This window comes from Ylistrum balloti, unplaced genomic scaffold, assembly GCF_031769215.1.
Source record: "Ylistrum balloti isolate Yb309-2 unplaced genomic scaffold, AGI_CSIRO_Ybal_v1 Utg369992, whole genome shotgun sequence".
Classification (NCBI taxonomy): domain Eukaryota; kingdom Metazoa; phylum Mollusca; class Bivalvia; order Pectinida; family Pectinidae; genus Ylistrum; species Ylistrum balloti.
Genome location: NW_026782074.1, coordinates 440,053 through 512,141, shown reverse-complemented (window position 1 = coordinate 512,141; position 72,089 = coordinate 440,053). Strand labels below are relative to the sequence as shown.

General features: G+C 34.0%; 3 protein-coding genes across 3 annotated transcripts; 1 reads left to right on the top strand and 2 right to left on the bottom strand.

The window, feature by feature from the left end:
- Positions 1 to 22,271: 22,271 nt before the first annotated feature.
- Positions 22,272 to 31,497, top strand: LOC132547998 (organic cation transporter protein-like). The gene is made up of 10 exons (XM_060211811.1): positions 22,272 to 22,417; positions 23,757 to 23,964; positions 25,840 to 25,943; positions 26,238 to 26,392; positions 27,525 to 27,693; positions 28,154 to 28,369; positions 29,054 to 29,280; positions 30,561 to 30,742; positions 31,086 to 31,237; positions 31,422 to 31,497. Exons 1-10 carry the CDS (start codon positions 22,272 to 22,274, stop codon positions 31,495 to 31,497), a joined length of 1,635 nt encoding a protein of 544 aa, XP_060067794.1.
- Positions 31,498 to 35,409: 3,912 nt separating this feature from the next.
- On the bottom strand, positions 35,410 to 53,535 carry LOC132547997 (serine protease inhibitor dipetalogastin-like). Its single transcript, XM_060211810.1, has 10 exons — positions 53,472 to 53,535; positions 53,012 to 53,112; positions 40,542 to 40,617; positions 39,636 to 39,714; positions 38,839 to 38,964; positions 38,337 to 38,462; positions 37,827 to 37,955; positions 36,494 to 36,616; positions 36,017 to 36,139; positions 35,410 to 35,554 (listed from the first exon to the last, which is right to left on the bottom strand). The coding sequence occupies exons 1-10, from the start codon at positions 53,533 to 53,535 to the stop codon at positions 35,410 to 35,412; spliced, it is 1,092 nt and encodes a 363-aa protein (XP_060067793.1).
- A 7,101-nt stretch (positions 53,536 to 60,636) lies between these two features.
- Positions 60,637 to 65,323, bottom strand: LOC132547995 (double-headed protease inhibitor, submandibular gland-like; the record flags this gene model as incomplete). The annotated part of the gene is made up of 4 exons (XM_060211809.1): positions 60,637 to 60,691; positions 63,127 to 63,252; positions 64,836 to 64,911; positions 65,230 to 65,323. Coding segments are annotated over 4 exons (351 nt in total), but the record flags the coding sequence as incomplete, so codon positions are not given.
- Positions 65,324 to 72,089: the final 6,766 nt, after the last annotated feature.

Sequence of the window (72,089 nt, the reverse complement as noted above, 5' to 3'; positions counted from 1 at the left end):
CAAGTCATTACATGTGGACTTACGTACCTTTAATATTTTTCTACAAAAATTTAAATGTACATTTTCGACATCCGGGGCTTTATGAAACCCCCATATTTCAGACGCATAAAACATTATACTGTTAATATGAGAATGAAAGATAGAACAATAAGTCTCGATATTCAAAGAATGATTTCTTAATGATGAAAAAAGTTAAAATAAAGCTTTCATACCTGACTCCGCAACGTGTTTCTGTGTTTTGAAAAACTTCCCATTATAATTAAACAACATCCCTAAGTATTTGAAACTATCAACTATTTCTACAGTATGATCACCATATTTCCAGGATTCATTATCTTTATATTTCCCCCGTTTCTAAAAAAACGACAATTTTAGTTTTATCAACATTGACTTCCAGATTCCAAATTCTACAATATTCCTGAAGAGAGTCTAACTTACTTTGTAAACCGTCTGGTGTACTAGCAAACAGGACCATATCATCAGCATACATGAGTAAGAAAAGATTAAGCATTTGTAACTCAATACTAGGACAATTACCATTGATGAAATTCATTTCATAAGGAAAAAAGTACAAGCGATAAAATTTCCCCTTGTAAGAGACAGGATTTGTTAGGGAAGATGTCACTCAATTGACAATTAAATTTTACACATGATTTAACATTTTCATAGAAAGAAAAGATAATATTTAAACAATTTCCACGAACTCTACATCGTATTAATTTGCTCCACAGCTTACCTCTGCCAGTAAAATTAAAAGCTTTACGAAAATCGACAAAGCAGCAATACAGCCCGTCCTTATTTTTAAGTTTCTTATTTATAATAATAGAACAGATGAAAATATGAATAGGTACCTTTTGATACAAATTTAGGATAAGGAACCGTAGAACAAAACAATGGATTAAATTGCATTACATCCCAGATTCGTCCTTCAAAGTAATTTCAGCAATGCCTAAGAATTGAAATCTGTGTGTCGATTGAAGGAAGTCAAAATTCATTGAAAGACAATGGACAAAGAAGATAGTTGAGGTGATTATTCCGATGGTCTAGTAAAAGGACGATTTACAAGAACAGCAGAAGTTCGTCTTAGAACCAATTTCAACATAATTGGTTTTATTTGTTGCACATTCTAGGACAAAGTATTATAAGATCCAAAAGTTTAGAGGGCTGTACGACAAGGTTTTTACTATTTTTGTTAGAGGTTTATTTCTAGTTCAATTTAACATAGTCGATTTCATTACTCAGTGAAGACTTGATTATCAAACAAAAACCTAGTCGCGACATATGTATTAGTGGTACAAAGTCGGTTCATTATACCTCCACATAACAGAATAAAGTTTGTACAAAAGACACAAATGTAGATAACATCGTCTAATATGAATTTGTAGTTAGATACAGTAGAGCCAAACAATGAATTAAACTGTATCGTGCAGCTGTTTTGTCTTTCAAGGTCCTTCAAAGACTCGTCAGTGATGGTAAGGCCTAAATTTTGAAATTTTGGTGGCAACTGAAGACAATATAAGGTAATCGAGAGAAAAGTCAGAACCGATGTGGGTAGAAGTGTGAAACAACAACCAATGATCCTAGTGAACACATCGGTGATCTGCGTACATCAATAGTCTGCTTAAATATTCACACTTTTCAGATATCAACAGCGACAAATAACAGCGAACGGTATACAGTTATATCAAAACAATAAATGTACGATGTCCTTGTCATTCGTTCGTTCTGTATATGAATGTGAATTGTCATGGAATGGTATCACATTTTTAATATAAATATCATTTGGAGGCATTGTTACACCGAAGATACGGGGGTTCCCCTGCTGCTCCTATAAGAAGTACACTCATCCATCCAGACAAACGTGTTTACAAATCAGTAATTATTTAAGACGGATATAAGGGATATCAATGGATAAAACCAGCAATTAAGCTTCCGTTAAATGCACCTTTTGCGATCCGGAAAATATTATTCACTCATGAACACGAAATGAGTCATTATTACCGACAGTATGAGATTATCCTCTACATGGTAATAAAAAATATATATAGATAGATACACATTCTCCTGTGGGAAGTCTTTCGAAATTGAGCCTGGTGACTCATGTAGGTATTTTACAGATTATGAACTATAAAAGAAGCACATATTTCATTTCCAGGAGATAGATTGTGATGTATGTTGATATAGACAATACCATCAGCAAGTCTGCTACGCATGCTAACATCAGTATATGACGCTTGATCCACCAGTTTCTTTAAACCTACTCTATAAATAGATTTGATCTAGTTGCGGAAATTATGGTTGTGTATAAGTATAGTGTATGTGCTCTCTTATACATGTTGATTCTTTTTAGTCCACTGGTTGAATGCAGGCGATGCGGTAAGTAAATTCTGTTAGTTTATTGCATGTTTTGTGCCACATTTACATATGATCAACACGTGGTATTGAGTGACGGTAATGAAATTTCTTTGTGGTTTTCTTCGGTCATTTACAATATGATCTTTTACTAGAAAATTGACTTATTTGTAATAATCTGTATTGGTTGGAGCTTGATAGAGTACCAAGAGATGTAGAGATAGAAAAGAGTGTATGAATCTAAAATATCTTTCAAATCTTGTCAAAATATCACAAACATTACTGAATATATATTACTGATTAAATTGGAGGGCTAATTGCTCGTAAAAAAAAAACCTTTGTATATTTCCAAAGAGTTATTAAGTTCTTCATCCTTTTAAAACATAATAATGCCACAAAATATCACTTTATGTGTGATTAATGTTGCTTTACCAATTTTGTAAGCGCCTTAGTATAGAAGTACATTATGTATACGGCTTCTAATATTGACGGTAACATTGAATTAGTCAGATACAGGTCTACATCTTGATATATAGATCTAAGTATCTCATGTAATGCTTATATATGTTTTCAACAAAAGTATTTGTAAAAGGCATTAGCTTGAATCTATTTCTATTTTGTAGATCGGTATCGGCTATCGTGTGAAAATGGCAAGTATATATCATCATAAGAAACTGGGAAAAACTTGTATACAAGTATATTTGTTGTTGTGCTTTGTGTGATTATGTTACTCAGAAGAAAAGAATTAAATACAGTGTGGTTAGAATAATAATAATATAATAAAATATAAAAGGTAAATTAGTAAATATTATTTTCATTCACATGACATTATATGACGTCAGCAGAATATTATAAAACGACGTTGCATGCTTTCAGAGTGAAATTTGACATCAAACGAAAGAGTTCAGATACATGTATAGCTCGAAGCCGTTTTCAAGAATTTTAGTCCGAAAACAGTTTTCCTGCAAAATTGAAGAATAAAATATATTTCTTTTATTTTGTGTTTCCTATTCATTTAGTAACTTCGTCAAACAGTATCATACCAGCGGTATGATTAAGTGAAAACTTTTTATCATGCACAGTACTTAAATTCTATTCTTAAGAATGTCTTACTTCATATCTTTATTCATTGTGATACTCAGCATGAAATCTTTCAAGATGCCTGGCTGTAATTGACACCTGTTTTGATTTATGTTATAGTGGATGAACTGTTTGAAAGAATCCAATGTAACCAATGTAAGTATGAAGTATTTCTTACAAGTGTTTGGACCTTAAATACAATATTACTTATGACAACGGAATATTTTATATTTACCTATGGATAGTAAAACTGTAACAAAGTCTGTGTTGTATTTATCAACTAATGAACTGCCAGCGTCGTAAGAATATTGTTAGTAATATAATCATATTAAGGTTTCCTTCACTTAAAATGAGACAAATTTGAATATCATAGATATAAAAACTGAAGTGCTTTCAGTTGACATGGAAGGGGATGTGACGTTTTGATGAAAACATTCTCGCTTTGCTCTAAAAAATGAAACGCCAACTTTCCTTTTTTATATCAATTGATGCTAGACAGTAAACTTTTACTGATTCTATTGTATTGTAGAGTGTTACATTAAAGCAAAAATAAAGAATTAGGCAGACCGATTTGTTTATAATATTTTGTTATTCACATGTAGTAAAAAATATGGATGTTCGTATATCTTTCGGTTTAATTGACTTGCCTGTTCTGTATGACATATTTCTATAGAACTGAGTCATGTGATCCACCATGTTATCAAATCTTCTGATCATCTCACCGAGTTGTTTCTATTGCGATTGCGTATCTTTTCAGTTGAATTCAATCACACGCATTGTTACCAATACTAGGATCATGTTATGATCTGTTGTCACGTCCTCTCCCACAACCATTGTTAGATTTTAAAATGCGACAAAGGGCCACAAACCTAAGATATTTGAAGACAGACTTTTCAATAAATGATAACTAAGTTAATAGCATTAATAAGGTAATATGTTATATGTAAAAAAGTTGTAAAATCCCTTGATTTGCATTTCAGATGATCTTGGAGATGTTAGGGAGACGTTATCTGCACTGTCATCAAAATCGCAGCTGGGCAATATTGTAACTAAAATAAAGTGTAAGGTAAGGTAACCTTTTTGCTTCCAACTTACAGAGCGATTTCGTTTCCTTTTTATCACATGTAGCATTACCAGCAAGTCACAGCAGCACTTGAATTTCAAAATTTCAAAACTTAAGGTAAACATAGAACCTTATATTAAGTAGAGTTCCTTATATTATAATTAAGACAGGCAACTTCTATTTTATTGAATCGTTTCCTGATAGTATCTACTGTTAAAACTAGTTGTTGAAATGCATGTGCTTCAGCATGGTACAAGAGGATGTTTGAGTAATAACTCTATCGTAATGTCATGATAAGGGACAACATTCGAGTAAAATGGTGTTTTTAATACACTGTATCATTTTTGTATTGGTGTTTGCCACTGATATTACGGCAGCTGTCAGATGACACTTTGGTAAAGCCAAAGCGGTTTACACAGGCTACTAGTGATCAATTGTCCCCTGATATAACCTGAGAGGGCGTGAGATACTTGCTCGTCTTCAGTTTCTTATCTCTATAACTCCCTGCATGCACTTGGCGCATTCATGAAAAGTTTGCACAAAAAAGGGTTTTCTTTCATATCTATTTAAGAACTAAAACACATTCCTATCGAAGCTTTCAAGTCATTTCTTACATCAGTTTGAAAAACAAGATAACATATGATGTATATATTTGACAATCTAATGAAGGATTATTTTAAAATAAACCATTTCGTAAAACTGCTTGCGTGACACGGTGTGACGTCAATTCCAGTTAATGCACGTCAAATCATTCAAAATTCATTCATGAGATGGCCCGTCACATTCCAAACGTATTGTAATGTATATACATGTTACAGTTTAAGATGATGATAAGTTGTCTACCAAGATACATTATTGTATTTTTCTAATGATTTCCATCAACGTTTATGTAGCAACCAATATATGCGGAAGAAATGCTCACCTTTTAAATGGCAATGCCATACGGCAAAGCAACAATCGTCGGAAAATTTATCACTTTGAGTTCTTATTGTTCACAAAAAAAAAAAAAAAAAACTGTGATCATAGCCATTTGATTGACAATTGCCATTTTGTAACAGTTGTCATTAGGAAATTGTTTAAAATTTGACTGACATGAACATCTTGCAGTTACATGTATCAGTAGTACAATTAGTATAATCAAGCATAACCGTTGAACACGTTTATTAAATCTATGCGACAAACGACATACGTTATTTCATGTCTCATTTCAGGTATATAAGATTAAACAAAAACAATGTAGCCTACGAACAGACATCAGAGAAATATTACTCACCAAAAGCATCACATGACTGATGCAACATCAAGAGAATACGTCATGAATGACCTAGCAACAGCAGAACAATTGAATGACGTAACAACAGCAGAACAATTGAATGACGTAACAACAGCAGAACAATTGAATAACGTAGCAACAGCAGAACACACGAGTGGCGTAGCAGCAGCAGAACACATGAATGACGTAACAACAGCAGAACAATTGAGTGACGTAGCAACAGCAGAACAATTGAATGACGAAGCAACAGCAGAACACATGAATGACATAGCAACAGCAGAACACATGAATGACATAGCAACAGCAGAACACATGAGTGGCGTAGCAGCAGCAGAACACATGGATGACGTAGCAACAGCAGAACATATGAATGACGCAGAAGAGCATGTTATGAATGTCACGGCAACAACAGAGTTTCTTCTCCTTTGCGAGTTTACTTGTAAAAGTATTAACACACTTGTAATTGAATCTTTGATTATATCAATGACAAACTGTTTTCGCCAGAATCAAATGTAATGAGAAACGTATAGGTACGGATCATACATTAGCCCTGAAAACAATAATACTCGAGTACAATTTTGTCCGATTTTTCTATATCTTATTTTTTATTTATTTGTTTGTAGACTTTGTGATTTTTTATTTATTTAATTATCTTATTTATTTTTTTCTTATTGTTCAAAGCATTGTGACATAGATATTTATTGCAGATGCTTTATTGCATCTTAGATATATTAGCTCCACGCAGCAATAAGCTATTGATTGTTTAAGCCAATGTTTGAACGGACAGGGATGAAAAACCGTTCTTATTGTCTGTATATTTATATGTAAGTGCCTAGTTCATAACTGGACTTTCTCTTGATCTAAGACAACTTGTTGATGTCACAGAATGATCAAATTAATTACCCGTGTGTCTTTCGTACAATCTAACATAATATGCATCCATTTAAAAAGTCTAGAAGAAAGATATTTGGAATTAAAATGTTAACGGAATGATGGCAAATACAAGTGGACACGTGCAATGCAGCATTTAGCCAAATCTACCTTTTGTTCAAATGTAAAATTCATCAGAAGACGTTTTGGATGAAAAAGAACCGTTTGACGGTGTCAAATCGAATTGACTATATCATCATGTACGAGTAAACGAAATCGCCCTGAATGTTGACATTTTTCAACGCCATATTAACGGTAGATATAAAACACAATGTATAAGTATAGAACTTCTTAGAGGATTTTACCGTTATCATCAATCCCTTGAACGAAAGAAAAGGACGCGGAAGTTCACAGTGGACATAGACAATCAATTCATGAATTTTCTCGTTATTTTATTAAACTGTGTAAAGCTATATCTGGTTTGTTTGTTTTATTAACATGGATGTAGCGTAAGCCTTCGTATTCAATTGTACGATAAATGGTTGTAGCTGGAAGGGAGATAATCCGAACTGCCTTCTCTTGTTATTGCGCAGTGGCCTGTTTAAGGTGTCTTACATGAAACCGGGACACCATTTAGTTGTCGGCGATTTACTATTTTCTTGTATCATTAAAACTACCTACATTGAAAAACAAATCATATGACTCGAATTTCCCACACTTTTTATTTTACTACAATTATTGCGATCATTTAATTTCATTTCCATTTGCCAGAGTTTTTTCATAAAATATTGGATAAAGATGGAATAGTTCTGTAGTCTTCGCTGAGAGTAAACGGTTTCTATGAATCACGCAGAAAACTATTTTTACAAAGGGAAACGACACGTCGATTAGTACCGTCTTCCAAGTAGTCAATTACAAATAGTATACTAATACACGCGGAAGTAGGCTTCGGCTCCCATTTCTGTGATACCGTAACCTCGATTCAAGTTCACGGATACATTTCCTATATTTTGTAGATCACCCGCCTGCTTTGTACTTTAACTGGACACTAATATGATTTAAAACGAAGTTACCAATTAGATATAAACAATGAAGCAGTATCTTAAATTAATATATTTGAAACTTAACAGAGAAATATAATATCGCTAACCAGGAGGTAAAAAAATATGATGGAATAAAAACAATACCGATATCTAAAACAGGGGTATAAAGTATAATAAATACAAACACAAACGGAAGTGACAAGACAAACGGGGTTGACAACGGGGGTGACAAGACAAACGGGGGTGACAACTGGGGTGACAACACAAACGGGGGTGACAACAAAAATGGATGTGACAACAAAAACGGGGATTACAACACAAATGGGGGTGACAACACAAACGGGGGTGACAACATAAACGGGGATGACGACACAAACGGGGCGACAACAAAAACGGGTGTGACAACGGGGTGACAACACAAACAGGGGTGACAACAAAAACGGATTTACAACACAAACGGGGATGACGACAAAAACGGGGATGACAACACAAACGAGGGTGACAACAAAATCGGCGGTGACAACAAAAACGGAGGTGACAACACAACGGGGGTGACAACACAAACGGGGTTGACAACACAAAGGGGGGCGGCAACACAAACGGGGGGGGGGGGACAACAAAAATTGGGGTGACAACAAAAACGGGGATGACGACTTAAACGGGGGTTAGAGCACAAACGGGAATGAAAACACAAACAGGACTGACAACACAAACGGATGTTTCTATCATGACTGATAACAAGCAGGCCTGACAACACAAACGAATGTTTCTATCCTGACTGATACCTAGCAGGCCTGACTACACAAACGGATGTTTCTATCATGACTGATGACAAGCAGGTCTGACAACACAAACAGCTGTTTCTATCATGACTGATAACAAGCAGGCCTGACAACACAAACGGATGTTTCTATCATGACTGATAACGAGCAGGCCTGACTACACAAACGGATGTTACTATCATGACTGATGACAAGCAGGCCTGACACCACAAACGGATGTTTCTATCATGACTGATGACAAGCAGGCCTGACAACACAAACGAATGTTTCTATCATGACTGATACCTAGCAGGCCTGACTACACAAACGGATGTTTCTATCATGACTGATGACAAGCAGGTCTGACAACACAAACAGCTGTTTCTATCATTACTGATGACAAGCAGGCCTGACTACACAAACGGATGTTACTATCATGACTGATGACAAGCAGGCCTGACACCACAAACAGCTGTTTATAGCATGACTGATGACAAGCAGGTCTGACAACACAAACAGCTGTTTCTATCGTGACTGATGACAAGCAGGCCTGACAACACATACAGCTGTTTCTATCATGACTGATGCCAAGCAGGCCTGACAACACAAACAGCTGTTTCTATCATGACTGATGACAAGCAGGCCTGACAACACAAACAGCTGTTTCTATCATGACTGATGACAAGCAGGTCTGACAACACAAACAGCTGTTTCTATCATGCCTGATAGCTATAGACTATTACCTAACATTATATCAGGCTATAATTACATTATGTGTTACCATAGATTGTAATTTTGTTAACTGTAATAACCATTGAAACGACGTTCATTTGGTTTTTTGTAACCGATAAGTATGACGATTAGTTATCATAGAATAACTATTTTGTCAGAAGTGAACTTTTGAAAAAATACTGCACACTGCGAATATTTTTGAACAAATTAACAAACACCCACTTTATACTGCATTATATAGATTTGGACAACTTACAGATAAATTTACAATGAAAGATTTCGAAAGAGAAAACTCGAACATGACCAAAATTAATTAGAATATGAGTACAAATTATATAACAAGCGATCTTTAAACATTAAAACAGCTCAGATAATATTGCGCGAATGAATAGAGGGCGTCAACATTAAATTGATAGCAGGAATCATATTTTAGGTTGTATAAAACATATATTTATTCGACGTTCATTGATACCGTTTTTATTTTAAGAATCAAACATCTGATATCGTATGCTATAAATTTATATATGAAATATATGCTGAAAAACTGATTATCACATTAAAGATGTTACAAATATCATAGCTATTTCCTACCCACTACAAATATCATTGTTTTGTCCTATCTATTACACATTTATTGGTATTATCGTCTTTTCCTCCAAAGATGAAGAGCTTTACATACAAATTACAAAATAAATCAACTTGAAAAGCATACAATTAAGGTGGAAATTAATGTAGATTTTACAAATTATAATTTGCCTCCCTCCTACACATTTAATGCTATTTCCTCCATATTATAAATCTATCGCTATATCCTGCCTATTACAAAAACCATTGCCATTTACCCTTTATCTTCGTTCAGATATCCATTATTTAGGATGATACACGTTAAAAAGCAAATATTCAAATCAGAAAATATTCAAATAAGCGATTTCAAAGTTAAAGAAAATTTCTTGATAAAAAAAATTTGGTCAAATTAATGTCAAAAGAAAGAAGAGATTTTTTTTTCAAAAGATTTTTCTTCCACGACAATGACGTCATGTTGTTGAGGTGCCCGTTACTATGGGAATAAGGTAAACGGTATTATGTTAGATATACTTTTAGTGACTGATAAATCATGTGGGTGTTTTACAAACTATATAAGTTTTGCCTGTGACTACATATTTACTGTTGGTGCATATTGCTATATACACCGTTCTGCCAGTACTATTACTAAAACAATCGTATTCCGGTATATTGCAGTCTATACACCCGGTGATATATACTAACGTTATACATAGATTTGACCTACCTGTGTAAATCATGGTTGTGTATAAGTATAGCTTATGTGTTGTCTTATTCATGTTGTGTATGTTAACTCCGCTGATGGAATGCAGTCAGCGCGGTAAGTGATCGACATATGTTGTTTCTCTTTCAATAATATTCTCGATATGCTTCACAATGGCCTATACATAAATCTTGAGTGACGAAAATACGATTGCATTGTATTACACTCGAATCATTTACAAAATGTGATGTTGTTCGACAGTTTATATCTTTAATCCGCAATCGGTAGAATGCAGGATGTTCCTGATCGCCCGGTAGGGTACCACGATCTGCGAGTTCATGATCAAGTTGATTTTTGAGAGTTTGGCAGACATTGAATTAAGAAAGTTCTGTTGGTTAAATTTGGATATATGTAAGACCGTTGTGTAGATAAAAAAATACAGAACATACTGTGTATATGTCCTTATTTCATACAATATACCTATTTAAATATCACGGAAAATTTTGTATACTATATAATTATTTTGTATTCTGTCATATCACAATTACTTGTATAAATACAAATTTGCATTGTGTTTTAAGATTAGAAAAATTAACATGAAATTATAGAAGTTTACACTTTATTATGTATATCTCCTGTAAAATGTAGTATGGCATTTGTTAATATTATATTTTTTACATGTTTTTTTTCTATAGATCGATGTGGGCTTAATAACTTGTCGTGTGAAGAAGGTAACTATATCTGAAAAAAAAAGTGTAAACAACAGCAAAAAAAATAATTGAAATTCCTATCTAATTATCAACTCCCACACTACTGCTGCAAGTACAATCTGGCATTGGAAAGACAGATAATAGTAAATAATTGTGTATTACATATCAAGTATAAAACTTCTATACCGGGAAATTCGTATATTTTTATATGCTTATCTCTCTATTCTATCATGATTCATTAATTTACGACATAGATCGTATCATGGTATATGACCTAAGAGTTAAACACTCTATGGCTATTTTATGACGTCACTATGAATACAATAGATATAGAGTCAAGATGGCCTAAACAGGTGATCGAAGGACACTATATTATTTTTTTTATGTGCATAGTGAAATTGGTCAAAAGACTGAAAATATACCTGTATCTTATTTCATAAATGTTGTCTCGATGAGTACAAGTGTATACTTGCTAATATGTGCTTTATTTTTTACCTATAGCAATGCAACAGTATAAAGGACACAGCTGTGATGATGGTAAGTATAAAAAGTATTTCTTTTCACTTTATGTTATTTGAAATCAAGGCAACGTGAAATTTTATTTTATAACATTTCTCGCTATCATTAAGTCATAATTAATGTTCTCCTCTGTGGTTCTCAAAAAACTAGCTGAAGAACAAAATGCAAATATTTTAATCCGTTCAGACTATTATCAAGACCAATTTCATCGGTTTCATCTGTAAACATCTATTTGAAATGTAATTTTAGGGAAAGGCCTTAGTTGTGATAATTCTATTCCAATTTATCATATCGAAAAAAAAAATGTTGAAGTCAAAATAAGAAATGAGTAATCGTTAATCAGAGTTTGTTTACTCCATGATTTAGTACAGCTAAGTCCGTGTTGTATTTTTCTATAGACAATATGTTTTGTTTTCACAGAAGATCCTGATGACGTTCAGGATGCCATAGACTCACCAACACTATCGTCAAAGCTTGAGGTCGTTCTTACTGGACTCAAGTGCAAGGTAACGTAAATACGTGCTTCTCAATTACACAGCGATGCAAATTTACTTCCTGTTACATACAGCTTTTTGTCGATAAATGACACAATCAAGAGCGTAAGCTGTAATTATAATTTCACTTTCCAAAACACTTCATTAATCTTCTTAACAGTTGGTATAGGACAGATTAAGCAAGGGTCACATTCAATCGGCTGTATTTTAAAGATTTTTTTCATGATTTTAATCACAGCCATATCCTTTTTATGGAATCTTTTCCCTTCGACTTCAGTTAATGGAAATATATTAAAAAAAACAAACAAACAAAAAATACCAACATGACAATATAATCATACTCCGAACTCGAACTCAATACAATTAGGACAAAATATACACAAAGAAAATTTTACCCAGAGAATCTTGAAAAAATACAAGGAGGATAAAACCAAGTGTTCTGAAGCATCTTCTGCTTCATCGACGGCAGCCCCATGTTGATCTTGGTCAATTTAAGTAAGTAATGTCACGCTCTCAAATGAGAACAAGGTATACAACAACGGAACCAACATGCAGACTAACGAACATCACACACGTCCAGTTTCATATCGCACAAATAAATCAAATATTTTTTCAATGATATCACTTTTACGACCGTAAAACCTTCCCATAATTTCCTAAAGCCTGCATCATTTGAAACCAGATGTTACGAATTTGTCCGTCAGTTGATGACTTCTTACTCAAAAAGCGTGATAATGGAAATAAGCCTTTGAATATCGAATCAACAACGACTTGTAAACACTATGGATTGGGGATGCATGATTGTTGCTATCCAGAAATGAAAAATTCACATAGGGAAATTGAAATCATCACGTTTATCAAACAGCTTGGTTGAAAGAATTTCGTTGTAAGAAAATATCGAGATAAGCGGCATTGTTGGTTGTTTCTTCCATTATTCCTAAAGGCTCTGGCGATTAAGATCAATAAAAACAAGTTAATGATGAAATTGAAAAGTCGTGTTACTTATATAAGACACATAAAGAGTTAGATAACATAGTCAGACAATGAGTTAAGCTGCATCATACAGCTGTTTCATCCGTACAGAACTCGGCGGTGATATCAAGGGCTTTAATTTTGAAGTCTGGGAGCAACTCAGGGAAAAACAATGTGTTTAGAAGGAAAACCATTATGTAGATGATGAGGCGCATGAGCGCCATTATTGAATATATTTCGTTATTTTCAAATATTTGATCAATTGTGAACAACGTCAAGATATGGTTTTACAAACTTTCCAGAAGTTCATTTCTTCGACACGTCCTAATATTGCAACACCTCAGAAGGATAGACAGATAGACGGAAGGTGAATCAATGAGTGAACATTGAAAATCCTGCGTAATTTTCTACAATTTTTCAACCCATCAGACAGAGATATCCACACTTCCGGTCAGCACATTAAAGCGTGAACCAAAAGTCACAAACATATATGCCATAAGTAGATAATACAAATGTTAGGTTAAATAGATTTACCAACCCAGTAGTGATGGTAGTGATTCGTATCTAGTTCATGTCCCCTTCTTCTGTACACTCTCCGAGATTGCAGGTAGTAGAAGAGATTCGCCGTAACCTGCACCCTACATTTGTATCAGTTTAAATAGTGGAACGATTTCGAATATTTACATGTACATTAATTCTTTGAAAAATAAGCAGACATATAAAAAAATCCGAAATTTATTCAATTATGGCGTCAGTAAACCTCCTCATCTAGATGTTAACTTTTACTTTTCACTTTTTTTCTCAGCCACTTCTACGCTACAAAATTTAGGCTTATAACATCACTGACGAATCCTACAAGTGTGAAACAACTGTATGATGCATTTTCTTTTATTAGTTTTCACAACGTATTTAACTCTTTTATTTGTGTTAAAAAAGTAAGTTTCACGCTTTTTAAAAAAATCAAGCGAACAGAAAAAGGTTTTCCATTAATTTGCAGATATCTTTTCCAGAAGTTTGTGTCATAACTTAGTGTTCGCAGCGCCGGTAATATTCAATAACTAGGAGATGCATTTACTTTTTGGGGTTATACAATTGTTTATTACGTGATTAATACAATGTGCCAGGGTCAGCTGCGGTCATTGACGTCATTTATAATCGTCAACCAGGCCCCATATGCAAATGAGAAATAATCTAATTCTGTATTCGTGTGGATGAATGGCAGACAAAAAATTCCCTCGCTTGAGATTAAGACCGAGATTTCACTACCCACGGAGACACATCCGTCCTTATCCAAAGTTAAGCAGAGACCCTTTCATCTATCCGACAATAGAGTCATATGTTGTTTCTGTAAGTTATGTAATAAACATGTATTTTCATTTCATCTACAGGTTTTCAGGAGTAAAATAAAAATCTGTAACTTAGGTGACACAATTCGAGGTATGGTGACGACAAACTGCAGCAATAGCAGACAAGGAAGTTAAATGGCGACCAGGATAGAGTTTTCCCTGTTTTTTTAATGTAATCAGTGAGATAAGATATTCAAACATAAAATATGACACAAAATGATATCATGGACAACAACAAATATAAAGTTTCGATGAAAACTCCTGTTGCTGGAATTACAGATAAACATGTACATTCAAAGATGATGACGGACGCTATGAATCAGGACCATATCCAATCATGTACATCATTTCCATACAATGTAAAGAAAATTTGTCCATGTCCGGAGTAAAACAAAGTGAAGCGTTAATCTTCCTGAGTGTTTGTTGAACATAATTTTTTTCACTACAGTATTTTATCGATCTCAGTTAACACGTAAATGAACCTATTATCTACTTTCGTCTATCCATTTTTTGAAAATTTGTTTATTGATTTAGATATTATGTGATACATAATGATGTTTGAGAGTTTCTTACTAAATGTGTCATTGTTTCGGGGTTCTTTTGTCCCAATTATGTTATATCATGATGTTTGGCAAATCTATAACAGCATTAAAATGTATTGTTGTAAGATTGTTCACTTGCTTTATTTTAGTAATGTTAAATGAAATAAAATGTTTTAATGTTTGAACGGTATTTTCGTGGTCGATGAAAATACTGCGAATTTAGACACCCGACTACTACCTGTTAGGCCTGTATACATGACAACCCGCGAACTAACCAAGGCAGGAGCAGATTCGAAAATATTTGCTCTGCGAAATAAACAACTATATACAGTACCCCTATCTATAACAATTTATTTTTTATTTCATAACTAATAAAAAGCATTTTAACATTTAAATATATGTTTAAATTGGTGTACTATCTGTTAATTATAATGTCTAAAAAAATTGCGTAACCGTTTGATTAAAAATGTTGTAAAATGGGAGCGACCCAACACTAATTCATTGTCGTTCGGAGAGTGTAAGTGATGGCTTTGCGCATTTGCGACCCTGAATAATTTAGTATATCATAACAATGCGGCGGATTAAAACGAGGTTCCGAAAGGTCAGGTTATGAACTTTGTTGTATCCGATCAAAATAGCGATGGCGGTAGACACAACAGTAAATGTCAACCAGAGATAGTTTTAAGCTGACAATCTTTATTATTTTTTCTCAAAATGTGCTTCTCATTTTGTGAATAGTCTAATTTTAAGTGTTATAACACTCGTCTGAATTCAAATGCACAGAAAAAATAATGAAATCTAACCATTAAGTCCATTTAAACGAAAAATTTCTCTAAATATATTTTGTACTGTACATATATGTAATACGGTGGGTAGTGAAAAAGAATAGGCAACTCTGTTTTTTAAAATACCCTGCATATTTCTGATCGGTCGGTTTATTCAAACGAACACCAACTGATGATAAGAGTGGTATAGCGTTTTTTTATAACGTCATCAGGGTTCTTGTATCTTGTATATATATCTGTGTTCAAACATGCTTTTGTCAATAGTGTTAAAACCGTTTATATTATAAGGTCTGATGACTTTAGTTACATTACTGTATAATTGATAAAGCCATTAGATTTTGAATATTTACACAAGGTTGGATTCTTTCAATACTCTAGTTATATTACAATTGTTTACAAAAACTGTAACGTTTGAGTTATTCAGGTCTCGTGCACACTGTAATTTTCTCCGTTTGACAGCTGGGTGATTTTTACGCTCTGATTTGTTATTTCTACACAAAACATTTCTACTACATTGTGTCAACTATTTGAATGCCTTGCATATTAAATATTAAGTATTCTTGACAAAAAGAAAATGATCTGGGTTATAAAATACTATACAATGCGTACAACTGTATAAATGGGAAATGGTCGGATTGTTTGATGTTCTGGTTTATGAGGTTACTACAGAGAATAATATCTGTTGTGCAGTATTCGCATGACTATGTCTTGTTTTTATAAGAGATTGACAGATATGGTAAGCCGACTAACCCGCCAAGAAAATTAACAATATCTGTACGTCTCTTTTTTTCTTACAACACATATTTATCTGGATATGAACATCACCTAGAGCTCGGGACCTATTCCATTACATAGTCTAAAAGTAGAGCTCATCCTTGTACGGAGCTTGCAGTCTGCGGTGTTATCATTATATTACGACAAGGAACATTGATTGGTAAGTCGCATTAACTCCATCTTGGATTGATTGTACTTTGGTATGTCCATGATAGCCAACCACTGTAAAGTTTAATTATTACTTAAGAATTGAAGATTTGTATTGTTTGAGTTAGAGATAAAGAACGCTCAGTTAAGATTCCATTCAATATGACTATGACTCTAATACTTTCACTCCTGCACAATTTGTATGTATATTGTATCTTGATACACACACATACCATGAAATGTATTCAGACTTACCTGTATGAATACCATATATGCATGTATAGAAACATGCATGTGTGTCACCATACTTTCGGCCAACATGTGCATGTGATGTAAGTTACTTAATACCAAAATAATTAATCAATACTGTTAAATAAGGAATCTATATTCACTTGTTTACATTTACATTGAGTATTAAGAATTATTAGGATAAATTAAGACAGTTTTGTGCTCAATTAGCGCCTTACTTTACGATTATGAGATTATGTATGTTTAAAGTTGCTTTATTTACAAATTTTTGAAATTGGACTTTTACACACTGAATAACTAACAACGTAGGTTCATTGTGCAGGAGTTCACAAAGATGTAATTTTGTCTTTATTATCATGGGAAAGTTTTATGTAATTTGAGTTTGATGATGTTGACGTTATTTTTTAATGCCTTCTCACCCCTTAACTCCCAAATCAGCATTTCTACGTGTTGCGATGTCGGTAGTGAGAAAAACCGCCATAACGTCTTTATTTGTGGAGGTGTTGATCTGCTGATTATGAAAATGAAATGGGCACAAAAAAAGTATCAACAAGGTGCTTGTACAAATAACTTCTAGAAGATGCATCAAAGGCACTGCGTAATTCTTGAATATATATATATATATATATGTATTTGTGTTAGCACGGTAACTCAGCTCAGAGACTGCAGCTTGTTATTTGTTGTACATATCTTATAAACAAAAAACAACAGGGAAAAGAAATGTTGTCAAATGGTCATTTATTAAATGACAGGAACATTTCAAATACAACCATAATATCAATCACTGTTGTTATATGATATATAGATCTGAATGACATTAACTTCAGTCTATATGTACAACAAAAAGATGGGGTACAAATTATCGGCACCGATGAGGGGCGCAAGATACATATGTATGGAGGGATACAGGATATGTAGAAAAATGCACCTCATCACCCCATCTTTTTTTTTTTTTTTTTTTAAATATATTGGCTATTCCAAACATAGTGAAAACCCTACCTAGTTCTTAGTTCATAGTTATTAGCCCGTGACTCTGGGAAATATCCTGTTTGTAACATAGTATTAAATAACCTTAATAAAACAGATGAAAACATCTCTTTGTGCTCAATAAACTATTCACTAAGTATGAAATCAATACCAGCATATTAACCATTGTATAAACCCTTGATTACTTCTAACAATTTATCTATGTTAAAATCTACATCTAATTTCGGTAACAGTCAGTCAGTGTTTGTCTTCCAAAATAGAACTGTCAATGACCTCACCTGCTAAACCTTTAAAATAATTGAAGAAATCCGTTAACGATATATCCCCTGTCTTACATGTCTTACGATTAAAACGATCACGATAAAATTCTTTACGATTATTACATTTAAATAAATTTAGCATGTTCCCTTCCATTCTTAAATTCCATTGTATATTTTCCGACTGGAGACAATACAACATTAACTATATCGGCGCATGATCCGAATGCTCATTGAAGCATTTACTTCAAAACATTTGATAGACGACATAGACGTTTTATCAGTTAACGCGTAGTCAATGACACCGGATACAAAATATTAGTTTACCATCCGGGTCGCCTGTCAGCCGGCCAATGAGGATCGGAACACCACTCAACTTACATAACTGAAGTAGGTTACGACCAAACGTACACACTTGTGAGCCCTCGGAGTTACATGTGACGTCACATGGTTTCCGGAGATAACTAGTAAACTCATCAAGTTGTCGATAGACAATGTCATGTAACGCGTCTAAAGGTATAAAGTCCCGTTTAAGACCATTCCGGCTGTTGAGGTCGCCAATTGCAAACTCCTTACCTAAGGTACCATAATGACCGATATGTTTTCTAACAACGCTGTCATCGTCGAAAGCAAGATAAAACACAGAGCCATCCGGCGGTAAGTATGTTCGTGCTATATAAACCAGTTTCTGACCAGGGAAAAGTCTACCACCATCTCTCATCTACAAAATACTGTCGAATTCTACAGAATCTAGAGAAATATAATCACGTAGCCACGCTTAAACAGACGCAGTACACCACCTCCTTTACATTTTGATCTCACAATTGGTTTAAAATACTCAAAGCCTTTTACATTTACGTCAAAGTCGGAAAATCCTTTTGACGTTTCCGTGAGATGACACACTTACAATATAATGCATGCCCTATTCAGACTACACAGCGAACACTCGAATTAGTATACACTTGCATTCTTCCTGTGACGTGACGTCAAAAAAACGTGCAGCACTTGCCATATCGCACTATACATGTAAATGTCCCAACCCCATTTATACATTTTGTACATTTTTTCGTGACTTTTTTTAAGTTTATGCAACATCAGCTAATGGGACAAACTTTTATTCGCAAGCTCAGTGAGCACTTCATGGTAATTATTGTTGTATTTCTAAACCAACAAGCTTCAGCTGTCGATCATACATTTTTTCATTGAATAAACAAACATCCCTTTTTGTACAGATCAATAATAAACAACACTCCAATATATACAGTGGAATTTATTTACCTTATTTATTTAACATGTTAACGTCCGCTTTTACGGCCTTTTAGCTTTTCAACATTTCAGGAGACGCAATCAATTTGACAATCAAGCTATTATGCACATAAAACAATGTCTGTACTCAGCTTACACAAGTTAATAAATATAAATTCATTGATATAGGTGTCCCATGCTTGTTCATTATAAAGTCCAAACTTGTAGTAAAGAGGAGACACTTACGAATAACTTTGTAAACGAACGGGAGAAATTGGAAAATATTAATAACAAAATACAGAATAACGCATCCCATTCATGTGAATAGTTGTATATTTTACATACAACATACAATGATAAAATACGACATAATTTGTATAATTTAAGCTGATTTAAAAATAACGCTTCAATGGCTCGCTTCCATGACTCCTACAGTTCAAAATGTTGATCAATTTGCGAGGACTTTTAGTCAGTGCCAAATTCATGTTAATTCAATTTGTTTCTATAGCAACACAAAGTTTGTTTTTTTATATACCACTCAGCTTCATATGTTGATATCGTCGTGATTTTCTCACATCAATGCTTTTGCTAAAAGCAACCGGCTGCAAGACTACGACAATCATTATGTTAAAAGGCCTATATCACTAAAGTCACGACAAATATCTCACCATAGGTGTATAAACATATTGTGTTGAAAATCTGATATTTTCTTAAATCCAGGCGTTTGCTGATAGCAACCGGCGACAAGAGTACAACAACCATTGTGTTCATTAACATTAAGTTTAAAGACATGCCATATCTCACCGTGGTTGCTTGAACAACTTCTGCGTCATTCATGCAGACTTCCAGTATTTTTTTTTTTAATTTTAAGTAGTGAACATCCAGTGCAGTCGGTTTTCCCAGTTTCCCTATTATTGTATAATTTGACTCTGTATTGTGTTTTTTTTTATTCACTTGAAATAATCAATGTTCGATTTTGCCTTAGTTTTATTGAATTTGAGTTTGGATTATAATTATGTTGACACAAAGGTATTTTCAGTTATTTCTTTCAGTTTTCAATTACAAACCCCACAGATAAAGTGAAAATGTCTAGACATTCAAATGGCCAACCAGGTTTTGACTTTTAGGTGATCATCAATATAACTAAACAAATACAGAAAAAACACGTTGAAAAAATGATTTTGTTTTTCTACTAAGTTGTGACATCTGAAAATAAATATTTAATGAGGCTTGTAATTTAGAAACTTCTTAAATACACCAGAACTTACACAATATGCATAGAAAAACTTTCATTTGATGCTTCCTGAGATTGTTTTTACACACAAGATCAACGTTTTTCACAAATTTCAAAGTTTGGTTGCTATGAAATTCTAACAAATAATTTTTTTAGTTTCATATACATTCTAACGGTTGCCTAAACTGTTGATGCTGTTATACAAAACTTTTCTTGTGTAATGAAATTCACGCAGACCAAAATAACATTTTCTAATTAGCTAACAACATCAAATATTCGAAAAACGAGCTGGTAACCATGACAACAACCATAAATCAGTACATTTCTGGCATATAAACCCTTTAGAGTCCTCCTCTAGTAGTTCATAATACTATGAAATTCGGATATATTCTTTTATTTACTTTCATCGTCGAAAACATTTGCTAATGACAGAAAATTGATATTTTTCCAAGTGATTAAACATTCTGGCTGTTATGGCAACGTCATTATTCGTATAACATACTTTTTGTCAAAATTTTGGAAAGCCTGTAATCCTATACCTAATGATACTTATTCCAATAGATAAGTCTTTCATCATAATCTACATTATGTACTTTGATTGCTTCCTGTCTTGTCAATACATCACTATTGAGTAAGTTAGTCGCGAGAGATTATGTATTGTGCGCCATGTGATATACAGCTTCCATCAACTGGTGTTACGGTCTGGTTTGTCATTTGACATGTTGTACTTTAATTTCTAAAGTTAACATCTTAATGTACAGTTTTCATTTAATTCTCATAAAAAGTATAATATTCGCCGTAAAAATCCATCTTATCAAAATATCTGATTTTGACATTGTGTTTTAAAAATCGATTGAAAACTATTTTTAATGATACTTCGTTTTTATCGTTTTGCTCAAAAAGCCACTCGAACAATGTTAACTGCTCAAATACAGTTTCAGTTTGCCACTCGTTGAAGTTAATAGTCAAATCTTAAAAACATCCCACTGACCAAGCATAACCACTTAACTAGTATTTGTATAACCTGTAATACGATACCACCCTTATAATTAACCTGTATCAAAATAAAATTGATAGCGACCTCAACATTTATTTAACAATACATACCGGAATTCCATGTAAATAATTCATATATGATTTCCCATCCCTTTGACTCTAACAGCTTATAGTTGTTTCCATAAGTTGGTGACTTAGGATCGCAAATTATTGCCTCCTTCCTAAAAATAAACATGCAAATACATTATTTGTCATTTAGAATAAATGTAAACAATTCTTCTAAAACTCTTCTAATCTTTTCAAGTTTTCCAAAAATATCATTAAATCAAATATATAGTTAAAATCTAATAATATCCTCAATACGTGATACGTTAACTTAGATCTATCTATGCACTTACAATGCTCATCAACACACCTGTGTATTGATTAACTACTTGAACGACAAAGCCAAATCTCCAATGTTGTATGCGTTTTTATGTAATGTCGTATTGTGGGTTACATATGAGGATTTATGTTTCGTGATTAAACACTGAAAGTGTGTTTTATATTCTAGCATTAATATCAAGGAGAACAATTATGGTAAGCTTTGACGAATTGATACCGGAACTTGGAGGTTTCGGGCGTTACCAGAAAAGACTTCTTCTATTGCTAAGTCTACCTACGGCTTCATCAGCGATGTTCATGATCATGATGGTATTTGCGCTGTATACACCAAACCATAGGTAAGATAAGACACAAAGCATTTACAAATCACGGAACAGAATGAACTTCTTCCAACAGATTAACATGGTGTACAATTTTGTAACCAATGGTGCTAAGATTCTAAATGTCGAAGCCATGAAGACGATTGCAAAAAAAAAAAAAAAAAACACAAAACAAACAAAAAACAAAAAAACACAAGGTTATCAAAAGAAATGTTAAAACGTAGCTTGGGAAGGGGTTACTAGCTTCAAAATACTATAAATTTCGAAATAATTTGCACATGTCTAATAAGTACATGTGTATAATTTGAGCAGTGGCATTATTTAAATGAAAACTTGGTATGCAGATTGTTTATGAAAAAAATCCTATGAAGGGGGTGACTACCTGTTATACATCTTTTTATTCTCATTCTCTCTAAATCAGTCTCATTTGAAAATTTCCAATTGTGCTTATTTACATGTAGTAGTAGTGATTTATAGATATGTTATCTCTATATTAGTCTATATCATGGATGCAGTGAACTGATGTGTAGTATCTCTATATACGTCTTTATTATTATTTCACAATATATCGATAATCAATTATATTTGTATATATTTGAAGAGTCCTAAAAAGTTTATGAGTGGAGAAAAAAGTTTTGGGCCCTTAAGGAATGAGCGCGGTACGACCAAACATAATTTGGCTTGTTGATAGTCTTCCTGGCTTGTGATATCAAGTTTGCGATGACACTCCATATTCAAAACTAAAAATGTCTGTTGACAATCAATACATTACTCATTAGCAATTGTTAAATATAAGCATATCTCACATGTCTATTTTCAAATCTTAAATAATTCCATTGTGGTTTATTTCCGGATTCGAAATAGAAAAAATATCGTCACATTAGCATAAATGAAGATAATAGACATTAGAAAAGAGGGTTAGCACTTATCCTAGTTCACGTCTAGACACGTTTTTAATCAAAATGGGTTTGGGTTACATTTTTATTAATCATAATTTCGGAATCGGATAAGAGGGACTTCTTTTCGTGACTATTGATCCAAATGCAACGTTTTGAATACATGATTGCTTATTCATCATACAAGCCTCATAATAGTGATAACAATCAATGCTGATATATTTTGACATTTGGTTTCCCTCAATCATCTCCTCAAATTCCTCAAAGTCCTAGTAGAATGTTACAACTATATGATGCAGCTGAATTTATTACTTAGCTCTACCATACTTAATTGGAAATGTTATTCAAAGGTATCGTTACTTTGAGCGAAGTTCACAAACTGTTTTATGTGAATTGGATTTAAAATATGCAGACTGTCACTGTCTTTCATTATGATACTAACTATTCTTATTTTCACCTAGGTGCAAACATCCCCTGAGCTCAAATGACATGAATATTTCCTCTGATGTTCGTTTCATTGTTTCCAAATGCAACTTATATCAATTTATTGAGGAGCCGCTTAATTCGTCGGATGTCAGTTTGTCTAATGTTTCCAAGCACAATCGCCAAATGCCTTGTCAGGCTTGGGATTATGACGAGGATGTTTTTAAATCAACATTCACCACCACCGTAGGTATTTTAGTATGAAGACTTCAGACCCTTGCCATGTTGTCTAAAACCATCCGCAGCATGTCAAAACATGTATGTTTTTAAAACTTGTGAGTACCATTAAATTCGTCAAACATTTGGATATCAGTATTAGTTTTACTCTATTTTTTCCATTGTCTATTTAACTGCGAAGCATTGAAAACCATATATCGACATATGTATCTTATGTCACTATCAGACAGTGTGATGGCAATAAGATCCCTCAGATCGGCCGCGTGGTTATTTTGGTTAACAAAGGGTAGTAGCCATGTAAACAAGACATATATTTGCAAATCACACAACTGTCCTCTGTGTCATATCATACTTCTTATACAGAAAATAATATGAGAGTTTCCGCTTATCGTTAAGACATACGGGTCATATGCTAAATATAATCCTATACCGTGCAATGTAATAAAGATTTTATCAAAACAACAAAGAAACTACCAACATGTCTACACAATCATGAAATAATGTGCGTGAATAAACGAATGATTTACACGAATAATGATGAGAGAGAGGACGGTTATTACCTGCCTGTCTCGTTTTCAAGTAATTCAATAGTGGCACGATTCAAACCATGTAAATATACTTGACATTTCAAAAAAGTACCAAATTTATTCATTTTTAATTTCTTGTTTTTTAAACACAAAACAGTCATCACCTGATCTCGCAACGGATTGTATGGGCTTCGCAAGATGTTTTTTAAAGTTATTCCATAAATTTAGCTTCTTATGAAAACGAAAACAAAACATTTAAGAGTGGGGTACAGTTTGTTCACATAGGCATGTAAAGAACACACCGGAAGACCGATAGAAGAAAACATATCAAGTGTTTTGTATGTTGATCACTATGATAACTAAATTAATTAAAATCCCACGTTTTGTGACATCGGTTAAACATATTCTTTTCATGAAAAAACATTTAAATATTTTCTATTTACATTTTACATATCACAAATGTCATTACGTCAAATACCACAACAGCCAGATCCTTATATATCAAACTGATACGCCCAAAAGGTAAATATTAACAAAATGCAGACATACCACCCCATAGTAGCATTGACTACTCCTTTCCCCTGATGTTATCATGTTGATACACACACATGGAGAGAATCAGTAAGACGCCAGGGTTTCCCCCTCGACAGACAGACAGACCGACAGACAGTGTGATAGACAGACAGACAGACAGACAGACAGACAGATATATATATAATTAAAACAGCTTCAATTAGCGTCTTAGATTGTAACACGCACTCTCTACATATATTATGCCTAATGTTGGAAACAAAAACAAAGGAGTAAAATTTTTGAAAAATCAATCATACACACATTGATAACCTTTGCAAAACTAGGGTATTTACTTCCACTTTACAGAACTTATAATTAAAAGGTATCCATAGATTGCGAAATGATATAGGCCAAATAATTTGCACTATATGAGGATCTCTTCGGGTTAGAGAAGTAGAGAGTCGCTGTCACTTATCGGTATGAGAATAATGAGAATAACACACGTGAAAATGAACCAATAGCTAAACTCTCTGATGATTCTGCTTTAGACACGCATGTGATTATTAAGTACATGTACATTTGAAGTACTCGAAACAATTAAAGAATATTTTTTAAAGTTAAAATTTTAATTGGTTACAAAAAGGCAAGGGTATCTATCTACTGTCTTATATTCATACATTGACGTGAAGGCATCCACATTTTAAGCAGAACAAAAATCTCCAAATGAAAGGCATTAGTAAAACATTTATTTCATCTGAGGTAAAAACTTTATGTTATTGTATTAGGAAAAACTATACGTTAATATTTGGAAGTGCAATACACATGTATGATATTGTATTTCCAGCATAACCTTGTATGCGAGGAAAGCGTTAAAATATCTCATGCACAAATGATATTTTTCTTCGGTGTTGTAATGGGAGACATACTGTTTGGACAGCTGTCTGATTAGTAAGTAATTTCGTGAATATGTATCACCATTCAGGGCGAAACCTGATTCAGCAACCATTTCATATTTCGATATCATGGGTAATCAGCTTTTGTATGAAGTGATGTCCTGAAAAAGAACAGAAATGATTTCAAACTTCAGATATGTTGCCCAAAACGATACTTGATCTATAACATAAACTTAATTGTGTGAAGGACCTCGAGCTACCAGTTATTGATAAAGGGTGGTTTCTGGGCTGTTTTTTTTAAGCTTTGAGCAATTGTCATTTACATAAATGATTTTGTATTTTCCCATAGCATCGGGCGAAAGAGGACGTTGATTATGGCCATTTCTATCCTGTTTTTGTCCGGAATGGCAGCGTCTTGGTCCCCGGAGTATTATACCTTTGTCATAATACAGTTTGTCAATGGAGCCGCCTGCAGGGGAGTTTCGGTTTTGGGTTTTGTGTTAGGTACATGTTATGATGGAACTTATATACCTGTATGTGTCGTTACGGAACATGTTTTGGTTTTTGGTACATTTATATACCTGTATGTGTCGTTACGTAACATGTTTTGGTTTTTGGTACGTTTATATACCTGTATGTGTCGTTATGGAACATGTTTTGTTTGATGACATTTATATACCTGTATGTGTCGTTACAAAACATGTTTTGTTTTTTATGACATTTATATACCTGTATGTGTCGTTACAAAACATGTTTTGATGTTTGTGATATTCATATACCTATATGTGTCGTTACGTAACATGTTTTGATGTTTGTGACATTTATATACCTGTATGTGTCGTTACGGAACATGTTTTGTTTTTTATGACATTTATATACCTGTATGTGTCGTTACAAAACATGTTTTGTTTATTGATGACATTTATATACCTGTATGTGTCGTTACGTAACATGTTTTGTTTGATGACATTTATATACCTGTATGTGTCGTTACAAAACATGTTTTGGTTTTTGGTACGTTTATATACCTGTATGTGTCGTTATGGAACATGTTTTGGTTTTTGGTACGTTTATATACCTGTATGTGTCGTTACGTAACATGTTTTGATGTTTGTGACATTTATATACCTGTATGTGTCGTATCAGAGCATTTTTGTTATTTGCGACAGTGTCGTTATGTTGCATGTTTTGATTTTTGTGTATGTCGTTATGACGTGACAGTTATGTGCCGTGTTTGCTTATATTGCATTAGTACGCCCTGGTGAGTTTGTTTTAGTGTTTGTAACAGCTATATGTTATCATTGGTTATGCTTTTTGTATTTGTGGCGTCTCAGATGACCTTGTATTCATCACAGGTATTTCTCGTTAGGAAGCCTGGTTTATTGTTATGTCTGGTAAATTTAATCTTGATGTTCTTGTGATTTTGAGGCGAGCCTATCTCCATTCATGTGAGTCTGCGTATTAAGATCTCATTTGCAATGTGGTTATGTTGCCGTTTTATAAATCTTCCATCTTTAATTTCATGAAACATTCGTTTATTGAAGGAAACATTGAATTTCCTCGGTTAGAACTGTTAAATAACTTTTTCTATGACTAAATAAGAATCAAATACTGGAAGTTCGATTGTGTTTTACAGGTCTGGAGTTTGTTGGTCCAAGTGTACGTGTGTGGTTTGGGCAGATTTTCAACATAAGCTTCGCAACAGGCCTGTGCTTACTTTGTGGTGTGGGATTCCTTATTAAAGACTGGCAATATATACAGATTGTCTCTAGTTCACCCATAATCGTCTTTGTTTCCTATTGGTTGTAAGTCAGTATCTGTTAACTATTGTTTTTGGCTGTGTGGTATATTTTTAAGATAGGGTTTTTCATAAATATGTCCAACGCAATTATCAAATGATGGATACATGCAAAATAACAATTAAAGATTATCGACGTGGTATTGAAATTTGGGTCGAACTTTTTCGGAATGACAATACAACATATTCAACATATGAAATTTGTGTAACGTATTTTTGAACAAGAAGAATGAAATAGTGATGTTTAACCACGAGTGGTATGTCTGTATAAATTGAAGATAATAAGACTTTTTTCACTAAATTCTCAGACCACGAACAATTTTAACACGTTTTATGTATCCCTTACTGTATAGGACTTCGACAATCTGTCAAATGATCGCTAACTGTGAAAGAATTAAGTTATGAAAGAAGAAATGTGAATTAGTAGGCATGGTGTATCTTATCATGAACTAATACTTCTGTTACAGCATTTTAGACGAGTCACCGCGCTGGCTTTTGAGTAAAGGCAGAACCGAGGAGGCAAAGACAATATTACACAAAATTGCTCTCATGAACAATAAGATTCCTGCTGAAGACCTTCTTCAACGAATAGAAAATATAGAAAATGTCCACAAAGGAAAACTCTGGAGCTTATTCAAGAACAGGACTCTTACTTTACGAACTTTAGTTATCTTCTTTAATTGGTGAGTATATTTGCTGATGATTGAAGTCGTATTGTATTGTGCTGCAAGTAAATGTGTGTGTAAGAAGCGGGGGGGGCACTAGGACTGTGGTGATTTAGACTTGGTTTAAAGACTAAACACAAATTCATTCTACAAAATCTTGAATATGTGAGAGTGATAAGTATTCACCGATGGACATATTGGTAGGCACTTTCATATCGACATGCAAGAAAGTTGAAGACAATTATCGTTCTTTCGAAACCTACGTATGGAATATGAAAATATATTTATTTTGGAAATTTTGAAATGTGCAATATTAAAAAAAACGGCAGATATTTAATTTTGTAGGAGAAATTGAAACCTGTACTTGAAAGTACAGTCAATTGAATCCTAGGCAACAGTAACAGATAATATGTTATAGTTTGCAACTGTTGAAATAAAAACATAGATGTATGGCGAACGTGAGTATGCACGTTCGGGGAGATGATAAATTGTGCGAAGGATCCATTCTCTATTCTTGTTTGAAACACGTGCACACTATTAGTACTGCATTATAAAAAATAGTATAACTACAGCAACAGCAATACAGAAATTTAACAGAGTAAACATTTCCGTGTTGTTGTATGTTTTAAAAGGTGTACAATTCAAATATAGGGATGAGGCCTCTAAACGCCATTGCATCACTTTATTTCCCTCTGTCAACAGGTTTGCAGTGGGAATGACGTATTACGGCGTGTTCCTGCATGCAGAAAACCTAGGAGGCAGTTTTTATCTAGCCATTTTCCTTCTATCTATCATTGAAGTTCCCATACTCTTCTTCAACATGTACCTATTAAACAAATTCGGGAGAAGGAGAGTCCACTGCTTCATGATGCTGATTGGGGGACTCTCCTGTATATGTACTATAATGCCGGTGGTATTTGGAGGAGAAGGTAAGTATGGTTGGATGAAGCACAAAACCATTTATTGGCTAATACATATTATAGGTATTTATGCTCTCGATGATGCTTATATTGTTGTTGTTGTTGTTGTTGTTGTTGTTGTTGTTGTTGTTGTTGTTGTTGTTGTTGTTGTTGTTGACGGAAGAGATTACTTTGTTCTGATGTACATTCGAATGATATGTACCATTTTGTTGGAAGGTCTACGGCAATCAATGAACTAAGAAATAAGAAACTCGTTACTTAGACACTAAGAGAAGGAAGGATATGTAATAGATATGAATGATATTAAGAGATATCTAAATTTTGACAAACATCAAATTTCATGTTTACATAGCAATGTTAAATCAATATCAGGTGGTTTAAATAGAGTTTTGAGTTTTGCAAAAATGAATATTGGGTAAATTTTCTCTCAAATGATCGCTAGAGACGGTGCATTGTATGTTGGAATATTTTCATAAGACAAGCATCATCAGATTGTAGGATGTTAAGTCACCTTTCTCCTGTGGTTTGCTGTCCATCGTCCATCAATAGCTCTTGTTATCGTTATTTCCTGATTGAATGTAGGCAGAATCGCTCTCAAATTGTATATGGATGTTTCCCATGGTCATTAGTGCTCTCTCTCTCTCTCTCTCTCTCTCTCTCTCTCTCTCTCTCTCTCTCTCTCTCTCTCTCTCTCTCTCTCTCTCTCAGCGCTATTCCAACTTTGAGACAATCAGGACAACAGAATGGTACACAGAAAGTCATCTTCTCCGTTTAGTATGTAAGCTTACTGCTGCTATTTCCTTTGAGCTAAATAAAATAAAATACTTTCATATACATATACCCCTTGGTCTCTTTTATTTTATTTTGAGACTGAGAAATGGACAGTGGTTGGTCTTGTTGCATTTTTATGGATGAAGACAAATTTTGAAAGAATGAATGACCCCTTCAATTGTCTCCAATTTTAGACAATTGCTATAAAAGATCAGCGTTGAATACTCCGGTATAATAGGGTGCGCTAAAGCGATTTATGTGCAAATTTTCACGTCTTTTGTAATAACCAAGATGAGCTGGACAATGAAAGTGTGTTGTAAAAATGACACAAAACTTCAGTACAATACATGTAAAGTTAATTCTACAAAATATACACGTATTTTTGGTATTTTGCAGCTATAAAGAAAATGTGCAAGACAACATGAGATTACCATATATTTCTTGACAACAACATCAATAAGTGAAACATAAGACAATGTTAGAGTTATTATGACTAATTTACATCGATGTAATTTTAGAATTACAACCACTGATCCTTGCTCTTGCTGTCCTTGGGAAAATGGGTGCATCTGCATCTTTTGGGACCATTTACGTCTTAACGGGAGAGTTGTTTCCGACAGTTATTCGAAATGGAGCCGTCGGTACAAGCTCTAGCTTCGCGAGGATTGCTTCAATGCTAGCGCCGTATGTAGCAAAGCTTGTGAGTAAAATATCACTTTCTAACATATAAAATCCTCCAGTAAATCCTGTAGCAGTTTCGTTTCAATTGCAGCGCTTGCGTTTAGGGCTCAACATCGACATTTGATTTTCCTTACTACCTCTATATATTTTGAATTACCAAGGGAAATTTGATATTTTCGATGATGATAGTGTTATACTGTTTGCATAAATACTTAATTCATACTTAACAGAATCTTTTATTTTTCTATATATCTTATGAATTAATATGAATTTGATCCACATATGTACGGCAGTATATATAAATTGTATGACGCTACAATCAGAAGTTGTTTTTATGATAACTATTTGGTTTACAATTGTAGGGCACAGTTGGTGTAATTCGTTTTGGAAAAGCCATTCCCCTGATCATTTTTGGAGCTTGCTCAATCATAGCTGGCCTTTGCTCGTTACTCCTACCCGAAACTATGGGCTGTCGACTTCCAGACACCATAAATGAAGCTATTAACTTCAATCTGTAAGTATCTATTGGGAAAATATTCGAGTTATTTTTGTTATTTTTCGATATTTCGATCAGTCAATTGTGCTCCATTATAGACATATAAATTCATCTCTTTATTCCAAAACATCTGTAAAGACTATACAATAATAACACAAATACACTAAAGGTTTTTTAAAACAACACACATTCTTATGTTAAGCCTTCGACAAGAATCAGGCCAGGAAAGTGAGATCGCAGAACTGGATCATTTGAACGAAGATCAATGTGACGACTGAAGAGCAAATCCGATATAGGTGGTTGTGTATGTATGTAAACGTATCAGTGAATGTTGAAATAGAGTGGGTCAGCTCTAAATTATGGACATCGAATTAAGATAGAATACACACATACTTATCAACATGAAAAATCATTCACTTAGTCATTTTCTGATTTGTCACCAAGTAAAGATACATAATCGCATATCATGTGATCAACCGAATGTCATGTGATCACCTGCATGTCATGTGATCGGGCGCTTTCATGTAATCAACTGCAGATCATGTGATCAACTAGATTTTACAAAACAACCAAACATTATTTACGCACACTGGACACTGTCCAAACGCACTGAGTCCAGTACAATTCACATGTGCGCTAAATAGAATAAAGTATACGGATGTATTCACCGTTGAACAATTAACACATGATCTAAGATCTAGAGTTTACAGGTGTATGTAAAACAGTGTATAAACTGCCTATTCAATCACATGTTAACAACTTTAAATCATCCTTGCCTCATAGAGACTCCACAATAGATAGTTAGCATAACCGACGGGTCTAGATTGATGAAATAGCTGAATAATGAAGTTTAAGTGTTTCCTTGGGTATATTGTTTTTATTCCAAAGTTGTCCTGTAATAACTTTATGTTGTATATTTAGAAAAGATTTCAAGGAATTTCAGGGTTAAACTTTCTCTTTTCAATCAATAGTCAGGAAAATATCTTCAGCAAATAATTATTTGTTTAGTTTTGAATAAACTCACACAAAATGGTATGAGATCTGCTGATGAAAAAAAAACTCCTAAAATACGAGGTTATAATCGATTTAAATTCATCGGAAATTTGCATAGGTTTAAAACATCATCATATTTATAAATTACAAAACCGTAGCAGATTGAGTGAATCGCGTGAATTAATTACTTTAAAATAATTAATTGGTGGAAGGTATATTTTGTTAATGTCTAGTATTTATGATCAAAACGGTATATTATGCTGTTTTAAAAATACCCTGAAGCACCTTGGTGTGATAAATACACAGTGTCGATTTCGATCCGTGCCTGGCAGGCATACATTTCATTCGGTGGCAGTTTTGTCCTTTTTCACCCACCATAAGTTTCACATAGCTTTAGCTGGTTTTAATAAAAACTGCAAATACAACTTTTTATTCTAATGCTTTTGACATTTGTGTGGTTTCTAATTTTAGGAATAAATATTTGAATGAGCTGTATAAATTAAACTGCGCACAAAGCATGATAACTGATTTCGCGATATAAAAGTACATTTCCCTCGTACGGTTTATTTAGGGAAAGTTTGAAGTAGCACGAATATTTTTTAAAATGTCTGTTCAGACGTAAGATTTATCATAAATCTTCATCAACAAATATTTTGTTTACTTTTTATGAAATGTACTCGGAATATATATTAATCTGTGGAGATAGCTGCAATAATACTCGGGCAATTTCATGAAAGTGGGGTTTGTGAACAAGAAAAATATATTAACATCCTACACAAGACATTCACGGTAGAAATATTCCCGCCGTGTCTTACAGTTATTCCCAACAAGAAGATTCAATTTCAATCACGAACAGACGTTGGTAAGGCTGAATGTAGATGTTATTTGGAACATCATCTCTTCCACTATATTATCTTTCTACCTCGTCTAATAACTATTGGCACTCGGGTAGATAGTTACTTCAAGGTGATCAGCGCATTGTCCAAAATGTGAAGCTACGAGAGCTGTAATGAAGGGCCGCAATATCGCCGATTGTCATCTAAAACCGGCCCGAATTTTTCGTTCAGTTTATGGTAACAGGACCAAGTTTAAATTGTACAAGAAATGGTACAGGGAGTCTTTTGTGACTTGAATGATGGCTGTTTCATTGAAGACATGTTAGCAGGCTTATGTCAATTACAAAAAGATTGCTGATATGCCAAACTGAACATTTTGAAGCATTATCCTGTATTTGACAATGTCATGAAATTTTTAAGACACTGCATTTTGAATGAGTAAAATTAGGTGATCTTCACATAAAGATTAAGGGGTTGTCGTTGTGCTTTATTATTATTTTTCTTTATCTATATTTTTTATTAATTTCTTTTATTAAATATTTACCTACAGAACAAACTGAAATGTCAAACACTAAGGAAAGGGGTAACTCATGTCTGGAATTAAGGTATTTCAAAGTTGTGATGATGATGATTCATGAAACAGGTTTGATCCAACGTTTCCACGACGTATTTATCTGTATATAAAAACCTTAGGGTAGGATTTAAGAAAGGATTGGTGACACTATTAGAATAACATTTACGCCAACGACCTGCCACACAATTCATTCACAAAGAATTCAACAAACGTTATATTAGTTGTAGAACTAGAAGCTTATAAGTAGTACAGAAACCGGATACAGACATTAGTTGAATTATCCTAGTTAAGGTAGCCCATCCCTTCAGATTTTATGGGACAACACTCAAACTAATTTTTTTTAAATCCATAGTATACTTTAACCACAACAAACACACAGAACACATATGTTAAAATATTACTTTGACTAAAAGTATATAGAAACAATGCTGATCCAGATTTTGACACTTTTCAAGGAATTAGGCATTTTTTTTATTCCCTTATATAGAATAATAGATATTACATATCGTTTAAAAATCATTTATTGTAAAACCTTGTTTCTTTTACCGGCAAAAAAACCTATGATTTTTTCTTTGCTTTTTACCATTTATAGGATAATCATCCATTTCTTCAATTTCTGCGAACACTTTATCATAAATACATTAAAACAAATAGATAAAATCTAACCTCACCCACTTTTTTTCATTAAATTGCTGGTACTGACAGTTGTGAAAGGACATTACAGTTCCGAAGATTCCGGTAAGCTACACCCGGAAGGCATCGTACTTCTCGGTTACCAGTTTTGCTCTCAGTTATCCTTCCATTCCCAAAGGAATACAGGCGTTTCTACTTTTTGATGTGTCTTTCTAACAACAGTACATCTATTTTTAGCTTCAAAAGTAAAATATGGCTAATTTACAATACGGTATCCGTGTTTATACAATCCGAGTGACCTTGGCGTTTCATTCCATTATTTAATATACTGATCTTTTAAAAGTTACCTCGTTTACTAAATTCCCCAACCTTATCCCTGGCCTTTGCTTCGTGATATGTAACAGTCTCCAGAACAACAAGATACATAGTGAACTCCTAAACCGGATATAGGTATTGCGTTATTTAAAACGAAACTGATAACCGGACTTTCGAAAGAGTGACGTCACCGAAGGGTCGATCGCCATTAATTATCTTAAATCTTCTAAGTGCAAGTTAACTCAAAATAAGGCACCATCCGTTGTGACGACATATTAACAAATGATAATGGTACCAATTATCTGGTCAGTTGAATTAGCGAACAGCAAATACTAATGGTGCAAAGGTTCTTTAAAAACGAATGAATTATTCGTATGTGTTTGCTTTGGTGATGTGATATAGGTAACACCTTTACCATTAAACACCTTTATATTTACAGAGTTGTGCTATTGGTTGTTGTATGACAAACTATGAAGATATGTGACGTTGCATTACTTTATTAAGACGCAGTATAATGAAATGATCGTACTTCGTCACTTCCGATTCAGAACTGCTTACATGCCATACCGACAGGGACAAGGAGACTGACATCGTACTCGAGCTTTTCTGCAATAGAGATAACGCATTGTCAGGCATCACAATCGCTCATATATTGATAGCAAGAGTACAGGTGTTTGAATTTCACCGAAAAACATCAAATTGTTTAATACTTGTCATTTCTATTCATCACAGGTACGTTTAACAGCCTAGGTAACAGTAAGTTTTTAAGTTCTTTTCAACAGATTTTAACCTTGATTTAACATAACGACTTCACTTTACACAGAGTATCTCGAGTAGGTTCATTGTTTCACATACTTGCATGCTGCTGTACAAGCATTTGGATATGTCTTTCCGTCCGCTCCACAAACAGGTTTCAGAATACGTGGACAAGCACATGTTTTTCGTTTACATGGACACTTGCCTTGACACTTGACCACAACATTTCTGAAGGGGAAAAACAATACCAAATATGATAATAAGTAATTAGTATGACTAGGTAACTTATTATTGACCGTCATAAAACTTTGCATGATACTGGTTGCCATACAAATTGTTACTATACAACATATCATTTACACTGGAGCTAAATGTGATAATCCATACACTATGATAAGAGGATTAAACAGAAATGTCATATTTTCCCATCATGTGCACGTGTTTTTTTCTCTCACTGAACATTGATAGTTCTATAAGAAATTATGTAACATATTGCAAGGCTATGTCATCAATATTGTATCACTCCTCTATCTATTTTCCTTCCCTTTTCAGCCATACAATAGTGGTTTGGGAAATTTCAATCACAAACACAATTATACAGAAAAAAAACATATATTTCGAATGGTATTTTGGTTCATGTATTGAAATTACAAAGAAAAGTAGGTAATTGCTGTTATTAAGTAAGCGTACTTGCAAATGGCGGCACATGAGTTAACGTATGTTTTATGATCCGATCCACACACTGGTTTTTTAAGTGATGAGCATTTACAAGCTCGACAAGGACACTTGCCGTTACATCTTACTTTAACACCTCTGTGGAAAAAGATTCACAGTGTTATGTAATGAAAGTTTGACAGGTATGATAGTCATTACGGTCACAATGGCACAAATTATGTCAAGTGTATTGAACGAAATCTTTAGACTTCACCAGCAAATGGCAGACACCGCTGCGTTTAATTTATAAATGTATACTCTAACTTCATTCAACAAGCATGATGATATGTTAACATTGTTTAATTTGCATTTTTGCTTGTATATTTTGTCGCTGAATCATGTGATAACATATTTCAAGTGTATCAGTCACCATGACTGAAACACATATTTCAGCAAGAGGTAAAGAAATTCTTATAAATTCATACTGACTTACTGTGCGTTAGGTAAATATACCTGCAAGATGCTAAACACATATTTGAATACGTTTTGCCGTCCGACCCGCACACCTGTTTCAGAATCTTTGGGCATCTACAAGCTCGACAGGGACATTTGCCATTACATCTTACTTTAACATCTCTGTGGAAATTGAATGACAATGTTAACTTATGAATGTGTAAAAGTTAAAGTTCAATTAAAACAGCCTTATATTGATATACAATTGATCAAAAGATAATTGTTTTCTGTGGAAAGCTTTCTGCACAAATTGTATTATTCAATTACCATGATCCATAGAGCTGTAAGCGTGAATGGACGTTTTCGCCAAAAGTGGAATGGTGGAAATTTCTGGAGACAGATTCACAGCAATGGTAAAACTATTAGTTTGAGCTGAAGATACATGATTCGTGTTGATATGAGCTAGAACCTAACGGACAGTATTAATCATTTTGCTTTTTTCAGTATTTTATCAAAATGCGGTATCACAGGAATTGTCAACAGACAATTTGTGGTAAGTAAAGATTGTCCTGTAGAAAACCCTCGTAATTTATATATACATCGACGTGTCGTACGCCGATGGTTATTGCTACATCCTTATCACATTACATTGTCAGGTATGACTGGTGACCAATCATATGTGTTTAAGAATGTCTAACCATATTCATCATAGAGGGGTACCATGAGTAAATGGGATTCCCGATTTACGGCGAAAAAAACTGTCTGAAACGTACATGTGTAATGGCCTACACAACGACTCCAATACACATATACACACACTTCGGGGAGCTGTGGGAAACTTGTATAGGGTATAACTCATGCTTATTGAGCGTAAATGTTCAAATTGTAACCCAATTTTGTATGCATCTGCAATAAATATGATGAAATTTGGCAAGACAGTCTTATTGACAACCTTAGCGTTGTGAACATGTATATCTAATACATCAATATGCAGGTTAGAGAAAACGAAATTCTCATCAAATCAGTAAGACAAATGGATAACATCAGTGATAATTAAGGTGTGGTTTACGTTCATTCGAGCACGTAGCTCCTTGTATTAATCAATATATATATGGCGAACGTCGTCAATGCAGCAGTTCATTCCTGCATATGTTGCCCTAGTTTTATCTATTCAGGTTGACATTCCGATTTTCATGATATGTCGGCACTATCTTATTTCTAATTACATTTCATTAAGTACTTTATTCTTAATGAACTCAAACAGGTAGCTGATTAGACAGAAAATATGTAATACTTATCTCATTGCAGAAAAACTTGTTTTCTTCAAATAACATATGTACTAAAAATAACGATACATACTGTAAGGTTGATTCAATAGCAGTTTTACACATACTTGCACGAAGCTGTACATGCACTGGGGTATGTCTTTCTGTTCACTCCACATACTGGTTTCAGCCTTAATGGACATCTACAAGGTCTTTTTTTACATGGACACTTGCCTTTGCATCTGACTTTCACACCCCTGTAGAAATTATTATAGACTATACGATTCCTGGTAGCGAGTCACTCCCACTAAAACTTTTAAACAGTTTTCTGTTTCTTAAAGGAGTGAAAACTATATCCAGCATCGTAGCATGGAATAGAAAACTTATTAATTGATAATCCTTATAATTCATTCTATGTACGTGTAACAAGCAACTTTATGATGCAAAGGTATATATATAATCAATGTTTACTTAAGGAATTATACTTCAACAACAAAGTGATATATGCTAGGTAATGACTATGAAACATATCAATATTGTTTAAAACAGATTTCAGATATTTAAAATAGATAATAGATTGTACACATTATACATGACATAGCATGTGTAATATGACCTCCCTAGTTAAATCTACTAACTTGCATTTGGCCATACAGGTGTTTCCGTATGTCTTTCCATTTGCGCCACATACTATATCCAAGCGTTTGTTACACGCACACTTCTTTCTACAGGGGCAGCGACCCGGACATAGTGTTTTCACATTCCTGAAATTTTAAATCCATGATGAGACAAAAGTCGTATACAAGTACAGTTAAATATATAATTTGAACTGGTTAAACATCTATATGATTTAAATATTTTAAAAAGATAAGCTACAACCATTTCGTTCTATCAGGCTTATTGAAATAAATAAAAACATGAACAGGTGAAGGAGTGTTGAAAGAATATTGATACGATTGAATTTTTTTACCAATGCATTAACATCTAATAAGCATACATAAATTGTTCGATGAAGTTTCTTGTACTTGATAAAAATCCGTATTAGTTGCATATAACTAGAATATAATTGCATTGTTCGTCATGGTTATTAGCGATAAAACCTCACCCCTTGATTTAATATCTGATGATTTATATACTTACGCGCACTTGGCCTTGCACGCGTTGCTATACATTTTACCATTCGCTCCACAAACGGGTTTAAATTCCTCAGTGCATTGACAACCTGGTTTGCAGGGACATTTCCCATCGCATTCCACGGTCACACCTCTGTAAAGTCATAATGCAAATCTTTAATTGGTTTAAAACAGTTATTATGATAAAACGAGGACCACATTAGGTTATGCACTCAACCTGTGTTTTATGAAGAAAAAGGTTAGCCATTTTTTACCCCTCCCAACATTACCGAAATCATCGTTATGCATCTTTACATTTTCTCCAATAAAATGCATCCCACAAAAAATATTTTTATGCCCCTTAACATGATAAAAATAAGCTGGGAGATGGACACATTAAGGCCCTGATTTAAGTATAATGTTTTGCTCAAACACTATACAGCCGACACATGTATCTGACAAGAAACCATCGTGTTTAAAACATGTTTATAACTATTGATGTGGTTGATTGGTAAATCTAAACCTGTAATGACAGAAATAAGAACTATTGACAAAATATTTGTAAATGTTGACATCTTAATTATCTATAATAGGTGCCTCTTAATTAGTGTGTGTGTTGCAATTATTTCGATGACACCATAGCCACAAGATGGAACAATTATAACGTGTATATATTTGAATTCCTTTGTATTCTTAATTACGTGTTATATAACATATATTTATCAGGTATATATATTACATGAATTTCCATTTCACATGGAGTCTCTTGAAGGGTCAATGGAAAATTTTCGTGTCAGGGTGTGATCTGATAACCATAAACCTTACCTCCGTCCAGCCAGACATTTGCTGCTGTACGTCCTGCCGTCAACACCACACACAGGACTGCCGTAGCATCTTACTTGACCTGATAAAAACAAATCAAATTATCACCATAATCATTCCACGATGCAAATTAGACCTATTGATAATGCACATAATTAGAAGTATATTAGAACATATATAGAACAGTGCATCAACATACGTCTCGACAGTACACGATCAACCTGCAAAGAAAACACAAGGGATATCACAACCAACGAGAACTTCATCTTAGCTTGAGGATCAATAGCTTTTTGCTAAATTCTCATTATATACTTTGGCATCATCACGTGATATGTTTATCCCCGAAACATTTTGCACCTATTAATTATCATTCAAAAAGATTTATTAAACGGCGAGATAACTCGAACATCCATAAATCAAAGGACTTTTTTATATTTTTGTTTTGTTTTTGTTTCTCAGGACCCGTATTCAAATTGACCAATTAGATGTTACAGGTTAGCTTCAGTGCTGACACAACAGGTAAATTGTGGTTTAGACAAATGGTTTCCTACTTTTCCGTGACAGGTAGAGTCGGTGAAACCGACATCTGCCACACACCTCAGACATTATTATCACTGCACATATCGCTTTCAGGTAATAAAAGTGATTAAATGGTTTAGCGTAATATTATGATTTTAACATAAAACATATTTCATTATAATTGTTGATCCCGTTTTCAATTATGCAATAACCATACCGATATAAACTCTATTGAAACCTATCATTAACACAACATTACGTTATACACTAAGAACATGTGTTGTTGAAGTGTGGTACGATTTGTACAAATTATCTACTCAAACATTTTTATTGTAAAATCATAACATTATCCTTTCACTGCATTTAAAATAATTTATTGTAAAAGTTCACTCATTGCCTCTTGAAGACACTCTCCTTTTACAATGGATGACAACGTTCCACATATCCGTATCATTGTATGTGGTAGCTGAAATAAATAAAAATCAATTAAAAATGAGAAAAGCGTACCTTTACATTTCAAAGTTCAAGGGAGGAGTGATCTTAGTTAGCATATCTGAATGTTAAAAAAACGTTACATTAAAATATATCCCAATCCAGAAAATGAAAAGTAATTACCATACAGAAGAATAAACAAACACTGCAAAGGGAAAATAGGTAAACACTCAACAGATGTAGTATCAACACTATACACGGATAGTGGTAAACACGGTATAGAGATAGTAAACACCGTATAGGGATAGAAGTAAACACTGTACAGGGATAGTAGTAAACACTGTATAGGGATAGTAGTAAACACCGTATAGGGATAGTAATAAACACCATACAGGGATAGTAGTAAACACTGTAGAGGGATAGTAGTAAACACCGTATAGGGATAGTAGTAAACACCGTACAGGGATAGTAGTAAACACTGTATAGGGATAGTAATAAACACTGTACAGGGATAGTAGTAAACACTGTATATGGATAGTAGTAAACACTGTACAGGGATAGTAGTAAACACCGTATAGGGATAGTAGTAAACACTGTACGGGGATAGTAGCAAACACCGTATAGGGATAGTAATAAACACTGTACAGGGATAGTAGTAGTAAACACTGTACAGGGATAGTAGTAAACACTGTACTGGGATAGTAGTAAACACTGTAGAGGGATAGTAGTAAACACTGTATAGGGATAGTAGTAAACACCGTACAGGGATAGTAGTAAACACTGCATAGGGATAGTAATAAACACTGTACAGGGATAGTAGTAAACACTGTACAGGGATAGTAGTAAACACTGTACAGGGATAGTAGTAAACACTGTACAGGGATAGTAATAAACACTGTACAGGGATAGTAGTAAACACTGCACAGGGATAGTAGTAAACACTGTACGGGGATAGTAGTAAAAACCGTATAGGGATAGTAGTAAACACTGTACAGGGATAGTAGTAAATACTGTATAGGGATAGTAGTAAACACCGTACAGGGATAGTAGTAAATACCGTATAGGGATAATAATAAACACTGTACAGGGATAGTAGTAAACACTGTACAAAGATAGTAGTAAGCACTGTACAGGGATAGTAGTAAACACTGTACAAGGATAGCAGTAAACAGTGTATAGGGATAGTAGTAAACACTGTACAGGGATAGTAATAAACATTGTATAGGGATAGTAGTTAACACTGTACATGGCTAGTAGTAAACACTGTACAAGGATAGCAGTAAACACTGTACACGGATTGTAGTAAACAATTTACAGGGTGAGTAGTAAACACAGTACTGGGATAGTAGTAAACACTGTATAGGGATAGTAGTAAACACTGTACAAGGATAGTAGTAAACACTGTACAGGGATAGTAGTAAACACTGTACAGGGATAGTAATAAACACTGTATAGGGTAGTAGTAAACACTGTATAGGGATAGCAGTAGACATTGTATAGAGATAGTAGTAAACACTGTACAGGGATAGTAGTAAACACTGTACAAAGATAGTAGTAAGCACTGTACAGGGATAGTAATAAACACTGTATAGGGATAGTAGTTAACACTGTACAGGGCTAGTTGTAAACACTGTACAAGGATAGCAGTAAACAGTGTATAGGGATAGTAGTAAACACTGTACAGGGATAGTAATAAACACTGTATAGGGATAGTAGTAAACACTGTACAGGGAGAATAGTAAACACTGTACAGAGATAGTAATAAACACTGTATAGGGATAGTAGTAAACACTGTACAAGGATAGCAGTAAACAGTGTATAGGGATAGTAATAAACACTGTATAGGGATAGTAGTAAACACTGTACAGGGATAGTAATAAACATTGTATAGGGATAGTAGTTAACACTGTACAGGGCTAGTTGTAAACACTGTACAAGGATAGCAGTAAACAGTGTATAGGGATAGTAGTAAACACTGTACAGGGATAGTAATAAACACTGTATAGGGATAGTAGTAAACACTGTACAGGGAGAATAGTAAACACTGTACAGAGATAGTAATAAACACTGTATAGGGATAGTAGTAAACACTGTACAAGGATAGCAGTAAACAGTGTATAGGGATAGTAATAAACACTGTATAGGGATAGTAGTTAACACTGTACAGGGCTAGTAGTAAACACTGTATAGGGATAGTAGTAAACACTGTACAGGGATAGTAATAAACACTGTATAGGGAAAGTAGTAAACACTGTACAGGGAGAGTAGTAAACACTGTACAGAGATAGTAATAAACACTGTATAGGGATAGTAGTTAATACTGTACAAGGATAGCAGTAAACACTGTACACGGATTGTAGTAAACACTGTACAGGGAGAGTAGTAAACACAGTACTGGGATAGTAGTAAACACTGTATAGGGATAGTAGTAAACACTGTACAAGGATAGCAGTAAACACTGTACAGGGATAGTAGTAAACACTGTATATGGATAGTAGTAAACACTGTACAGGGATAGTAATAAACACCGTATAGGGATAGTAGTAAACACTGTACAGGGATAGCAGTAGACATTGTATAGAGATAGTAGTAAACACTGTACAGGGAGAGTAGTAAACACAGTACAGGGATAGTAGTAAACACTGTACAGGGATAGTAGTAAACACTGTACAAGGATAGCAGTAAACACTGTACAGGGATAGTAGTAAACACTGTATAGTGATAGTAGTAAACACTGTACAAGGATAGCAGTAAACACTGTACAGGGATAGTAGTAAACACTGTATAGGGATAGTAGTAAACACTGTACAGGGATAGTATGAAACACTGTATAGGTATAGTAGTAAACACTGTACAGGGATAGTAGTAAACACTGTATAGGGATAGTAGTAAACACTGTACAAGGATAGCAGTAAACACTGTACAGGGATAGTAGTAAACACTGTATATGGATAGTAGTAAACACTGTACAGAGATAGTAATAAACACTGTATAGGGATAGTAGTAAACACTGTACAAGGATAGCAGTAAACAGTGTATAGGGATAGTAATAAACACTGTATATGGATAGTAGTAAACACTGTATAGGGATAGTATTAAACACTGTTTAGGGTTAGAAGTAAACACTATCAAACATTAGTTTTAAACACTGGTGTTAAGGAATACATTTTATAATTGTCATAGTGATTGGGAAATTATCGAATTTTGTGAGGGTGATGTTTTATTATCGTTATTAGTACGTATGGTGGTTCCGGTCTTGTTTTTACAAGATAAGCGAAAAGAATGATTTTTTCCTAACAGCAGTAATTGATCTTCTCATTTGTGAAAAAATTCTCTGGTGTACCCTTAACCTAAGAAATATTTCCATTCACTATCCATTATTCCTTATCAAAACATGGACTACAAATATAATATATATGAATCATGAAAACTAGTCTAACAGTGTATAATAGCGTGTTGAAATTTGTACTAGAAATAATATAAAATAATGTACGAGTAAATGATTTTGATCAAATGATTTTATTTTATAAGTTATTTAGTGGAAATAGATGAAACGGCCCTATCAGTCCTGCTTAAATCAAGCCGTATTTTTATTTACGTTTTTCTCTTTCACACATTTTGATATTGACATTAATGAGAGTTGATTGCATTTGATACATAAATGTGACATCCTGTTTAGCCTGCAAAACTGTCCCGTACGGAACTTTATCCGGGTTAAATTAGAGAGACACGCACCCTTCACTTGACGGAAACGTGGACTGCTATGTCCTGTAGGGTGCAACTGGTTTTCCCTGTCTCTTACTGCGTAATATGCAAGCGACACATTAGCGATGTGTAATACATCTATGCTAAAGTTACTATGGTTCGGAAACGGTTCTATTTTCGTAATTCGCAATAAAGTTGTAGGCACACAAATATCTATTAGGTCGCATGATCCCTGATGGTTAAACGTGATGTTTGCAGTCGCCTGGTCATTCATTTGAAATAGTTCCATCAGATATCGTGTTTCAATATATGAGAGGGATGGTTGATAAGTGTGACTCATGTTTAAGGGTTTGACTTTTGGCGGACATTTTTTTTTTCAACATAATCCCCTTCAGTATATATACACTTTTGTCAGCGATGTTTAAGGACCTCAATGCCACTCTTAAAGAAGATCTTTTCTTGACCATTCAGAAAGTCCTCCACTGCATGTATGACGTCATCATCTGAGTACCGGTAATGCCTTTTTTTAAATTTTGGAAATAAATTAAAGTCTGATGAAGCGAGATTATTCGAATAAGACAGATTTTCAATCATTTAAAAGTCACAATTGTTAATGGCAGCCATTGCAAGGACAATGTTAACAAGGGCACTGTCCTGGTGGAATCACACACATTTACTGAATTTTCCAGAGAGTCTGAGTTTAATACTTTCTATTAACTGCCTAAGAAGTGACACAGAATGGGTGCCATTGATTATTTGTCCCTTTTGCAGATAATCTGCCATCAGCATCCCAAAAAACCGTGGCCATAACTTTTCTAGCTGATGGAACAGTCTTAGCCTTCTTTGGCGGGATGAACCGGGTTAGCACACGACAAAGTCCGCCCGGTGCTTCTGAGCAACTGTAAGAAAAAATGGAATGTACTCTATCCTGTGAAATCCCACCTGTACTGGGCATATATCTCTCGATAACTCATCTGTAAACCAAAACATTAGCATGGACTTTATTGACAGTTTGGGGGGTTGTAACAGTGACTGACTTTCCAGTACGGACGTCATTCTAAAGGCTCTGCCTGTCATGCTTAAATTCCGCCAACCATCATTTCACTGTGGTATATGAAGGGACATCATTCCCTAATGTTGCTACCATATCAGTATGGATATCCTTAGGTACTACACCTTTCTTAAGCAAATATTGAATCACTGCTCTTTCAGCAATTTTGTTCATTTTGCAAAAGTCACATGCATTGTTTACTTTAGAGTGTTACCTCTTCAACAACTGACCAAAAAGACACCAGTCTTCGGGCACACATTCTTAAATAGTCAGGAAATAGTAGATATGAAAAAGGGCATCTAATGCTTAACTTCTTCAATACAAGGCTAAAAACTTCTCAATCAGAACTCGTTTATATATTTCATGCTGTAAACACATTGATAACATCGGAGTAAGGATACGAAAACATTAACGTAACAAATTTTATCCTTAACACGTCTACACGCTTATGTTATACTCAGATCAAAACCTTAGCCAAAACCTTTACACGGTCAAGTATGTTTATCCTCCAGTAATCGCGTAACTATTTGAAAATATATTGTGATGAAATGGACGTCTCATTCTTACTTGATTTAATCTGTTAAAAGGATCCGAATTATACCTTCAGAAATACTGATATATTTAAAATAGTGTAGGCTTTAGTATTTGATTTTTACCTTGAATTACTATACATGAACATGTGCAATATGTATATTCTTTCCCTAAATCTCTTGGAGAAATACCTGGTCTTTTACGCTCTTGGTGTTAAACTGGGGGAAAACCTGGTAGTTTACACTCTTGGTGTAAAAATACATGTACCATATCCGGTATATCTTTATACTGTACCATACCGGGTACATCTTTATACTTTTCCATATCCGGTTCATCTTTATACTGTACCATACCCGGAAAATCTTCATACTGTACCAAATCCGGTACATCTTTATACTATACCATACCCGGTACATCTTTATACTGTACCATACCCGGAACATCTTTATACTGTACCTTACTCGGTTCTTCTTTATTATGTACCATACCCGATACATCTTTATACTTTACCATATCCGGTATATCTTTATACTGTACCATACCCGGAACATCTTTATCCTGAACCTAACTCGGTTCTTCTTTATTATGTACCATACCCGATGCATCTTTATACTTTACCATACTCGGTTACTCTTTATACTTTACAATACCCGGTACATCTTTATACCGTACCATATCCGGAACATCTTTATACTGTACCTTACTCGATTCTTCTTTATTATGTACCATACCCGGTACATCTTTATACTTTACCATACTCGGTTACTCTTCATACTGTACCATACCCGGTACATCTTTATACTATACCATACCCGGTACATCTTTATACTGTACCATACCCGGAACATCTTTATACTTTCCCATATCCTGTACATCTTTATACTTTCCCATATCCTGTACATCTTTATACTTTCCCATACCTGGTACATCTTTATACTGTACCATACCCGGTACATCTTTATACTGTACCATATCCGTTATATCTTTAAACTGTATCATACCCGGTATATCTTTATACTGTACCATACTCGATACATCTTTATACTTTAACATACTCGGTTACTCTTCACACTGTACCATATCCGGTACATCTTTATACTATACCATACCCAGTAAATCTTTATACTGTACTATACCCGGTACATCTTTATACTGTATCAAACCCGGTACATCTTTATACTGTACCATACCCGGTACATCTTTATACTGTACCATACCCGGTACATCTTTATACTGTACCATACCCGGTACATCTTTATACTGTACCATATCCGGTATATCTTTAAACTGTATCATACCCAATATATCTTTATACTGTACCATACCCGATACATCATAATACTTTACCATACTCGGTTACTCTTTATACTTTACAATACCCGGTACATCTTTATACCGTACCATATCCGGAACATCTTTATACTGTACCATACTCGGTACATCTTTATACTTTCCCATATCCGGTATATTTTTATACTGTACCATACCCGTTACATCTTTATACTGTACAATATCCGGTATATCTTTAAACTGTATCATACCCGGTATATCATTATACTTTACAATACCCGATAAATCTTCATACTGTATCATATCCGGTACATCTTTATACTATACCATGCCCGGTACATCTTTATACTGTATCATACCCGGTACATCTTTATACTGTACCATACCCGGTACATCTTTATACTTTACCATACTCGGATACTCTTTATAATATACCATACCGGGTACATCTTTATACTGTACCATACCCGGTACATCTTTATACTGTACCATACCGGGTACATCTTTATACTGTACCATACTCGGTACATCTTTATACTTAAACATATCCGGTACATCTTTATACCGTATCATACCGGTACATCTTTATACTATACCATACTCGGTACATCTTTATACTCTACCATACTCGATACATCTTTATACTATACCATGACCGGTACATCTTTATACTGTACCATACCCGGTACATCTTTATACTGTACCATACCCGGTACATCTTTATACTGCATCATACCCGGTACATCTTTATACTTTACCAGGCCCGGTACATCTGTATACTGTATCATACCCGGTAATCTTTATACTGTACCATACCAAGTACATCTTTATACTTTACCATACCCGGTACATCTTTATACTGTACCATATCCGGTATATCTTTATACTGTACATACCCGGTACATATATCTTTCTTTATACTGTACCATACCCGGTACATCTTTATACTGTACCATACCCGGTACATCTTTATACTCTTTAAACTGTATCATACCGGTACATCTTTATACTTTCCAATATCCGGTTTATCTTTATACTCTACCATACTCGGTACATCTTTATACTTTACCATACTCGGATACTCTTTATACTATACCATGACCGGTACATCTTTATACTGTACCATACCCGGTACATCTTTATACTTAAACATAACCGTAACATCTTAAAACTGGATAAGTCCGGTACATCTTTATACTGTAGCTTACCCGGTACATCTTTATACTGTACATCTTTATACTGTACCATACCCGGTACATCTTTATACTGTACCATACCCGGTACATCTTTATACTGTACCATACCCGGTACATCTTTATACTGTATCATACCCGGTACATCTTTATACTTTACCATACTCGGTTACTTTTCATACTGTACCATATCCGGTACATCTTTATACTGTATCATTCCGGTATATCTTTATACTGTACTATCCCCGGTACATCTTTATACTGTACCATACCCGGTACATCTTTATATTGTACCATACTCGATACATCTTTACATTTCACCATACCCGTACATCTTTATACTGTTCCATACTCGGTACATCTTTATACTGTACCATATCCGGTACATCTTTATACGGTATCATACCGGTACATCTTTACACTCTACCATACCCGGTACATCTTTATACTGTACCATACCCGGTACATCTTTATACTGTACCACACCCGATACATCTTTATACTATACCATGAACGGTACATCTTTATACTGTACCATACCCGGTACATCTTTATACTGTACCATACCCGGTACATCTTTATACTGTATCATACCCGGTACATCTTTATACTTTACCATACTCGGTACTCTTTATACTACCCGGTACATCTTTATATACTACCCGGTACATCTATACCCATACCCGGTACATCTTTATACTGTACCATATTATGTAACATACCCGATACATCTTTATACTTTACCATATCCGGTACATCTTTATACTGTACCATACCCGGTACCCCATACCCGATACATCTTCATACTTTACCATATCCGGTATATCTTTATACTGTACCATACCCGGTACATCTTTATACTATACCATACCCGGTACATCTTTATACTGTACCATACCCGGTACATCTTTATACTGTATCATACCCGGTACATCTTTATACTGTACCATACCCGGTACATCTTTATTTTGTACCCTACCCGTTACATCGTTATACTGTACCATATCCGGTACATCTTTATACTTTTCCATATCCGGTACATCTTTATACTGTACCATACCCGGTACATCTTTATACTGTATCATTCCGGTACATCTTTATACTGTACCTTACCCGGTACATCTTTATACTGTACCACACCCGATACATCTTTATACTATACCATGAACGGTACATCTTTATACTGTACCATACCCGGTACATCTATCTTTATACTGGTTACTTTACTACCCGGTATATCATACTCCATACTGTATCATACATCTTTATATTTCACCATACCCGTGACATCTTTATACTGTACCATACCCGGTACATCTTTATACTGTATCATACCCGGTATATCTTTATACTGTACCATACCGGGTACATCTTTATACTGTTCCATACTCGGTACATCTTTATACTTAAAAATATCCGGTACATCTTTAAACTGTATCATACCGGTATATCTTTATACTGTACCATACCCGGTACATCTTTATTTTGTACCCTACCCGTTACATCGTTATACTGTACCATACCCGGTACATCTTTATACTTTTCCATATCCGGTACATCTTTATACTGTACCATACCCGGTACATCTTTATACTTTACCATACCCTGTACATCTTTATACTTTACCATACCTGGTACATCTTTATACTTTCTACTTTACATCTTTATACAGTACCATACCCGGTACATCTTTATACTGTACCATATCCGGTACATCTTTAACTGTACTGTATCACCATATCCGGTACATCTTTACACTGTACCATACCCGATACATCTGTATACTTTACCATACTCGGTTACTCTTCATACTGTACCATATCCGGTACATATTTATTCTTTTCCATTTACGTTACATCTTTATACTGTACCATACCCGGTACATCTTTATACTGTATCATGAACCGGTACATCTTTATACTGTACCATACCGGTACATCTTTATACTGTACCATACTACCATACCCGGTACATCTTTATACTGTACCATACCGGTACATCTTTACACTCTACCATACCCGGTACATCTTTATACTGTACCATACCCGGTGCATCTTTATACTGTACCATATCCGGTACATCTTTATACGGTATCATACCGGTACATCTTTACACTCTACCATACCCGATACATCTTTATACTTTACCATATCCGGTATATCTTTATACTGTACCATACTCGGTACATCTTTATATTTCACCATACCCGTGACATCTTTATACTGTACCATACCCGGTACATCTTTATACTGTATCATACCCGGTATATCTTTATACTGTACCATACTCGGATACTCTATATAATGTACCATACCCGGTACATCTTTATACTGTACCATACCGGGTACATCTTTATACTGTTCCATACTCGGTACATCTTTATACTTAAACATATCCGGTACATCTTTATACTGTATCATTCCGGTACATCTTTATACTGTACCTTACCCGGTACATCTTTATACTGTACCACACCCGATACATCTTTATACTATACCATACACGGATAATCTTTATAATGTACCAAACCGGGTACAAAATTATACTGTACCATACCGGTACATCATGACACTTTACCATACCTGGTACATCTTTATACTGTACCATACTCGATACATCTTTATATTTTACCATACTCGATACATCTTTATATTTTACCATACCCGGTACATCTTTATATTTTACCATACCTGGTACATCTTCATACTGTACCATACTCGATACATCTTTATATTTTACCATACCCGGTACATCTTTATACTGTATCATACCCGGTACATCTTTATACTGTACCATACTCAGTACATCTTTATACTTTACCATACCTGGTACATCTTTATAATGTATCATACTTGGTGTGCCTTATACTCTTCAATGTTCGATATACTGGTATCCTGTATTATACTCGACGTATTTGAAAATTACACAGTACTCAATACATATATGCAGGAATGATTTACAATATTTGGTATACATACAAAACTGTACTCATTACATCTTTATACAGTAAAATATTTATTACATCGGTAAGCTGTAGACAATTCGTTGTATTTGCACTCTGTTGAACACTGTTTAACAATGTAACATGTTTTAACAAAATTACACCATGAGAGTTTTTATTTTACGTATTTATTAGTAAGCCTACAGTGTGTATCATTTACACCGCATATGAATAGAATATGGTTATAATAGGTAAAGATGTATTACATGTTAGAGTAGACGTTGTCGTAGATTTCGTTAGAGGGGAAAGAAAACAAAAACAAAAAACTTAAACAAAGGAATATTTTATTCAGATATCCCATATTAAAAGTAAATTATAATTGTCTATATTTCACTTTTAAACATATGTTCATGGATTCATTTATTCAATACCAAGAAGAACTAACTGACAAAATGATACATGTTGACATCAAAATATAAGAATACATTTGTCACGTAAAATGATATAAAACGTAGCTTCGCCGTTCGTTTTTCCATGTATTCATGTTTATCTCCTTACAGCAGTTAATAGTGACCTTATTATACGTAAAATCAACACGTAGACTAAAGCATGCACAGGATCCAAATTTCTGTAACTATATATATCAGCATTGCCATCAGATATATGATAAATATGCCAAGGTTTCTTTTAAGAAACATCAATGTTCATTGCATCACAGACACATTTTAGCCATAAGTGGTCGTTGACTTAACAGGTATATCTGTTTTGCTGAGGAAATCTCTAAGAATAGCCTTACTGCAATATCTTGTGCTATTTATCCGTGAATTAAGTTCATCCAGCTGAAGTAAAAAAAAAAATAAGAAAAACTCGTTAACCGTTTAATATCAGAGTTAGATATTTAAGAATAGTTTGATAACATGTATAGGAAAAGGCACACGGGTATTGAAATCGAAGTTCTGAAAGTGCTGATATCAATAAAATGATTAGGAAATTATCAGTCACATTCATTAAAACACTTTTTTTGCTTGTATAAAATATTATACCAATAAGATGGTTACGAGTATTCCCGATTTTTGACACCCCACCCATAAATATTTCATAATATTTATTGTTTTAATTAAAAGTGGGATTTATATGTAATTACAATTAGGTATATATATAGATATGTACATTGTATTTCAAGTATTGATGACTATATCACCGAACTGATGACTTACATTTTGTATAATATATAGAATATCTATACTTTCTTTAGGTTCCTTATCCTAGAAAATAACTTATTATCCTCAAAGATAAAAAGGAGAAAATTTGTTCTTATCAAATATGAATGTATTTATTATAGTATATGTTAACATTAGCAATAAACAATCTGGAACATGAGTACCAGTTTTAAATCTTCACGGAGACTATTGTTTCTTATATCGATAAGTTATCGTCATTACCTCAAAGTAACATTATCAACCAGCGAGTTTGTAAAATTTATATAAATTAAAATACGAGCCATGTTTCTTAATCGCTCAGTGTAAATGGAAGCTGTTCAGTTCTCACTGACTTAGATATGGGTTAGAGAATGATATTCTTATCAGTGGACAATATCCCACGAGCATTATAATAATGATTTGAAATAACTTAGTTACTCGTAAGATACTGTCTGATACGTATCAATGTAAGTTTGTACTCTAGTGTCATTGGTTAATATATGTTCCATTTTACTTACCTTCTTAAGCATTCGTTCGCCAATTTTCTTTATGCGTTTTATTGTATAATCTCTTTTCTTCATGCCCGAGTCATTACCTTTAGGCACAACGCCACACTCCACTGAAAAAACAAATTCAATATTAACTTTACTATGAGTTAATTCAATTATGATTGTAAATTATCTAATTACTTTTAAAACACAAGGTTTTTTTTCTAAGTATTAAATGAAACGAATCTAATATCAAGAAGGCGACACGCATCATTTTATAAATGACTCCTATAAGGTTTATTTCGTGATATATAATGATAAGAAAAATTCTTAATCCAATGTTACATATTCAGATATGTCTAAAATACAATATAGCCCTCCATCTACATACACAGAGATATCAACGAGAATTACACATCAGGTTTACATGAAATATGATGGCGTTTTACAATATCATAGTTTACATGGTAGGATTTTGATTAAAACTCACCTTTCAGAGACGTAAAGGACAGAGTTGAAAATAAGAGGACAATCAACATCAATACTATTTTCATCGTTAGGCCGTTTTGTCACGGTAAATAAACTTCATTTACAGTAAATACTTACCTGACATCAGGTGCCAGGATTTATATGTAACGTTACACCCACGTGTTACACATACCATTATTACAGGGGAAGTACCTTCGAGCACCCGTATCTAGCAGGATGGGTATAGCAACAAAACATCAAGACTGTGTTAAAATTATTTTTGTTATTTACATACATGACATTATCAACATTCCTGTCACACTACTCAACACGTGTTGCCACGGAAGATATGATTAACATTTCAACTGTGAAGTTGAAAAAGTCGTCTACAACTCCATATTCAGATTTAACATCTCTTTCTCTCTCTAAGATTAAGTGTAACTGCACAAAAACACATAACTAATTAAATTACGAGATTACAGTATCGGCAATGCAATATGTGTGATATTTAAACATTTGAACTTAAACATACGGTATTATTTCCAAACTCTGTAATGAAAGTAGTCAACATGATTTACTTTGAAGATAACTAAATTGGTCGATCTTTTTTGCTGAAATACCTATGCCATCCATTACATGTGAATGATTCTATTGTTATTGGTGTCAGCACAACAAAAGTAACACAAGTTTAAAATTCACATTAAACACTTCTCTAAAGAGGTCATAAGATTAAGAATATGTTTTTACTGTATACACATCCTATGTAGTGAAGGGAACAATATTAGATAAAATCTGTTTTCAAAAAGTCTGCTTTCTTTTTCTCTTTTCTGATTAGGATTGTTGTAGTTCATATTTTTTCTGAAAAGTATCGTTGATGGAAGTTTAATTTAAACGAAAACATAAAAAAAGACAAAATGTTTTTGTTCTATCCAAGTTTAAATGACTTGATCATTAGGAAACATTTCTTATTTTTATAATAACTAGACTTTCTGACTTGGACGTAGTAAATATAACGTTTCTATCTGTAATCCATATGTCCAAGCAATAAATATCGATTTGTCTGGTAAAAAGGAGAGTGGACAAAGTGTTTAGGGATGTGTGATGCAAAATAGGAAAGACACGTCGTTTCGACACTACTTTTAACAATATTTACAAATATTTATATCTTTCAGACTTCATAGGTTTGAACATATATAGAGGATAGATCTTTAAAACACTGAGTATATTTTAACTACCTATATGGAAACTGATTTGTATTATTTTATGTTTAAGACGTACTGGTACAGAAAGTTTCACGGATTATCTAAAACATTTATCATTATCAAAACCATACTAGTTAGACATAAACCAAGGTTATTTTATTGTATTTGTACTCGTAGCATACTTGTTACTATAGCATATACACAAACCATTCCGCAAACATTTTAAATGTTATTATCTGAAGGGTATACGAGATATTGATTGAATCTTTGAGTAGCATTCAGGGGTCAAGTTACCCTTGTGTAGTATCCGCTTATCAATTACAATACAATTATGTAGTATATCAACCCATTCTCGCTAACTCTATGCAGCCATTTTGTTTTGTTCATATATTCCAGTTTTAAAAATAGCCTTATATGCGATGTACACGTGTACATAATGTATGGCCTTTTGACTGCATATAATGTCTGTACTTGCCTGTTGTCAATGACAAACATCCGTGTTTGTATGTTAGTGATTATAATTCTGGATGGTCCAGACCATACCTTGTGTAGTATGATTCCAGAACATACTACACGACAAATATATAGGTATAAATAGTAATGAAGTTCCTCATTCCGATTTACGGTCGAAGAAAATGCCGATGATGCGAGCTCTTGTGATGATAACTTTGTTTAGCATCGTTCTCCTGGTTGATCTGACACCCGGAGAAGGTATGTCTTCTTTACAAGTTGATACAGTCACTATGATCGATGGGATACACCAATACATGTCCTCGATAATCACTGATCTTTCTTCATTTACAGTCGAACCAGTACATTCACATATTTCTATAATACATGTCTATTACTCATCACATAAACAAGGTGATCTAACCTGAAATCCAAGCAGGGTATTCTGCATAGTGATTAAAATATAACACAAAGTATTTATGGATAAGTGACAATTGGTTGATCTTAGTATACTTATGGTATAAAGGAATTGTGTAAATTGTACAATAATAAACACTTTCAGTTGATTTTGAAAAAAACAAAAACACTGACTAGTCCCAGAATGACGAAACAGCTGCATGATGCAGCTTGGTCCTTAATTTGACTCTGTTGTATAGTTCTTAATTTGTACGGAAAAAGGGTTAATACTTGTGTTTTTTAGCAGAATTTGAAAGAACTAAAAATACATTTACCAGCAATAACTTTGATTAAACATACGCGAGTTATTTGATAACTGTAATGAGTTGGTGATTTACTTGTACAACAGTCATTACGTTTTATGTACAAAAACATGTCATGTTAACATAATCGACAAAAATAGTATAACGAAGTATATATATCCTTTTGCACTAATGACCGTCTACATATACCTTCCTTGCTAGCATTAATGCTAAATTTAAAACTGCTACAAGCTGGATACGTGATACCTTATGAAAATTATTCAGTTGTGTAATCACTGATTTTCTGGAATTTATAGCTAGACGCCATCGAGGACGGCGAATCAAACAAAAGGTTGTTCATGAATTGCAGGAAATGAAAGTACATGTAAGTATTGTTTTATAATATGTAATAGTTATCGAAATGTTTGCGTGTGTGGAGATATCTCTGTTGTCCGCATACCGAACATTCCTCATTATATAATAGGGTATTACATGCTTTATCAGAATATATGCCGTAACATATCACGTCTACCGGTGTTAGATGTTGTACGTTTTGGCCTTGATGATCATACATGATGTGCCATTAAATATCAAGAAATGTAATTGAATTTATTTAATTTTTTTCAATTTAGTCAGGATGTCTTAAAGCAATTGATGATTTTTTATGCATTGCCTAAAATAGTTGATTTCATTTTATTCGATGTAGTGGTATATGGCTATCTTCGTGCCTCTTCATAAATTGTCTTTGTCTGAGTTTCATGGCGTCATTTTAAACTTAATTATCAATCTCCTAAACAACGTTGCATCGTGTTATTATTTTGAATTAACAAAGAAATAGCACAATTTATTTCTATAGCGATTTTTGTTAATTTGATTAACGAGTTTTTGCATTTAATTCAAACCTATAAATATAGAGACGTCGGTTTCATTTATTTAAATAAAACATATATATTTATATCTGTTTTTCTCAAGTTGCCAATGAAACATACCGAGTTATTTTTATTCTTGCCCAACTGATTTCTATTTATCTTGGTAGGTGGACTGTTTGTTTGCGGAATTAGCTAGATCAACGTCTGTATTAGAATTCGTGTACGATAGAAAAGTTGACGACAATTGTTCATGATCAAAGAAGGAACAGGAAGAAGTCGGACACATGGAATGGCCATATTGTCAAATATATTGAGATAAATGTATTGACATTGCTGTGAAAATGTGTTTGTCATTGATTGTTTGGAACTTTTAAACATCAGCAATATTAAAAACACAATAAAATAAAGATGTCTTTAGTGTTTCTTGGATGTCATAGTTGATATCAATATTTGGAACGAAATATTATTTTATTACTTGGGATTCATAAAAAGTAATGGTATTCTATTTCACATTTATTTTTCAATACCATGTTACACACTTTGTCTCGCTTACGTTAATGCTTTTAATTAGCGTGTTGAATTTGAAAGTTAATTGGAGGTTTAAAACAACTGAACATTTTTTTCTGTTTCTTTTTTTATTATTATTATTTTGTTACAATGCGGCTTTGTAACATTCATTCAATAAGATAGAGCATTAGATAATCCTGCCAACATTCGTTTCCCTCGTTGGTCAGTAATATACGTCAATACATTATAACAATTGCACGTCTGATACGTATTGTAAAATGTTTTTGTTATCTGCAAGTCTATATCCCGAAAGATCCCTCCAATACATTGCAGAATTTGCGCTCTACGTTACGATATTTTGTTTTCATTGTTGGGACATTTCCTTCAGAATAGGTTAAATGATTCACATATCCTGATTTAGTAACATGATAACACTTCAAAGCCAAGCCAATCATTATCTTTGATCTAATGTCTTTTTGTGATTTGGTTTTTCGATAAATAAATAAAAAAAAATATGGACAAGGTACCAAAATCCCTTCATCAACCCGACTTGTAAATTTTTTAATGAAAAATGATCTAATTCATGGTTAGAATGATCTAAATGTAGTTACGATAACACCGTGTTGATTAGATCATGATCTTTATCTATACTCAACGAACCACCCACACAATATCCAGCTACAATGAAAGTCTGGATGGTTTGTGAATACCGTTTAACACACATCGTGTATACTACTGTATACAATTTTAAATGCATAAGATAGTTTATTGTTATGTGTCGTGATCAAGGCACTGAGAGCATTGGTCGAAGTGCTCTAATAAATTAAATGAACAAATGACAACCTTGTGCCTAACATGCATGATTCAACTTTGGAGTTTGGAGGAAAACAATTAAAATATCAAAAAATGATGCAAGGGAAAGCATTTAAAGATAATACAGACATGTTAACAAAATCTTAATGTGAGCTGGAAATCCATGAAACAGGAGCAAAATAAAAGCAATAATAATAACCATTTTTGTGGAGATCATCGCAAAAGTAAAAACAAAATAAGGTCAATTGTTTCAGAAGAGTAGATGTTTTCAACCTAAATTACTGCATCTGCCATGGCAAATCTTATTATGTCATATTCTCAAACGAGGTTAACAAGTAAGTCATCATGTATACATGTACTGATGAACGCTCAACACATCCAATTTCATATTGCGAAAATTGAATCTTTTCAAACAGATCACTATGACGATCGTGAAAGACTGAATGTAACTAACATAAAATACCTTGTATATCTGCATACGAGTTTAAGGTTAAGTATATCACATGGTGAGATTTACTTTCGTATTGTTTCCATTGTTTTATAAAGATATGCTAAATGAGAATTGTTTCTTTCATATTGCATTTATTCGATTTTCAAATGATGTATTTTGTTGAAATAATCGCTAATTAAGTATATGCATCCCACAAAAACAAAACCTGCATTTATGAATTTGTGAAACCTTTAACGAATTCAAAAGCATTTCATAACTTTACGAATGAAACTTATCGCACTTCAATAATGCATCACAAAGATCAAATGAATGGTGTACATTAAGTTGCATGTAAATCATTGAGTTGTAATATACATTGCTTTCTGGTGCAAAACTCCGCTTTCTTTGTCTAATTATCTGAGCAAAAGTTGGGTTTCCTGTAATAACCGAAGGACAAAAAGACAAAAGATATATTCTTAATCATTGATATATATAAATATATACGTATTGTCTTAACTTTGTTTGAACTGTGAACATACATATTACAACATGCCCAGACATCAACATCGGCGATTTTATCAAGTTTATATTTTGTTACAGATAATAAATCACATACATAGCACAGCCTAGCTGAATTTAATAATAAATGCCTTTGTGTATGCTATGTAAGTTTCATAGATATCACGTTATGAATAATTATTCAACCAAAACCTGCATTTATGAATTTTTGAAACTTTTAACTAATTCAAAAGTATCGCCTATAAAATTTTCGTTTATTGTTGTTATTCGATCGCTTTCAGTTTTGATGATTAGTAAGACCACTTACAACATTACATTTCGGACCTGTACATTTGTGAAGGGTCTATGACATATTCAATATTGTCAGGAATAAGTTATCTGGTTCAGCCAAGTAAGTGCAGGTGTAAATGATTAAAGCTTTTCATTCTATTCAGTGACGAACCGTTACATTTTGCCAAAATAATCAGAAGATAATTTTATTCTGTTGTCATCCGACATCAACATGAGAACAGAATCATTACCTCAACTCAAATTCAATCAAACTGGGACATCAGAATGATTTACAAGGACACTCATGAAAAAGTACAAGGGGAATAAGGCCACATGTTCATTAAATAATGTCACGTTCCCGAATAAGAGCAAGGTATACAAACCAACAGAACCAACAACTAAAAAATAATAAAACACGTCCAACTTCATATCACACGACATATTTCTCGATTAAATCATTTTGTCAATCATCTTCATGAATGAAAAATGCATGGATCATAGGTTTCAAGTCCAGCTTTGAGGTTCATCTTCCGTGCAGGAGGTCGGCAACAGACAGACAAATTTATAACACAGGGTTTCGAGAGATGGTGGTTGATGAAATTATAGGGATGATTTTTACGACCGTCATCAGGAAATATTCAATCTTATTGTGCTATGTGATGTTGAACCTGTTTGATGATCGTTAGCAGGATTGATGGTTCTGTTGATGTTAACAATGTTTTCAGTGTCAAACGTGATATTATTTATTTGACCAAGATTCATTTTGAGGGTTTCTATATGAAGTAAAAGAAGCTTAGCATTTCTGAACACCTGGTCTTATTCTCCTTATTCTCTCAAATAAATCTAGTTTGAATTAGTATCATGTTGACGTAACGGTATTTTTGTGTTGCTGTTGACACTCTTTGTATTTAATACATGTAATACATAAATAATACCTTTCACTAGTTTGACATAAAGAAAATGTTGACATCACTTTTAATCTTCTTAAAGTGTTTTATTATTATTATTATTATTATAATGTTGATCGCAGCAGTTTGACGACTGATTTTGATATATGTATGAAGGAAGAAAGTGTGTCAGTATTGTTTCGGAATAGAGATTTCTACCACCTTTAAACATGAGACTAATCGTCTATAATTTGTTGCTTTATTAAGCTTTCATATTTGGGATGCTTAGTGTTATGAAATATGCATGTGACTAAACTTATATATTTTATACTACTCTCGAGTAAAAATAGACCAATTTAGCACTTTGTGAAAAACCATTCTTTATATACTTTTAGAGAAAACTATTATACAAAAAAGTGAATGTCACTGATATTCAAATAACAATCTGGTTCAACATAGGAATCCCGAATTAAAAGTAACTAGCTTTGGTTTAGCGGTAATGTATTTCGTAACTGATTATGTCACTTCCCTTTTCCGTCTGATCACTTATGGAAAACAAAGCAAGGACAAGGCCACAAACAGCGAACTGTCACTCTTCTGTAAAAGAGGGAAGTGAAAACAGATTAAAATATCTTCATGCATTAATTAAGAGTTTCGGATACATTAAATCACACTTCAAACAAGAGGTCCTGTCTCTCCTCCGAAAGGAGGTTAGATGCACTCTTTGTACAAATCAAGATTTTCTTCACTATTCCATAAGAAGAAGAATTTTAAAGAATTAGCTCTATCTCAACTCTCATGTCTGGCCCCAGGTGGCGAAAACCACTGCTCTTACAAAATTGATTCCTTTCACGAAAGCATGTCTCAGATCAAACTGGGACTAAAACCGAGCATTGTTGCATCAGAAAAAAATTGTTGAAAAAAGTTTCCCTTATTTGGTCCCACCCCTCCTGCCCGATGGGACCGAGGTCTCAAGATTATACAAAATCAAAATTGCTTCTCTTTCACACAAGCATGCTTCAGACTATATTGGAACACCATCCAGGTATTCCTATAGAAGGATTTTAAAGAATTTAATCTCCTATTGGGCCCTGCCCTTTCCACCAAAGGGGGCCGAAACATATTGTTATAAAATAGAACTAATTCACTCACAAAGGAATGCATCAGATCAAGTATGAGAAAAATTCCATAATTCCTACAAGAGCAGTATCTTAAATAAACTGGGGGCTGAGACCCGCCTTTATACAAAATTGATTTCTATCCACCCACGAATGCTTCAGATCCAAACATTTTCACAAGAGAAGTATAATTTTAATGTCCTGAAAACTTCAAAACTTTATTTAAATGTCAATTTTACATGTTGCAGTTGATTCAACATGGCAGTGCCTTTAACCACTATCCGATTTCTGAGTAACAGGTTGTCTCCTGACGCACAAACCTGTAACACTTGTTCTGGGTAAGTGTTATGGTCTTCATTGTAAACTCATTAAGAAATATTCTATTTCTTTGTGAGACATGAAGCTAGGCGTATTTGATGCGCGTTAGGTTGCTTGCTGGTTCCACAGTTGTGTACATTGATCTCATTTTAGACGTATTTAGAAATTTGCCCTAATTTCCAAATGCGGCCCCACTCCATGGATCATAGAACCACTATTTACCCCAAAAAGATTCAGTCCAGTTTCGGCCAAATTCAATCATTCCTGCAGGGTAAGTAGTAATTTGAAGAACGCGCACTAATTTCCCCTCGGCCTCACCCTTCAGGCTCAGAGGGACCCAGACCATCCCCCGTTTAAACGAAATCATTTACACTTCCCTATTGCTCACTCGGCCATTCGTTCCTGGCGAGTTAAAATTGGTCAACAGCTTGCTGGTAGATGTAAAATAAAATGGAGTCGAAATTGAATGTATTCTTCAGTATTCCAGCTGTATAAAACAAATATAAGATACAAAGATTAAATAAGAGTCACATGAGCCTTAACGATTACCTGAGGTCTTCGGGCCTTTAGACGGTTTTAGAGCCTGTCCATCTGTTCCGGCGTTGGGACAGACAGAACAGAACTGATTTATGCATATTTACAATTGACCTGAGCAATTGGTCGGATTATTCAGACGTCGTTTAAATATTGCAACACATTTGACCCCTGTGACTGAAAATAGTCCAAAGTCATTCATTTGAACAAACTTGAGACTTCGTCACCATTAAAACTCATGTTATCAACTTCTATTTACCCATTACGTAGAAACGCAGTGATGAGCTAATAGCTTCATATTGTAAATATCAAAATATATTTGACATGGCGTACGGAATTTGGCGTTCTCAAATGAGAACAAGGTATGCAACAATGGAACTAACAGGCAAATCAACGAGCATCAAATACGTCCACTTTCATGTCAGGGAAACAAAGAAATACAATATATCTTAATGAGATCACTATGGCGACCATAAAACTGTTGTTTATATGGATTCTTGTGATGTTCAGAGATTCGGTTTAAACGGGGAAGGTCCGTATCCTTATCACTATAGGCTATATATATGATTATAATACCGAAGCATGATTAGCTAATATTTCGTCGTTTTAAAGACTGCATACTGTACTTTTTTTATCAAGCAAGTCCAGTTCTTTTTGTATAAGAAACGTAATAATAACGCCTTATCTGCAAACAATAACACAATAACATGCCTGTCATATAAATCTTACCATCAGGATCAAGGAAAACTGACTTGTGTTTTGTTTTCATTTTGATTTCAAGCTGCATTTTTTTAACGAAACCCACCACTCAGAAAATGCATTCCTTGCAGCATTCTGTAGCATAGTTTTCAAAAGAATCCATATTTATCTTGAAATTTACAGTCCGATTAACGGACGTGATTTCACGATATTTAGAATCCTTCCTGAAAATATCTCGTAGCTTAACATTTGGTATAGTTTGACCATAGTTACAAGTAGAGAAAGAACAAGAACAAGCTGACGGAGGACTTTTTGTAAGGTTCTTATTTCCATTGATAAATGAAATGTGTTAAGATAACTTACACGCATAATGCCTGACATCTATTGCTGTAGGTTCTACCATTCCATCCGCATACTGGTTGATAAGTGTTTCTACAGGGGCATTTCGGCTTACAAGGACACCTTCCCTTGCAGGCCACCTTGATACCTCTGAGAAATATAACATAATTTATCAATGTTTATGCCAAGGAAAAGAGAAGTTTTCAGAGCGATAAAACACCATAGTGATGATCTATATGTCGCTTTCCTAGTTATGATATAACCTTTTTAGTTTTAACCAATCGGAACGATGCTTTGTGTTCATTATGTTGAAATTCATTCATAGGGTTGGTTGTATATAGATATACGTGTAAATTTATATAGAGCATGCTTTGTATGTATTGATATTCCGATATCCGATATGTTTATTAGATATTACATAATATCAGCGCCAACTTTAGAAAATGTCCAGTTTTCCGTTGCTTGGCAGAAAAGTGCAGAAAAAGCAAACTAGAAACAATTGATGTAAGTATGCTCCTCTAGCATTCGAATGAACAGCGTGTTCATTTGCTATGTAGGTAGTGCATAATGATTGCACGTGTTCGCTGCCCTATTGTAAAGTGGTAAGAGGTGATTAAATTTATTATATAATTTTTGCTCTTCCTGAATTACATTGCATTTTTAATGTCTTCTTTGGCACTTGCATAATTTTGGATTTAATGGAGTGTTTGCCCCTGTGAGGAAGGCTTTTGGTTCTTTTTTTCTGGCTGAGATATACCATATTGATTAAATGGATATAGTACTTATAATTACTATACCCAACTGCTCAGCATCATGTTTGTCGTCGGCAGTGTACAAATACTTCAACGAAGTAGCACTATGTTATTGACTTAAGTTCCGTACTGTCACAAGACAGCTTACAGGAACATATCGCAGCCTCCAAAAACACGCGATCTCACCTCCCAGGCACAGAACGTTAAAAATGAGGAACTAAAACTGTTTCCATTTCTAAATGACGCAGTACAGGAAAAGTCTACAAGGAACGCGTGATAGTACTACACAATAATTATCACAACACTATCTCACACAGAAGAAGACTATAAGCTCTGTTGGACGAATCACTACAGAAAAAGCCTCATGGGGACTCGAGTGGTATTAAGATTACGTTCACAAGTTCCGACATGGCAATGACAGTGAAGTGAACATAGGTGTCATCCAGTAGTGGTGATGGGATGCGAGTACACAAAATATCCGGGGTTAAGCGAACAAATGAGTGCCCATGATATCTATGTGAAATAGTTAACATTTGTTAATGGGATAACACAATTCGAATGTTATGCAAAGAATGTATGTATATGTGTTGAATCACGCTAGTTGAAGTCATAGGAGGACGGTGCAAAATGGTGTCAAACTTGTAGCATAACCACACATAGCCTTACGTCATAGACAGACTGTGCTCAGATTTGAAAGAGAATTACATAAAATCTTAGATCAGCTTCAGGCAATGTCCACTGGTGGCGAAATGTGTTCACTTATAGAGTATCACACAAATCATTTCGTCAGCTAACATTACAATTGTGATCTTGGGTGATATAGAAAAACAAGTCAGTTAAGATGATGCACAGTAGTGATGATATCATCTGTAGTCTTGGTTTTATCGATTTGGACAAATAAACTGAATTGATATCGAAGTTATTACTCCTTTACAATGAAATAACGTTAAGCCTTGCAATGATCGACTTTAGCAATGTTACCTTCGATTAGCAGTACATTCATTTCTGTACGTCCTTTTATTGATACCACACACGTGACTGCGGTAGCACCGTGCCCCTGATAAATATAACACAATCAAATACAACACTGCACACATCATAATTCTGGAGATATATTGTACTTCTGTTCTACAATTATTTTTACATGGAAAATGTTCAAATATTGCTAATAGTATATTCGACTGTTTTATAGAGCACCATCAAATCAAATAAGTAAAATTTGATTACACTTTAAATACATATCGCACCATAAGACATATGTCAAAAAATGCATGTTTCGTTTTTGTTAACTGATATCTATTTACACTCACATAACCAAAATGTACTATGACATCTCTTATTTATCCACAATCAAATTACGAATTGCAATACTTACGTATGGACTGGATTTGGCACATCTGTAAATAACAAACAAGTACTAAAAGTGCTACCAGTGCAGTGTTCATCTTGGATTTTTTTTTCACAATATATCATACTTAAAGCGCATCATTATATACAGGAATTTCGTCACGTGATCACCTTGTCACCGTTATTAAGTTGCATAATATATGCAGCAAATGCAATTAATTCACGAACGCCTTGTTTTCTCTTGACAAACCGTTTACGAAATGGAAATATATCCTTATATGTGTCAACGGTAGTCATTTTATTGTCGGTAACTTTCCCTATTTCATGCAGCTTGTTATATAAATATACACAAAATGTTGTAAAAAGTCTATTACACATTGCCGATGTGGAAAGAGTTAGATACCTTGACTTGGCAATTATATATGGCGTTAACGTAAACGTACAAATATATCTCAGTCTGAACTTAATGATAATTACCAGTTACAATTATGTAAGAAGATAAGTAAAACGAAAGCACGGGCTCTTTAGCATCACTGACGAGTCAAAGATGGACAAAATGATTATGAGATTTATTGTCTGACACTGACCGAATAAGTATTTTCACGGCGATAGTAACCTGTATGTTACATTGTATTTTATACACTTGCACTCCATGTTCTAAAATTATCAGAAATATGCAAATTACTAAATTTATTGGATTATTGGACTATTGAACTTCTTCATCTGGATTTCGACATTTTCCCGATCCTCCCTAAGTCGTCTGATGGACTTTCTAGGACCTTGGCATCAGTGATGAGTCTTAGAATGATCAAACAGCTGTATGATACAGTTCAATTAGATGGCTCTGTAATATATAGCTCTAAGATTGTATTAAAAGGCCGTAATTACTTGTGTATCCTTTCTATGATATTTTCATGGTCCCTTAAATGAGTTTCGACTGTTCAAAAGACATGAAATTGAGTTAAATTACTAACATAGAATAGCCCGAGCTAAATACTGTATCATGGACAAGGAGATGAAATTTTCAATATTCGCCACACATGTTGATTTTAATAGAAATATAAACAATAAATAATTGATGATATAAACCTGCACTGTGTTTATACTAAAGTAAACCATATGGTTGGTCGGTTGATGTACCTTGACAAGTAGTTGGTGGAGCTGTTTTTCATGTAAATCCGTTCATTTGCGTGATACAAGGGTGATGATATCATTCCTAAGAAAATAAAAATAGAAATTAATTTCCTCAAATTTCGACAGTAATTGATGGCAGACATCAATAACTTATCTGAGGTCTCCAAGTCTTAATTATTGTTCTTGTCTTAATTAAACATCGTTCGCACGTATATTATACATTAACATTAGGATGATTTAGAGACATTAATTGGAGGAAGGTGTATACACTGACAGGTTTGTTTGATTTAACTAAGTGATGTACTCCGTTTGCAAAATAATGATATCTTCAACCACTGGAAAGTTTTTAGAAAACATTATTTTTCTTTTTCCTTTTCATGAAAATTTTCTCCCCTTTGAAGATTATGAAGAAGCTTTGGAATGGCAGAAAAATATGCCCTTCTTAAATTTAAATTAGACTTCAACTACGAAAAAAAATAAAAAAAAAAATAATAATAAAGTTCATCACACCGAAGTGAAATTTGAATTGTTTTAAGCTGTTATATCGTCTGAATGATTTCATGAGAAATATTTTCCTCTGCAACATGAAAATTGGTCTGTATGTTACTCATTGGAGTGCATGAACATTTGTTTTTCGCCTGCAGTTTTCCTTCGTTGAAATGGGCGATATCGCTTTCATTTGAAGTCGATTGAAGGTTTTGACAGTGCGGTACACTTGCTCCTACGAAAAATCTTGGTTTTAGATGTCACGCTCACTTTCAGTGGCCTTCTTGTCAATAAACAGATCGTCCGAAGGCTTTGCTTATGTTTTCTATCACTTCTTTCTTATTGTCTAGATAGAATAACACTGTTAAAACACAACAGAACACTTGATTACATAAATTTTATGTCTTGCCAGTACGTATATATACCTTTCATTTACCTTTTCATTTTTTGGTGCTTATTCACAATGCTAGTTGTGTAGTTTCAGATGATTATTATACATATATCCGCTTTAATCCTGGTTCCATTCAGTTATAAATACATTTGTGTTGAGTGATGTTGTTCACTAACTTGAAATGACTTGTTTATAAAATCAATTTCAAGCGATGTACTTTAAAAGATGTCATTTATATTTTGTCTTACATGTATAAGGAACACATAGAAAGCCAGTAACGAATATTTCATATCCATAAAACGCTTTATTGCTATAAAACAGATTTGAAGAAGTCGATGTTCTCTCGCGTAAGTTATATACACAGATAATATAAATAGTGGTTCCGGCAAAATCTTTAGTCCCATCGGCAGAAATGTGAAGAATTTTAATAATCGCATTATCCAATAACGAAGCATGGACAAGCCCATGGACATAGCACAGGAACACCACTAAAAACAAATAAATGATGATAGTAAGTAATCTCCTGGTAATTGTAGCATGTTACCAACCCCACTTAAGACAACAGATTAACAAAATCGTGAGATTGTTTTAACGATTATTAAAGTAAATATATGGTTAAAAAATACAATTCTGACTACCTTTGTTTCGCTTCATCAATTTAGAAATGTAGAATATAGATTTTACAGGTGATTAAATCTATGTGTTTATACATACTTGCATCTAGCTGAGCAAGAGTTCGGATATGTCTGTCCATCTATTCCGCACACCGGATTGTAATTATAGGGACACAAACAATTCTGACATGGACACCTGCCCTTGCACTGGATCACAGCACCTCTGAAGGATTAGAAATAATACATGTGTTAAAGCTAGAGGTTAGATAGTTGGTTTCGGATGTAAGATAACAGCGCATATTTTATGCCTCTGCAATTGGTAAAAATTTTAGTGAAGATTTTACTCAGAAAATGGTAATGTAGCGTGGCTATCAGTTGGATAATTCTGCTCTTCGTGTGTGTTAGTAGTAATTTTTACGGAGTAAAGAGACATCAGTGCATATTACATATCTCTACTTCATTAACTTATATTTTGAATGCAATAATATAGTACTATCGTACACTTTATGTATTGTTACTTGGGCGATAGATATGGTCATTACAAACAAAATGCTCTTCCATCATTGCAAAGCGCGACGATGGTGAAACGAAATTTCGTTACTTAGCATATATGACAGGCAATTATAATATGCACTTAATCATCATTGTTTCAGATATTTTTTAAAACACAAATCTGGAAACCATGGCATGAAGAGTAAGTTGGGGTTTGTTAATACATGACCTTACTTGCAGGCGTTACGTATGTTGTTTTCCGTTATACTCACACATTGGTTTATAAATGTCTGGGCAAATGCAGGGTTTACCACAATGGCAGACACCCTCACATTGTACACGAGAAAGTCTAAGGTATGAAATAAATATGAACATACACGTCAGGATATAGTTTATGATGAAAGAAGGCCAGATGGTTAACATTTCTAATCCTGTTTTTGACTCTGCCCAGGAACCCAGCAAAAAGCAATACGAAAGTTAAAGGCAAGTTCATAATCACGTTTTTAATGTATTACAAATGAAAATAGTTTCGATATTTTTATTGCTCAGACTTTGTAGGACAGAAACAGTCTTAATAAATAGCAACTCTAATCACTTTGTCTGAATATATTCAAGGGCAAGGTAGATTGCCCGCCGAGAATATTGAGGCGTTGTTAGGTAGCCGGCACCCATAGGCTTCATATTGTGAAACCATGGCCGCTGCAACCTTATCATTATCGTTTAAACTATCGGTATATAAATGCAGAAATGTTTTAAATTTTAACTGCAATTTCGAGAAGGATGAATGAAAGGTGCAACTGTCAGTGTCCGATTTAACCATTTTTCATGAAGTGAAAAATCAGCTTCTGGTGAATTCAAGAACCAGGAAGGTATTTTATTCGTTTAGAGTGTACATTGGATAGTGTCCTAAATACAAAATCATATGGAAAATCCTTATATGGGTCTAGCTGCTTCTAAATAAGTAGATTTTGACTTTCATATTGTTTACGTATGACTTAAAGAGGTTTTCTTGAGACATTTTTTTCACAAATTTTAGAGCATAAAATTTGCTTGATGAACCCATTTGCCGTCTTCAGAAAATAATACACCGGAACGTTTGTAAGGAGCGAGTAGTATCCCTTCCATTTCTTATTCCAAATTACTAATATTTAAATGATTTTCTGAAATTTCATCAGCTATATCACTATTGCTATTTTCAATAATTTCACTAGTCACCAATATTACAAACATATGAAACAAACAAAAAGGGTCTAAACTTTATCTCTGTAATTCGTCAGCATTTACATATTTATAAGTTGGAAAAAGACACAGATTAAAATACATAGTTTCTTATCTGATAAGTTATATGTAAACCAACCCGATAAGTGTCCTTTAATATTAAAGGGTTCTAGTTTATAGACTAACCATCCATGATATAGATATTTAAGATTCACTTATTCGATTAGGTTGCTAAAGCAGGCGCCATTTTTTTGCAATTTCCATTATTCAGTGTAAATAAATTCCAACGTAACATCTGCGGCTTTGTGTTTTTATATACTTTGCTATTTTTAGTCGTATATGTACGTTTAAGCAACAATGGAGAACTTAATTTGCGCGTCATATAATCTTTGCTTGTAGGCATGAAATCCGGCTTGATATACCACTCTCCATGTTTTTAGATCACTACAACAAACATTTAAGATTGTTTCTTGATCCTGGAAAGAACGCCTCTTGGATAAAATTGCGATAACTAAATCACAGAGATACCCTCATTTTTATCACGAAAAGCATAAAGTCTTTTAAAAAGACTTACACATGGTCTGATATTCTAAGCGGAAAAAGGAGTATAGCAACATATGGATAAATCTAGCAGGTCGTGGCCCAAATGATGCTTTATCGCTACCACCTGTTGTTTTTAAACTTCATTTTACCGATTTTAAACCATTTATCATTCATTTTGTAACAGCTCAGTGGCACGAGGAATGGAATCAATATAGTTATTATAAATTGCACTCCGTAAAACTTATCATCGGCGAATGGTCTCCATACTATAGAGACAACCACCGAGAAGAAGTTGACCTTGCCCGTCTTCGGATGGGCCGTACATACCTTATGCATTCATACCTGTTGAAAGGCGAACATAACCATCGGTGAATAGGATGTGATGAACCATTCACCGTTAAACATTTTCGCTGTTGGAATGCATTGACTTGTCAACTCGATAATTTTTTATCGTAAGGTTACAAGTCTAAGGACCATTTTTGAAACTTTTGAGATTAATCAAATTCTAGGTTAACTGAAAGATGTTGGTCTGTATTATAAACTTATATGAATTACCGTTTTAGTCTTTTTTGACAGTATAACCATTTAAGATTTTTAGCATTTGTCTTTTACCTTTTAGCTTGTTTGATGTTATTTCCTGTCTGGATCGTTGTGTGTTTCACCAGTTGGTGACCCTTATGACCTATTATGTGTTGAGGGGCCGTTAAGGTTGTGAGAAGAATGATAATAATCTGTCAACATTTAAAACTCTCAAAAACGATGAAGCTGTCTCTTTCACACTGTTTAATTATTTACAATTAACTGAGTTATAGTTTTGACTTTCAGATGTCTGTTAAAACGGTTGTTCAATTTAGATTTTAACACCGGCTTATTCCAACCAATCAAGGAAAAATATGGGAAAACAATCAGTCATTTTACTTACGCGCAATTTGCCGCACACTTGTTGCCGTATGTCTGTCCATTCGTACCACATACAGGGTCGTATTCCAATGTACAAATGCAGTTCGAGTTACACGGACATTGTCCCCTGCATGCTACTGAGATACCGCTGGAAGGAATCATACACGTAGTTACGTATATAATGACATAACAAAACAGCAAGATAATAATGACATGTCAAAAGAGATTTGATTCAAAAATCGATGACACTCACAGCACAAACTAGAAAGAAAAGAAAGCTTTACATGGCGTCCAATGATGAAGTATCTCCATCGATTATAAGCACCATGTACATATTGGTCAATCCAAGTAAGTAATGTTAAGTACTCAAGTGATGCTTGGTTACAGTACAGAAATAACCATGTACATACCAGACACTACCGGACATACATGTATCTTCATTCATATCACACAAGGAAAGAAATAGAAAACTTCTCAAAGAGATCATGGTAGCATAATGTCATCCCAAATTCCAGATCATTGTGCACATCAAAAATGTCATCTGGAAATGAAACATTCTTTGATGTGGCAGAAGAGTCTTTTAAACCTTTTAAATAGTAGTAGTTTGGAAAAAGAAATGGAAAGGATAATAAAATACATCTATACCAGTCCGTCGCTATTTACAAACGTTCCAGTGTACTATTTTCTGAAGAAGGCAAATGGATTTATCAAGCAAATTTTATACTCTAAAATCACTAAAAAAATGTGTCTCAAGAAAACCTCTTTAAAGCATATGGTAATTATATGAAAGCCGAAATATACTTATTTAAAAGCAGTTGGAGCCATATAAGGATTTTCCAGATGGTTTTGTAGTTAACACACTTTATGGCATTACAACATCTGAAGGGTATACAGCAGTTTATATATCATATGGAAATGAAAGCGAGTCTTTAAGGACAAGATTTCTCACTATTCCAATAAAACAGGCTGTTGAACATGTAGCTATATTTCATATATGTTCAGAGAATTTAACTCGTCTGCTGTTAATTTTTACTTATCCTATGTGCACTCTCTATCACCATTTATAACTCTCAAAAATGATGAAACTATCTCTTTTACACTGTTTAATGA

Bases quoted from the DNA above. Each gene is read 5' to 3' on its own strand.
- LOC132547998 (XM_060211811.1), top strand. From the start codon at position 22,272: ATGGTAAGCTTTGACGAATTGATACCGGAACTTGGAGGTTTCGGGCGT. The intron at 28,370-29,053 runs GTGAGTATATTT...CTCTGTCAACAG, and splicing joins TTAGTTATCTTCTTTAATTG to GTTTGCAGTGGGAATGACGT. The intron at 30,743-31,085 runs GTGAGTAAAATA...TTACAATTGTAG, and splicing joins CGCCGTATGTAGCAAAGCTT to GGCACAGTTGGTGTAATTCG.
- LOC132547997 (XM_060211810.1), bottom strand. From the start codon at position 53,535: ATGAAAATAGTATTGATGTTGATTGTCCTCTTATTTTCAACTCTGTCC. The intron at 38,965-39,635 runs GTAAGGTTTATG...ATGACTTTACAG, and splicing joins AAATGTCTGGCTGGACGGAG to AGGTGTGACCGTGGAATGCG. The intron at 36,140-36,493 runs GTATATTTACCT...CTTTTTCCACAG, and splicing joins ATGTGTTTAGCATCTTGCAG to AGGTGTTAAAGTAAGATGTA.